The sequence below is a fragment of the Papaver somniferum genome, chromosome 11, assembly GCF_003573695.1.
Source record: "Papaver somniferum cultivar HN1 chromosome 11, ASM357369v1, whole genome shotgun sequence".
Lineage (NCBI taxonomy): Eukaryota > Viridiplantae > Streptophyta > Magnoliopsida > Ranunculales > Papaveraceae > Papaver > Papaver somniferum.
The window spans coordinates 134989851-135061939 of NC_039368.1; the positions used below are offsets into that span (position 1 = coordinate 134989851).

General features: G+C 36.6%; 3 protein-coding genes and 1 long non-coding RNA gene across 6 annotated transcripts; 2 read left to right on the forward strand and 2 right to left on the reverse strand.

Moving 5' to 3' along the window:
* Positions 1-3510: 3510 nt before the first annotated feature.
* On the forward strand, positions 3511-7225 carry LOC113323780. Its single transcript, XM_026572122.1, has 3 exons — positions 3511-5830; positions 5948-6139; positions 6418-7225. The coding sequence occupies exons 1-3, from the start codon at positions 3603-3605 to the stop codon at positions 6998-7000; spliced, it is 3003 nt and encodes a 1000-aa protein (XP_026427907.1). The 5' UTR covers positions 3511-3602; the 3' UTR covers positions 7001-7225.
* Positions 7226-29982: 22757 nt separating this feature from the next.
* LOC113320158 lies at positions 29983-32834 on the forward strand. The gene is made up of 3 exons (XM_026568094.1): positions 29983-30452; positions 30737-30823; positions 32394-32834. The coding sequence occupies exons 1-3, from the start codon at positions 30192-30194 to the stop codon at positions 32541-32543; spliced, it is 498 nt and encodes a 165-aa protein (XP_026423879.1). The 5' UTR covers positions 29983-30191; the 3' UTR covers positions 32544-32834.
* An 8555-nt stretch (positions 32835-41389) lies between these two features.
* LOC113325384 lies at positions 41390-44334 on the reverse strand. 3 transcript variants are annotated; one of them, XR_003348025.1, is made up of 7 exons: positions 44235-44334; positions 43902-43929; positions 43631-43711; positions 43290-43539; positions 42900-42943; positions 42441-42605; positions 41390-41718 (listed from the first exon to the last, which is right to left on the reverse strand). It is a non-coding gene; the product is annotated as an uncharacterized LOC113325384 (long non-coding RNA). The 3 variants fall into 3 exon arrangements; XR_003348024.1 differs by having other exon boundaries at positions 42441-42517; positions 42900-43539; XR_003348023.1 differs by having other exon boundaries at positions 42900-43539.
* Positions 44335-51537: 7203 nt separating this feature from the next.
* LOC113325235 lies at positions 51538-52407 on the reverse strand. Its single transcript, XM_026573443.1, has one exon. The coding sequence runs from the start codon at positions 52405-52407 to the stop codon at positions 51538-51540; it is 870 nt and encodes a 289-aa protein (XP_026429228.1).
* Positions 52408-72089: the final 19682 nt, after the last annotated feature.

Sequence of the window (72089 nt, forward strand, 5' to 3'; positions counted from 1 at the left end):
GGTCAATATGTTGTTGTAATAGTTTTGCATCACTTTTCTCTGATTTGTAGGAAAGAGGCAGGCAACATTAGACACTCACGGAATGAAAAACATGGATACACTTTCATTAAAGAAATTACATATTACTAAAAAGCAGAGCATACCACAGAGTGTGGAACCCGGTAGTAGCACGGGTTACTTTCTAGTAAGAAAGAAAAAGGAAAGAAATGTGAGTTTATCTGCTCGTCTGGTTAGATAAGACCAACGAAAAATAATAAAGGCACCCAAGAAACGGATGAGGGCAGCCAGGCGGTTTAAAGCAAAATCATTATTCCGATGATATCTTCTTCGTCTGGTGTTCGAATGACACGTTCGAGTAGCCCATCTCGCATAAATTTTCGAGACCTATCTAGTGATACTACTTTCGGATCTAGATCGTTGTTAGACTAATTTCTATTAATTAAAATCTACATTAACTAATCGAGTCATTAGCGGCTGATTCGTCTCTTGATCATCTCTTGACTGGTCAAATAGCGTTGACGAGCTTGAGGGTCCTTACACGAACTTAGTCCGGTTACTTAGGTATGCGTACCCGTATGCATACCTGAGTAAGTTAATGTTCTAAAATTAGTTTCTTCATGAACTAATACATTTATATAATAAGGAATGTAATCTTTTGCAAACCGTGGCTATAATGTTCATGACTTGATTCGAGTGAATCAAAATCGATTTTGCTTCAATTATGTCTTGTATACTTCTATGAGAATATAAACAATTGAACAACTCTAGAACTAGTTTCATTTGAGCCATTTGAACTAGTTATGGTTAAGATGAATATGGTTGATATGAACGTGTTCATATGCTAACCTAGGTTAACTATTGTTGAGCCAACAAAGGTGTACACGTTTAGGTACGGTTACTCATATCTAAGTGAAGTCACTTTTCATTGTGTGTAGCCAGCTAGGTTCGATCTAACAGTTGAAAGATATTAGCTTGAGTCTAATTAGGTTTTCATCCAACGGTGAATATTGAATGCTTTGTTACCAAGGTAACATTGATTGCAAATCCTGATTTGAAGACTATATAAAGGAGAACTCTAGCAACTGGGAAACCTAATCCTCACACCTCCTATGTGATACTAGTTGCGATTAGAGTCGATTCTCCTTTAACTTTAGGTTTTTCCAAAACAATGTAGGTTAACGACTTGAAGACTTCATTGGGATTATGAAGCTAAACCCAACTATTTTCTCTATAGTCGCGTGTTCTGATCTTGCTGTTTTCTATCGTGATTGAGTACTATCTTCTCTAAGATTTGCTCGAGATTTAATCTCCGATAGGCAAGACAAAAATAGTCACAAACATCTTCGTCTCATCGTTTGTGATTCCACAATATCTTGTTTCGTTACCATACGATTAAGATTATTATAAGGTGATTGATATTTATAGTCTGTTCTTCGGGAACATAAGTCCGGTATATCAATTGGTTCATGTTCACCTTGATTTATCAAAAGACGGAACAAAAATCACAGGTTTATCTGTGGGAGATAGATTTATCTATTCAATGGACTTTTCTATGTGAGACGGATTGGTTTATCAAGTCTTCGACTTTGGGTCGTAGCAACACTTAGTTGTGAGTGAGATCATCTAAGGGAATCAAGTGCGCAAAATCTGGCGTGGTTCTAGAGGCGTAAGGAACGCGATTGTACCTTGATCGGTGTGAGATTGGTTAGGGCTCAACTACATTGCAGTATGAAGTTAAATTGGAGTAGGCTAGTGTCTGTAGCGACTTAATACAATGTGGTGTTCAAATCTAGACTAGGTCCCAGGGTTTTTCTGCATTTGCTGTTTCCTCGTTAACAAAACTTCTGGCGTCTGTGTTATTTCTTTTCCGCATTATGTTTGTTTATATAATTGAAATATCACAGGTTGTGTGTAAGTTCAATTAATTGTGAATCCAACCTTTGGTTGTTGATTAAATTGATTGACACTTGGATATTGGTTTTTGATACCATCCAAGTTATTTCTTATATTCAATCGGACTCGCAAATTCCTATTTGTTTGATTGCAGATTGAATTGAGAAATTGAGATATAACTCTTTATATACATTTCTTGAGATTGAGTCTTACTGTCTAGTCGATTCTCTTGAAAGTATATTGGAGTAAGTCCATACAGATTGTTAAGCGAAATATTGGGTGTGGTTGTTAGACCCCCGCTTTTTCAACCACTGTGCTAACAATTATATCAGATGACAACTGTTTGGTTTATTAAGGAGTATGCCAGTAAAACACTCCTACAAACGTTTTTTTCACATAAAACTTTTGTGAGCACAATCATTTAATTCAGGTTTACAATATCACTTTAGTGATATAGAAAATCAATATATATATACTTACATTCATTCGAGGGATGTGTTATTCTATAGTTAAAATTCCTAGCTGCTAGAAGGACCTGATATAAAAAAAAAAGAATAATGCTGAAATTTTTGAAATATTGGAGGAAACTATGATAAGAGATTACATAATTTTTTTATATCCATAATCGTTAGAAGAGAAAAGTTTAAATGATAAATCTAGATTTTTCGATGTTGGTAGTCAATTGACGGTTTCCGAAGACAATACAATCATCGATTTAAGAGATTCATCATTAAAAAAATTTGGTCAAAAAGTGAAAAAAAAACATATTTGTATGTATAAATTACTATATATGTTCTAAAGTTCATTATCTTGCACGAGGTTAACAAGTTGGATTACTAAATGTTCGTAATTATAATAAAATAAAACTTATTCCTCACAATAAGCCAAATAAACTGGATTTTGCCTCTACTAAACTTTGTGTTAGTCATATTCACGTTATTTAAAACATTAATACTTTGTTGAGCCATAACCGGAGACGGAACCATAATATATATGTTATAGGATCAAATAAATTTTGTTTCGATATTTACAAATTTAAGATACAGGTTAAACCGAGTAATACAGAGGCTCTTATGATATAAAAGCTTAATACATACCTAACACGTTTTTTCTGAAAATGCCGCTGCTCAACAACATAAACCACAAATAAAACTTTAGACTCATTTTAAAACTTGTCATTTTATTTTAATAGTATGTTTTGATACACATCGAGAAGCATTCTAGTTTGTGGAAATCAAATCTCAAAAAATTGGTTTCGATATAAAATTTAAGAATAATTTTAAAAAATATTTTTTTTTAAAAGTCAAATTTTGTGAAGTAAAAGTAAAACATGTTTATTTCTTACTACCCAGATGTCCTGTTACTTGTTTTGGCAGATCAGTGCTTCTCTACATACCGCCACAGGTAAAAGTCGTCTCCCTATGACCCAACTCCTCGAAATACGTGCAGGGATGGTTTGTGTGTGGCGGTTTTCACCCGGTTTTTTCTTCTTGGACCGCTAAGAGTTTCTGTTGGCAGATTAATCCCGGCTGGTCAAAATCATTTCAAATAAACCTCCAACGCCAGGTGGTGTGCTTACAGCCTTACACCAAATCAAACTCCTCATAAGTATACCCCAAGATGACTACGCCGCTTCTCATTCCTCTTTCGTCTTCTTTAACTTAACAGGATTCCCGCCATTCCTCTCACTCTCGTTTCAAAAACAAATCATGGATTCAACCCTAGAAATCGATCTGAATCAAACACAACGAATCGTCTTCTTAATCGATCTCCACCCTCTGTTCACACAACCCCAAAACCCTAAATCATACATATCTTCGATTTTAACCTCAACTCAGAAACTTCTCGAATTCTCACCTCTCTCTTCATCTCTCTTCGCATTCAAATTCTTTATATCATCGCTCTCCCCAGTACTCTCATCTTCCAAAATCGGTAAATTCGGTTCTTCTTTTTCTTTTGATTCCCAATCACAAACCCTAGTTTCACTTACCGAAGCTCTCGATTCATTTTCCCCAATTTTGAAACCGATTGACGAAAATGCCCTTGAGTCAGTGAGTAAATTGCCGAGATGCCATAATGTAGCTGAAGCTGTAAGGGAGGTTATGCTTAAGTATACTTGGGAGGATGGAGCTGAAGATTTTAAAGGTATGGTTGATTGTTCATGTGTCAAGAGAAATTTGATTCTTGTTTTTTCGCCGGCTTTTAAATCGAGTAAATTAGTGGGTGATTTTGTTGGTATTGAGGGGGATGAATTGGTTAGTGAGAGATTTTCTGAGAAATTTGGGGGTTTGAGAGATGGGTTTGTTAGTAGAGATATACATTTGAGCTGGGTTAGTGTTAATTATGAAGAGAATGTTGAAAATGAGGGAGATTTTTCGGAGATTATGGAAAGTGGGGTAAAGAGATTAGGATGGGGGTTTTGTTCGACGGATGCGATAAACTTAGGTTCTAGTCTTGTTCCATTCGGTTTAATTTATCCGAAAATTGGTTGTTCTAAGTTGGGTGGTGATGATGCTTGTGGAAAGAAATGTCGTGCGGAATTAAATCTTGAGATATTAGATGTGAATGGAAGACCTTTGGAGTGTAATTGTTGTGAACTTGAAATGACTGAACTGAAAGTGTCTAGAAGAAGACCTATGTGTAATTCGGGTGTGTTGGAAAGTAGGGGAAGTAGTGATGAAGGGAGAATGTTTTGGGGAAACGGTAGTGATCAGCGGAGGAAACTATGTGTTAAGGAGGTGAGGAAGAGTGATGAGATTGTGAACATTAAGGGAAAAGTGTGTGATTTGTTACTCATACGTGGATTCTCTGGGGATCAGAAAAATGATGGGAAGGTAGATACTACTCAAGGTGTTTTTTTTGCAGACAGGGTCCTTGAAATGCTTAGGATGGAAAAGAGCGAGTTCACTCCTGGAAAACCTATTTGGCAGTTATTGCAAGCTTTCCTCTACAGGGGCAGCTACTCAGCTCTGGTAACTGTTTTGAACAAAGATGGGGTTTCTCTTACAGGAATCATGAAGCCTTTCACAATTAACTTGGCGTTTCTCTATGTTTTAGATGGTGCATTATCATTTAATGAATTATTAAGTGAAGCTGATGAAGTTTGTTCCGGATTTGAGCAATGTTCTGTGAAGCAACTTAGTGAGACACCTAATATGGACGCAGAATTATCTACACCAGCTGATACTCAGAACGGGGAATTGTCTTCCCAAAAATCCTCAGAGTCTCAGGGTGGTATTATGAGAAAGAATAGAAAGGGTTTGAAGTTTGTTCAAAACCTCTCGTGGAGCTCCTTCTGTCAGGCTGCTCTTAGAAATACGGAGATGAATTTAGAAGAAATCTATATTGACAGGGAGTGTAATCATTCGAAGAAGTTCAAATTCTTGAAATGCTGGATGAGACAAACAAGGAAGCTTAGCTCTCAAACCCGCATCAAACCGCATGAACAAGAGCAACAGCATGTAAGTGCCAACGAAGAAACACAGAATAGGCTTATGAAGTTGGAGCAAGAAAGTGAGCTTCCCATCTCATCTTCTTTCTCTATTGGAGAAGCTTCTGCAGAGGTAGCTCCCGATATGAATGATGGAGCCACCCCTGCTTGGTCAGAAACTTCTGAAACTTTCTTAAGTAGTATTTCTGAGAAGATACAGCAAAGTCTAATATTCGAAGACATGGAGTTGGGTGCTTTGGCAGAGCGACTTGTTTATTCATCTGTTCATTGGTTATACCGGAAGCATGAAACAGATAACACCATTGAAAATTCAAATTCCAAAGAACAGTCAGAGGATGGTTGTGGTGGATTGGTTGCTGCCGAGCTAATAAAGCTTTTACTGGTAGACCCGAAGGATTTGGCAATGAAGTACAAAAGCAGTGACCCATCAGCTATTTTATCTGATTCGACTTCGACCGCTTACACTTCAGAATATAAAGTTAGAGAGTATCCTTTTCTATTCTGCGCTCTTTGTTTCAGCTGTTTGTATTCTTCTGTTTCTGTTTGTATGCAGCTGTATCTGAATGTGTCAAATCAAAGCATGTCATCCTTAATAAACACAAGGTATGAGTTGCAGGTTTTGTTCAGGATGGAGATACTCCAGTCAAAAGTTGGAGGGAGTGTAAAAGAGAGTACGAAACAAAAGATGGTGAAGCAGATCTGCTCATTCTTGGAGACCATACAGTTGCATCATGCAGAAGGCTTTTGGGGTGATTTTAGCCTAGATGCTTATGTCAGAAAGACAATAAAAAAAAGGTTAGCATTTACCTTTTGTAGCGAAAATAGTCCAAGCGTCGCTTCCGTTAGGTTTGAGCCTTTTCAAACCATAATTGATTTTCTGCTTTGTAGCTCAAATCATGCGTTTATATGAATTATTATTATTATTTTCATGAGCTTAGAAATTATCAAGAAAACGATTCACAACCAATTTCAGAAGTGTACATACAAGAGAAACTTTAGAAAATGAAATACCAGGTTTATAATTTGATGTTAGGTATACTTTTAATTCATGATCTTATTGTATAAAACTGCAGGTATGCTCACTCATTAGAAGACGTGGTTCACAGAATATGCACCCGAATGGATCTTTTACTTTTTGAAGAAGATGAAGGAGAGCTCTCTGGATCTCTCTTTAACAGTGAAGATAGTGAAAACCCTCGAAGAGAAATTGTAGGGGAGAACGATATTGGTGGAAATGTTGGGACAAATCCATCCACTTCTACAGGCAAGTCATCCCGTCGACGAGAAACTTATAGCAAGGCCCTTCGAGGGTTGAGAAAAGAACACAAAATCACTTCAGTTGAAGCTCAAGAGAGGAAAGTAAAGAATTGCAAGTTACACTCATTTGCAAAAGGGATTAATCTTCGGAAGGTGTGGGCTCCCAATCAGCCAAATACAGTAATAACAAAATCTGAAGTTACTCGCAAGGTTCCAAAGAGGAAAGAACGACGTCACTACGACGTAGTGTGTGAGACTCCAATGTCACGGAATAAACGTTCATGTATGGGTGATGAAGGTCAGTCAAATGATTGGACAGACTTCTTTGGTTCCGTATCTAAATCTTTGTTTCAGGATAATAATGGTGGTGATTCAAACCGTACCTCCACAGGTTCATGAATCTGTCTTTGTACAATATATGTTTTAGGAATTCATTGATCTTAGTGTTACAGAGGGAAGATTAAAAAGTGGAAACTAACAATGTTCTCACTCATATATATTTATAAAAAGTTGACTCAGATAAGAATTATCTCAGTCCATCAAATTCTTTTACCTGTAATAACTGAAGGATCTCAGTGAAACCATTAGTTTGCTAGTTCTTTTAGTGTAATTTTTTCATCATAATTCTTCCATTTTTATCTTGCTAGTATCTAGTGAATCTATTTTTTCTTTTTCACGAGGCAAAGTTAGTAATCCATTTTTATTTACTGTGCTTTTTTGACATGTAATTTTAATGAGTAATGTCATGGCATTGAGATTCAAAACAATGTTTTACATAAAGCATAGCAAATTCAGTTGCTAGCAAAAGGTTTAAGGTTTAAAATGGAAGGCAATTTGTATGCAAAACAATCATGCAAACATTTTTCTTTTTAATATGAAATTTGGTGATAAAACTTATAAATAGGAGCAGTTGCCTGGTGATTTTATTAATGCCCAAGTGATAAAACTAGTAGAGTAGTAGGTGAAGAAGTCAAGAAAACAAAAGAAAAAAGTCAAAAATTTAGGTGGTGGGGGAAACTGTTATTAGAAAAATTTAGGTGGTGGGGGAAACTGTTATTAGAAATTATAGATGAAGTAATCCTCACTAGTGGTGAATGGGTCGTCGAAAGGCAAAATTAAGGGCAGGCTCAAAAAAAATAATAATCTCATTGTCAGGTTCACAATTAATTTTAGGTACCGTGACACCCATAATTATATGAAATTATTAAAAATGTCTGCATGACGGATTATGCATCCGCATGACGAGTTGTGCATCAGGGGTATAATTGGCAACGCAACTTGGATATAACATCTAAAAATCCGCGCCTTAGAATTTTACAAATTTTATATCGTTGGAAATCTTTTTAAGAGAGCTATGCAACGAGTACAAACAACAATATCAAATTTTTGTTTTTCACGAAAAAATCGGAGGTGATCCTCATTTTAGGCAAAATTTCGAAGCAGCCACCAAAAAAGATGCATAACACATTCTGCAAACGAATTATGCAACCATTTTCTCGACTGTATAACAAATTATGCAGCCATTGTTTTGGTTAGTGCGTACATAAGAAATTGATGCATAATGCACTATGCAAACATATTTTCGGATGCATAACATGTTATGCATCAATTTTCTCGATGTATAAAAGATTGTGCAACAAATTTCTCGATGCATAATGCATTATGCAGCCATATTTTCGGATGCATAACAGGTTATGCATCAATTTTCACGACTTCATAACATGTTATGCAGATATTATTGTAGGTGCATGACAAGTTATGCAGTCTTTATTTTTGTTGGTTTCAATAGTGACGAAAAAGTTGATGCATAACGTGCTATGCAACCGTTTTCTGGACTGCATAACAAGTTATGCAACAAATTTTGTAGATGCATAATAGGTTATGCAACCAATTCCATAGATGCATAACAGAATATTCAACTATACGAATACAAAATACTTTCCTAATGTAAAACAAATTCCACTATTTACAATTGAGTTCAAGTTCTATCCACGTAAATTGCAATTTGATCAAAAGCGTGACTGAAAACTCGTATATCCCGCCACCAATTTTCTCATCTGACTTGTACCCCTTCATGATTCGGTGAAGTTTTAGGATTCCCAGTTTTAATTTAACATCCGACATCTGAAACTAGTGGTTTTTATGTCAGTAGAAGTCATCACAAATTCTAATAATGGTTCCACCCCATTCGGATACTCATTATCTTCAGAATTCTGTGAATTCAATTGTCAAATCTTCAAAATTAGTGATTGCACACTCCACCGTAAAATACAAAACAAATACAACAATAATAAATCACAAATTACCATGATACATTTCTCCAATCTTAGAGTTCCAGTGGGGTTGTGCAAGACTTTAGCAGAGCTTCCCATTCACTGACGTCAGGTACAATTGGAGTTAGTGACCTTTTAGCTTCTTCTAGCATCCGTGTTCATGCTAGTAAACTTAATGTTCCATTTAAGGAGACGACCAATCCACGAATTCAATTATTCAAACAATTTGTGGCCATCATGGATCAAACCTGCATGTGAACAAGCTGTTAATAAAACCAAAAAGGTAACCTCATTTGGCCTGCCCACGTTCCACTGAACAACAAAATTGGCTTCAAATAGTACCCCATGTAACCATCGTATAAATTATACTGGAAATATAAGAATCACAAATGCTTCCAAGTTTCATGTACATCATCCAATAAGGCACTTTTTATTAACCAATCTATGAGCAAAGAAATTCTCAGAGAAATGGATGAATTGGGAGAACTGATGACTATACAAAAAAATGGTGGAAGAAGGAAGTTAGAGGAAGCAGTAGAGGAAGCTGGGAAAACACCTTTTGCGAGGCAAATTCAAATTGCAATAATACCACCAAAATGAAATTTACCTGTATTCACTAATATATTTGATGGTAGTACATGTGCAGTACAACACATAAAAGCCTATAGCCGATCCTTATTGCAGTGGGAAGAAAATGATGCGGTGATGTGTAAATATTTTCCTGCGAGCTTCACAGGAGAAGCCTTGCAGTGGTTTGAAGGATTACCAGTAGGAACTATTAGATCATTTCGTCATCTACAGAACATATTCTTAGGACAATATATCAGCAATAATATGTCAAGACCAGGAATTGAGACGACCTATGGAGTTCGCAGAAGGGTCAATGAATGTTTGCGTCATCTAACAACACGTTGGAGAACCATGTGTAGTGAAATGGCAAGACGAGTAGATGAACGATTTCTTATACTAGCCTTTGTAAATGCTCTTTTCCCTACAGATTTATTATATACACTGATTTTCAGGATAAAAGACACCATCACAATGTCGGAGTTGCGTGAATTTCAAGAAGAGTATATTGCACTTGAGGAGAAGCAGAGAGAAATGGAATCTTATCCAGTTACAATGCCTAATGTGAACACTGGGAAATCAAGTTTACTCCCAAGGATGACAAATGTTGTTGCGAGTACATCGCAGGGAAATCAAGGAAAGAAAAGTACAGAAATGGAACAAAAACTGGTAGCAATGGGTAGTGCAGATCAGGAGGAACTCGAAAGGGAATATAAAGAAGCACAATCCCAAGCTAGAGGAAGAAATAACAAGATTCAAAGAATGGATAATCCAATGGAAGGTTATGGAGGTCAACAACCATATCATAATAAAAGACAAGGAACTGGAAAGGTGGTCTGGGAAAAAATAAGCTTGCCAAAATTGAATACTACAGTAGACAAAGTCTGGGAAGCTGTTATACTAATGGAAGAAATTCCTGAACCACACAACGTAGGAGATAAACCACCACCAGGCATAAGGAGCAAAGAATTCTGTGTATATTATCGCTTTCATGCACAACAAGTAGTTGCAGAAATGTGAGGAAAATCATACTGAGAATGATTGATCAAGGAAAATTGAACCACTTCTTAATACAGCAGCCGCAAAATCTACCACCCCCACCACCAGGAGGAAATGCATATGGTGAGGAAAGAGGAAAGAATACATTTGTAATTGAAGTAGGTGCAAAGGCAAAGAACCTATATTGCAATTCGATTATACAATCTTTCAAAAATATAGAAGATTTGCATGACAACATCTTAAGTCGTGTGTATGCGATAGATAATGATGGAAGAGAAATCCTTAACCTTGTGAAGATATCACCATTAAAGGATTGGCAAAAACAGTCCATTTCGTTCAGTGCGGAAGAAACACCAAGATGGGAAGAATTACATGAGTGTCCATTAGTGGTGAAGTTGGGAATTAATCCAAAAGAAAAAATAGATGATGACGATGAAGAAGAAGATGAAACGAATACTTGGGCTATAAATAGAATACTCATAGATCCTGGGAGTTCTGTTGATATTCTCTTTTATCATACATACAAGACTATGGGAGGAAGGGACGACGAGTTAATTCCTTAAACTTACAAAATTTATGGATTCAATGGCGCTGCGAACAAGCCAAAAGGAGAAGTCAAAATGAGAATTCCATTGCGAAGTCTGCCAACAAAAATCGTATTTTGTGTTGTTGATGTTGAATCACCATATAATGCTCTGATTGGAAGACCATGGTTGCATAGTATCTTGGGTGTGGCTTCGATATTTCACCAATGCATAAAATTTCCTTTACCTCAAGGCCTAGGCATAATAAGAGGAGATACAAATGAAGATAGAAATTGTCAGGAAATTAATATTGACAAGTGCGAAGAGCGAGAATACAAACGAAGAAATTGGAAACATCATGCTAAAGATAGCCAAAGGGGTGAAAGACTAATGGTGGATGTAGTGTCAAAATCTAGAAAAATAGACAAGAAGGATATTGAAGTAAAATCTTCTGCGAATAATCACACCAAGCGAGTCAGAGAGATTACTTCTAAAGAAGGAGAGCGAGAGCAGAGGCAGAAGTTGTGTTCTCAGAAGAAAAGTACCATGTGCGATGATACTCGCACAGAGGAAATTGAAGATATCATGCGAAATAATGTTCTGAGAAGCATCAATGAACTTAAAGAAATACAAAAGATGACAGGAGCAGAAGAGTAATATGAATATCTTTCCTCATGTATGAGAACTCAATAAGAATTCTATGTACTAGAGTTATATAACTCACAAATAGGAATGAAATGAAAATTTTCTATTTTCATAAGGAAAATTTAAGACCTTAAAGTAAGACCTTAGTATAAGGAAACAAAGTATATAATCACAGAAGAGAGGTATTCAAATGTGGCGTGCACCCCAGTTCGCGTAAATGCAAGAGGCAACAAGTAAGACCTATCGCACGTCACATTTGGGGAAAACCTGATAAGCATGACTCAAGGGAAAGCTACATCGACCCTAGAACTTGAGTCATGGAGATTTGGGGTGAGAAAAACGAAAAAGTCCATCCAGGAGAGATGCCTTAAATTTTCAATCTAAGCTCATTGCCTTAGATTGAGAGACTAAGGTAATAAAGTCTCTCCTAAGGAGTGCATAAACTCGATCAGGGCGCCGAGGTACACGGTTGAGTCAAGAGTGTACGGGGCGTCTGGAGCGTACCTTGCCACTTTTGACAAGTCCTGACTATGATGCACTCGGTCCGAAGATACCCCACTTATGGTGCGGTCTCGTAACCATAAACCTTATCGGTGGAGGGATAAGAGGCTGCGAAATCAACTGGTTATTGTATTACCGTATGGGAGGAGCCAACCTTAACCCGGTAGAGGTGCGCTTCCTTGAAGGGGAAACCAGGGGGAATATAAGGACGGAACCCTCCATTAGGGAGTTGAATTGTGTCAAAAGTCGTAAATATCATGAGGCATTTTGCTCACGGGAATATTAAGACTTGTCATATTTATGCACAAGATAAACCTGAAGAGGCGATAATAAAATAAAAAGATAAGGCGAGATCAATGGGTTGATATACTATAGTATAAAGATTTCCTGCGATTTCGCCGCACAAGAACAAAGAAAATTTTAGGCAACATAAGACCTTTAATTAGGAAGAAAAAATAAGACCTCATGAGAAAAATACGATATTTGTTTGCAGGAATTGATAGAAATAAGTTAGCTGCGAAGTGTTTCCCACGATACAAAATTTGATTGAAGAAGAAAACGACAATATGTTCATCAGTCTATCCATCTGTGACAATTAGCAGAGGCAAGAATGGGAATGCAAATATAAAAAGAGTGTTATTTTCCCCATTTGGTAGTCTGATGGGGTTGAAAATTAAGTTAAAAGGAACTTATAATTAAGGGTTGAAAATTAACACTTTAAAGGTATATACTTCTAGAAGACATGAAGATATACAAGAGGCAGAAGAAGGATTTATATCAAGTGAAAAATAATTAATTATCTTCATCATTACGTTCGGCCTCAGAATCATTTCCTTCTTCTTCATATTCTTCATATTCCTTTTCACTATCAATAATATCAGGAACAACATCGTTGGGAGGAACGTCTGCGAATTTATATTTAGAGAGAGGAATGTCATTGTCAACACAGACTTTCTTAACTGCTGCATCACGAGCACGAATGAAATCCTTACCATTATTTGAAACAGTGAGGATATAATTCTTTTTCAACTGCTGATACTTGGAGTTGTGAGCATATAACTCCATTGATAATTCTCGGTTTCTTCATGACGTATCTTTTCTCTAGCAGCAAGTTGTGTCTTTAACTCTTCAATCTTCTCCAGATAATTCTTTTCTTTATCTGCGAAATATAAACAAAATGGTTAGATTTAAAAGAGATGTCATCTTCAAGAAATGACAAATATGAAAGAAAAAGAAAGTGACCTTCGTGATTGGAAATAATGTCTTTAACCAGCGCAGAATGTTCAGATTGAAGGCTCACATTTACGGCTAAATTTTCCCTAGCATTATTCAAAACTCTAGCAACCCAACTAAATTCAGCTTCACTTTCTATGAGAAGTCGAGAACGGATTAAATTTATTTCTTCAATGAGTGCGGTCTTTTCGCTCAAAGCTAAATCATGTTCATCTTGAACTTTAAGAATAGTTTCTTGGAATTTTTTTAGTGCTCTCGCACCCTTGAGAGCGACCTCATCTTTTTCAGTAATGAGGTTATTCTTCTTTACTTCCAAAATATGAATTGTCTTCTTATTTTCATGAAGACGACGCTTGAAGTTATTAAGTGTAGTTAATAAAGGTCTATGATCCATTCTAAGAGCAGTGTACTTCAATCTTAATTCTTCCAGGCTAAGGTTCTCAAATCCTTTGGTTGAATAATTGTTTAAAGAAGAGTTAAGATGTTCTAAAAGAATTTCCTCATCGGGAAAGTTAGATGCCTCATCATAAAGGTTATAAATATCTGTGAATATAGAGAAATGAGGAATGCTAATTATCATGTAAAATAAGGAGAATGCGAAGATCAAAGATTACGTACCAATAATTTCATAATTTCTTTCTCGAGCCATGCGAAGTAATTCAACGTTGGTAGAATTTTCAGCCTTAAGTTTGGTATTTTCTTTCCCTAAACTGAGAAGTTTCCTTTGATAATCCGAAGAAACCGCATATGATAAGCGAGATACCTGTAAAAGTATAAGAAAGATGTTATGTGTCGGAGAAGAAGATTAGAAAGAGTATAAAATAAGGTGTAGATAATACCAAATAATCTTGGATAATCGCATATTGGAAGCTTGGGCTTACAGCAGAAGAAGCTCCACGAAGAGATGGATCATCCAAAATAGGAGCATCGCAGACTTTCGATACCATACCAAAAGTGAGTTGTAGATCATCATCATTAAGAGCCGACATGGGATCAGAAAAAAGGTTGAATAATTCTTTCATTAAAAAAGAGATTGATGGATCTTCAGAAGCAAGAATATCATCATCACTGGATTCAGAACTTGAAGAAAGATAGAATTCTTTACGCTTCCTGGAAAGATCAGAAGAAGAAATTTTGGGCCCAGATTTAGATGCGAGTTTCTTGGTTCGTTTCTTGGTTTTTCCAACATCCTTAGTACCCGAAGATTCAACCTACGCGAATAATCAAGATAAGAAACAGAGGCAAAAATATTATTTAAATTAAGAAAGGGAATGTTTCTTACTTCATTATTCTTCGAAGATGATGCATTGTGCGACGTTTTGGCCTTCTTAGCAGCCTGAAATCAGAATAGTAGGAAAGTAAGAAATAGAAAAAACAAGGTTATGCGAAATTAGGAAAGATATGCGAAGATTTCATACCATCTTCTTATTTTCATTATCAGACAAGATAAATTTCCAAGGTTGATAAGCTGAAAGATTCACAGGAAGGGGAAGATCATAACCATCAGAAGCTCTTCCAGATACATAAGGACCAACTAAAATGACAGGGAAATTAAGCCAGCATGAATCATTAGATCTGCGAGCAGTACTATTAGACTTATCATTCCAATCAACATCTCGCATAATTTTCTGATCTCCGGTGATACCATCTTTCTTTCTTAAGCGAATGGCCCATTTTGTTGATTCATTCTTCATTATCGCAACATAGTAATTTTTGAAAAAATTATCAACAATATACTCTGAAGGGTTGATGGCTTTATCACAGTACGATACATTTCGTACTTCGTAAGAATAAGAGGTTCCTAATCCGGATGCGCGACGAGAGTATTTTAAAGATATTCTAAGAGCATTACCACTCAATTGAAATGTGCCTCTTGCGAATCGTTAATCAGATATAATTTCATAGAATAAAGGAATTTCCAGATTATACAATGAGATGGGAAGATTATTCAGAAGTTGTCCTAATGAAATAATGATCTTTTGATTAGACCACTGTTCAGAATTTATTAACTCAAGATTGAGTTTGGATGAATAATCAGAATGGGAAGGAAGAGAAAGTGAAAAGCCTCTTGTGGCAAATTCTCTTTTCAACCTAGTGAATTCAGTTTCCATCTTTTTACCAGCTGGAGCCATTATAAGAATGAGAATGAGGGATATATAGGTGAATGAAATCACAGTAAAATATATATATATATCTTAATCAGATCAAGGATGGAAATTGCAGCTAAAATACAGAAGCAGGGGAAAAGAAAGAGGAAGGTAAAAAGAAGAAAGAAGAAGATGAAAGAATTTATATAAGAAAATTTTACTCTCGTTTTTCGGGATTTTATCTCATTAATGCGAAGAATGAATGGATAGGAATAGACGGTTATAAGGACGTGTCAGATGAAGAGTGGATAAAAAGACACGCGTAAGTAAGGAAAGCTCAAATTCTGGAAATATGTCGGCAGATCAGAATATGAAAGGTTGAGCATGTGCGATATTATTAGATGGAGATTCTTCATATCACTCACTTTATAAAGAGAACGAAATGAGAAGAGGCAAAATGTAGGAGTGAAATATCACACGTTCATTATGTATGCGAGGTAAAGGTCATCTAAGGTAGGCGAAGATAATCGCACATGTTAAAATTAGGATGACGTGTTTAATGATGTCAGCGTAGTCACAAGTAAAGTGTGATGATCTGTGCGAAGGTGTAAAGTGTGCGAAGATGAGTGAATATACATGAGCGTTTGTAACGCATAGTGATTCTGAAAATAGGGGATTTATTAGATGTCATCCACTATGTAGGACCCTATATAAGGGGAAGGAATCTGTGTATTGAGAGAGAGATCTCTAAGGTGAATGTTAGGCAAGAAATTAAGAGAAAGAAAGTTTATTTGGAGACCAAGTAAAGTCATTGTATTATCTTGTTACCAATTATAGAACTTGATAAACAATAAAAGAATTCCATTATGATTACTTAGAATCTTGTCTAAATTCATAGGGATGTGGTTGTAGGATTTCCGACAACTACAATTTCCATAAGCTTTTGACTCGGGAATTGATCGACCACTATACCCAAATGCCTTCCCATCTAGCTGGGTGCCTTGTCATAAACTTTGTTACTTATTTCCATAAGCTTTAGACTCGGGAATTGATCTACCACTATACCCAAATGCCTGCCCATCCAGCTGGGTAGGGTGTAAATTGGGATGTGCCAGCACGAGCACGACCCAGCCCAGCACGCTAAAATCTGAGCCCCGCCCAGCTCAGCACGTGATTTAGCCCAGTACGACCCAGCACATTAGTTTCCTGGGCTGTGCTGGGTTAGCCTAATCGGCACAATAGCACAACACAACACGCGGCATGGATAAACACGTGGCCCATCCAGCACAACACGTTAAGAAAGTACGTCATACCATGCACAAGTACACCATATAATAAGGCATAATACATCACATTTTGTATATATTTCACAAAAGAGTCACTATTTTAGCTAGTTTTTGATATTTTATGCTAGCTTATTTTTATAACAACACATATAATACCTAAATATTTGGAAAATGTAAGTCAATATCGTTGTTATAATGTCGTTACCTATATTTGACTAGAACATTAATTTACATGACAATGATCCAATTTTATATTTGATGGTTATTTCTTTTTATTAAATAAACTTGTTAATTTTACTTGAAATAATTTCAAAATGTTGTCTATTTAGATTCTCATGATAATGTCCGACTTAATATATACCATTAAGTGATTTCAAATTGTTTATAACACGTGTGCCAGCACGGCACGACATGTTTATTCGTGTGATGTTCCTATGGGTTGTGTTGTTCCTAGCTTTTGACCAGTAAAGCACAACACGGGACAACACGGTTAAATCGTTGGGACAACACAGCACGACACATGGCACGTGAAGCACGCGACTTCTTGTGACGGGCTGTGTCGGGCCGACACGTTTTACACCTCTACATATGGGTGCCTTAAGATTTTGGAACTCTGGTGAAATTGCCAAAAGTAAAATACTTTTTGTTTGTACCATGAGTATAATTGCCATATATTGGGCCAGAATATTGTCTGGGCCACTATTCAGCGGTCATCCAAGTATGCTATCTAGTCAATCGCCCAATACTACATAAAGTCTGAAAAAGCGGGGGTCTAACAACACCACCCAATATTTCACTTAGAAACCTGTATAGACAAACTCGAATATACATTTAAGAGAATCAACAATACTCAATCAACTAAAGGTATATTAACGAGTTTATATCTCTCTCTTGATTTGATTTCCTCAAACATAAATTGCGAGTACTAATCAAATACAAGGAATAATTTGGATGGTACCAAAGACCAATATCCAAGTGTCAATCAATATCAATCAACAACCGTTAGGTCGGATTCTCCAATTGATTGATCTAAACGCACAACCTGTATTATTTCAATTATAAAGATAAAACAATATAATGCGAAAACTGAAATAACACAAACACCAGAAATTTTGTTAACGAGGAAACCCCAAATGCAGAAAAACCCCGGGACCTAGTCCAGATTAAATACACACTGTATTAAGCCGCTACAGACACTAGCCTACTCCAAGAACCCCAATCAGTCTCCCACTGATCCAAGGTACAGTTGTACTCCCTACGCCTCTGATCCCAACAGGATACTGCGCACTTGATTCCCTTAGATGATCTCACCCACAACTAAGAGTTGCTACGACCCAAAATCGCAGGCTTTGACAATAAACAAATCTGTCTCACACAGACAAGTCTATTAAAGGATCAATCTGTCTTCCACAGAAAACCCTAAAGTTTTTGTTCCGTCTTTTGATAATAATCAAGGTGAACAGGAACCAATTGATAATCCGGTCTTATATTTCCGAAAAACATCCTAGAGTTATCAATCACCTCACAACAATCTTAATCGTATGGTAGCGAAACAAGATGTTTTGGAATCACAAACGATGAGACGAAGGTGTTTGTGATTACTTTTTATATCATTCCTATCAGAGATATCAATCTCAAGCCAATCAATATGATTGTACTCGTACGATAGAAGATGCAAGATCAGATCACACAACTACGATAAAAGTAGTATCGGTCTGGCTTTACAATCCCAATGAAGTCTTTAAGTCGTTTAACCTGGTTTTAGAAGAAGAAAACCAAAGGTTAAAGGAGAACTGACTCTAGCACGCAAACTAGTATCACACGGGTGTGGGGATTAATTTTGCAGAGTTGCTAGATGTCCCCTTATGTAGTCTTTCAAATCAGGGTTTTGCCTTGGTAACAAAGCAATCAATATTCACCGATAAATGAAAACCTGATTTAGATTCAAGCTAATATTTCTCAACCATTAGATCGAAAACTTAGATTGTTATACACAAATGAACTGCAAGCTTCTAGGTTTGTTAACCGTACCCAAATGTGTACATTGTTGGTTTAACAATAGTCAACCAAAAGGTTAGCCATATGAGCATTTCATATCAACCATGTTCTTCTTCACCATAACTAGTACAAGTGACTCAATTGAACTAGTTAGAGAGTTTTTCAATTGCAAGGAAATCTTATGTAATTACACAAGACACAATTGAAGCAAAGATGATTTGATTCACTCGAACCGGTTCATGAACTTTTATAGCCACGGGTTGCAAATAGCATTCCTTAGTCTTTTTAAGTTTAAGTTCAGAAATCATCTTTAGATATATAACCTTCTCAAGTTCGCAGACTAGGTTCGCGGACTTAATATACCGGACAGAGTTTACAAACTCTAGTAGAAATTCTCGGGATGAGAACTTCGCCGGTTCGCGGACTTAGCTTCACGCAAGTAGTTTGTCAACTCCAACAGAAATGCTCGGTTTTGAGAACTTCGACAGTTCGCGGACTTGGCACTTGCCATTATTCCGGTTCTCTTGATCAACAAAGTTCTAAAACTTTGGTTCAAGGAATAGGACTTATACATAACTGTATTTCCACAACAATGCTTATGTCCACCATTGGTTATGTAATCTATACTCTCATTCCAATCATTGAAACATTCTTAGAGGACGTTATATAGTTGTTACACCATTTCTCGTCAAAGTAATTTTCAAAGTGATTGAAACATATCATGACTTTCGTCACTAGGTAAAGATAAACTTGGTCGAAGCGAAAAGCTTACCAACACATATTTCGAGATATAGATAGGCGAGGTATACTCGACTCGAAATACCAAATGTGTATAATCATAGTCTATATATATAACGTACGAATTTTTGTCTCAAAGAGTAGGAGATATAATAAATAGACTTTTGAGTGACAGATAAGTTCAAGTATCTACATACCTTTTTGTCGAGAAGTTCCACCGGTTCCTTGAGTAGATCTTCGTCTTGTATGATGAATCGCCATGGAGTCCTTGAGCTCAACTATACTTACTATCCTAGTCCGAGACTTAGATATAGTAGACTAGAAATCAAGACTTATAGTTTTGATCACTAACATTGACAAACATTCTTGAGATAGCAAAGCATGCGAGTTCCACCAAGCAATGCTCTAACAATCTCCCCCTTTGTCAATTTTAGTGACAAAACTACCAATACATATGGAATACAAAAAAAATAATGAAACTTTAGTAGATCCTATTCCACATGTCTAATCTTCAACATTCCTCGAAATCTTCGTCACTTCCAAGTACTCCAATGATCCCAAAGGTTGTAAGTTTAGCATCACCGTTTTTGAAGATCCGTAGCTATAACAATGAGGAAACATAATTCTCGATCATTGTTATACAGTGTCATAGTGTTATTACACAGTGTCAAAGTTCAATTGTATCGCAACTTCAACAATAATACTATGGTGATATGTATCACTCCCCCTTAGTCAATACTCCATCTCACATGGAAACCACTCCCCCTTACACAATGATCCGAAAACCATATGTATTTGTAGTGTGAACTACATATTAATTCTCCCCCTTTTTGTCAATAAAATTGGCAAAGGTACAAGAACGGGATCATAATGAAATTTCCGTAAGAGACATTTCCTGACTGAGAGAAAGAAACACACATTATCTTATTTAGATGCAATCATATAGACGAAGCTAACAACATTCATCAAGGAGTTTAAAGATACAAGATAACCCCTCTAAAATTCCATAGCCGCACATCCCTCAAGATATGACCATTAAGCACAAGTTCAAAAGAACGCTCCCTCATTTGATGTCATTCCTGAAAGAACAACAACGAGCGACCTTAATTTCAAGAGAAAAGAAGGATTTTTATTGGGCATCAAAACCAGATGAATGATTCTTATATCCAAAAACTCAATCAAATTAATCATAAGTAAACCTATGATTAATTTAATCGGAATACGCAATCAAATTAAACACAAAAAGTGATCAATTTAATTGATTGTGCTTAACATAAGTAAACTTACGGATCCACGACTAAGTTAACCATATAAGAGAGTGATTGGCTTAATCGTTCATATACTCAACACAAGAGAAACTTATGGAGTAATAACTAAATAACCAAACAAGATGATTAATTTTGTTCTAAATGCTCAACGTAGAGTACCTTACGAAACAACCAACAAAGCTAATCAAAAATTAATCAACTTGGTTGTATCGTGCTCAATATAAGACACATTACGGAGCCTCACAGTATTACATAAAATATGGATCAGTGAAGATCAATACTGTGGAATACACAAGGATTCATTCTATATTCAATCATTATATGCATAACAATAATTAATAGACATAATCCTTGAACACAAAATATTTTAACCTATCTTCTATCATAGATTGACAATATAGGCTTAACTTTTGTATTTGTCAAAAGTCTATTCATTCGTTAATCAATAAACGAATATCGATTACAAACGACTTTACTTTTGAAAAAATATGGGACAACATAATTCACGGACGTAAACACCAATATCCCATAACAAGTTGCAATATAACAAATCATAAAGATTAAATACGGCAAAACATCATCCTCCAAACAGTTTTAGAATTTAAACCAAAAACCTAAAAACATGAAGATGAAAATAATAGCTATGTGTAGTCACAATCATCGCTATTCAAAGCACTAGTTATTCTTCCAACTAAGCCAAAAAGAAGACATCCTAGGAAACAAAAACAAGCTAAAAAAAAGAACTCCAGTGCAATTTCGAACATGAACTGAGGTCAACTGGATGATTCAGAATCCTCATTAGACACGGAGTCTTTGAGCTTGTGATTAGCAGCATTCATTGCAACATCAGAGAGGTGATTCTATTTGCGAAGATCATTGATGTAAGACTTTATGAGACCAAGGTCAGCAGTAACCTTTTCCAACTCAGTTTTCAATGCATCAAGATTTTTCAGAGTAACAATGATCTCTTGTTTTGCTTCCCCAAAGTACTTAAGAAAGTCGTGAACAATTTCAGCAGATATCATATCATCCTTTTCAGCATCCTCATGAACATAGGAAAAGTAACATGAAGCATTAGGATGATCTTCATCTACAAGGGTTCTTTTTTTCTTAGACTCGACAACAAAACCTTTGTTAAGGAATCCTCTTGCAAAACTACCATAGCAAGATGAAGAAGAATACATTCTTGATAACCCAAAAAACAACCTAGAGTACGCGTACGTTTTGCAGCTCAGTAGGTAAATATTTAAAGGTTTCCTGAGGGAAGGATTTTAGGGTTTAAACAGTTGACTCGTGCTAGAGAAAAGATAGCCGAACGAGTGTAACACTGCCCAGAAAAGTAAGGCTCACAAACAAAACTCTAGTTACAACTGAGATTAAGGCTCAATAAACTCAAGATGAGTAGTTGTACCAAGGACTAGGATAAAAAAAAAACTTCCTAACAACGAGAAACAATACTTTAGAGCAAAACAAATACTTTAAGTAGATCAGGTCTGCAAAAGTTTAGCTATGGACAATAAAAAAATAGCTCCACTCAACAGATCCAACAACCAAAAGTATACCTATTAAAACATCTTACTCAAGAGGATTTTTATGAGTAAGATCTTTAAATCTTGTGATTAATTAGCACAAGTATGAGCAACATACTCATCAAGAGATTTGTGTTTATGGTCAAGTTTCTTTTTCCTCCTGAGACGAGAAAGTGATCCCTTGTTATGTGAGAAATTATCATAAAACTCACTGTCATCAAAATACGAGGCATTGGTTGAGTTCTTACCAGAAGAATTTAGTTTTGATGAGGACGACAACCTGTTGACGAATTCTTCATACCCTTCAATTATCTTCTTCATATTATCTCTCATTTCATCAATTTTTCTTCTTTCATCTGAACTTTCTTTCTCAACTGGAGCAGTGTTATTTTCAGAGACCATCACACGATCTTCCTTTAGACGATGTTTATTCAGACGTCTGTTTTGTTCTTGAGTGTTTGAGGAACTCATTGAACTTACTTTCCTGGTAACATACACAGGGTAGGTACGAAAACCAATTGGTTTAGACATACGAATGTCAGTTACACCTTTAAGAATCAAATATAAGGCGTGTTGAAGTTGAACCAGGGAGTTTTTTGTTCAACTTAGAGGTTCCCTTTCGTTTCACAGAACTCTTTGTTTTACAGACAAGACATACTTTCTGATCATCAGAATGATTAGATAGTACAGTCTTAATATCATCGTTAGAAGATTTCTTCCCTCCATTTGATGTGAAGCCTTTTTGATTGATGGTGACTTCAGGCACATTCGTTTTACAAGAAGGGGTTTCTGTTTTTTCTTCTGAGCATGAACCATCTTTTGTGTCATAAGTACTTGGTATATTAGATTGCTTTGAGCATCCTTGAATAGAGAGCTTACTCAAGCGATGTTCAATTTCCAAGGCATCTATTCCGAGGCTAGCTTCATGAGACGTACACGAAGACTTAACATCATAATTTCCTTTGGATTTGTAATCTCTTATTACACCAAGTAGAACATTGACATGATGTTTTAACCGATTAAATCTATCAGCTTGGATTCTAACAAGATTTAGAATCAATTGACTCTCTTCAGCTGTTTCCCGTTCAATTGAAGGGCTATCGGAAGAACACATGTCGGTGTTAGTCTGTCTCGTCGGTATATAATGTTTAACTATATTCGAGATAGTATAACCCTACTTTTTAACATAGTTAGACGAGATATAGCTCATATTTCTGGTAACACGTTTATCAGAGATAGTACTCTTATCCATAGAGTCATATCTCTATAAACACAGACTTGTAAGGTCTAAACGTGTTTACCTGCTCTGACACCAATTGAAAAAGCGGGGGTCTAACACCACCACCCAATATTTCGCTTATCAATCTTTATGGACAAACTCGAATATACTTTTAAGAGAATCAACAAGATTCAATCAATTAAAAGTATATTAACGAGTTTATATCTCTCTCTTGATTTGATTTCCTCAAACAGAAACTGCGAGTACTAATCAAATACAAGGAATAACTTGGATGGTACCAAAGATCAATATCCAAGTGTCAATCAATATCAATCAACAACCGTTATGTCGGATTCTCCAATTGATTGATCTAAACGCACAACCTGTATTATTTAAATTATAAAGATAAAATAATATAATGCGGAAACTGAAATAACACAGACACCAGAAATTTTGTTAACGAGGAAACCACAAATGTAGAAAACCCCGGGACCTAGTCCAGATTGAATACACACTGTATTAAGCCACTATAAACACTATCCTACTCCAAGCTAACTTCGGACTGGACTATAGTTGAAACCCAATCAGTCTCCCACTGATCCAAGGTACAGTTGTACTCCCTACGCCTCTGATCCCAGCAGGATACTGCGCACTTGATTCTCTTAGATGATCTCACCCGCAACTAAGAGTTTCTACGACCCAAAATCACAGGCTTTGTCAATAAACAAATCTGTGTCACACAAACAAGTCTATCAAAGGATCAATCTGTCTCCCACAGAAAAACCCTAAAGTTTTTGTTCCGTATTCTGATAATAAACAAGGTGAACAGGAACCAATTGATAATCCAGTCTTATATTCCTGAAGAATAGCGTAGAGAAATCAATCACCTCACAACAATCTTAATCGCATGGTAGTGAAACAAGATGTTGTTTGTGATTAGATTTTATATCTTGCCTATCGGAGATATCAATCTCAAGCCAATCAATATGATTGTACTCATACGATAGAAGATGCAAGATCAGATCACACAACTATGATAAAAGTAGTATCGGTCTGGATTCACAATCCCAATGAAGTCTTTAAGTCGTTTAACATGGTTTTAGAAGAAGAATACCAAAGGTTAAAGGAGAACCGACTCTAGCATGCAAACTAGTATCACACATAAGGTGTGGGGATTAGTTCTGCAGAGTTGCTAGATGTCCCCTTATATAGTCTTTCAAATCAGGGTTCTGCCTTGGTAACAAAGCAATCAATATCCACCGTTAGATGAAAACCTGATTTAGATTCAAGCTAATATTTCTCAACCGTTAGATCGAAAACTTAGCTTGTTATACACAAATGAACTGCGCGCTTCTAGGTTTGTTAACCGTACCCAAATGTGTACATTGTTGGCTTCAAAATAGTTAACTAAAAGGTTAGCCATATGAGCATTTCATATCAACCATGTTCTTCTTCACCATAACTAGTTCAAGTGACTCAATTGAACTAGTTAGAGAGTTTTTCAATTGCAAGGAAATCTTATGTAACTACACCAGACACAATTGAAGCAAAGATGATTTGATTCACTCGAATCGGTTCATGAACTTTTATAGCCATGGTTTTCAAATAACATTCCTTAGTCTTTTTAAGTTTAAGTTCATAAATCATCTTTAGATATATAACCTTCTCAAGTTCGCAGACTAGGTTCGCGGACTTAAGATACCAGACAGAGTTTACAAACTCCAGCAGAAATTCTCGGGATGAGATCTTCGCCGGTTCGCGGAGTGAGTTCGACTTAGCTTCACGCAAGTAGTTTGTCAACTGCAACATAAATTCTCGGGTTTGAGAACTTCGGCAATTCGCGGACTGAGTTCGCGGACTTGGCACTTGTCCTTCTTCCGGTTCTCTTGATCAACAAAGTTCGAAAACTTTGGTTCAAGGAATATGACTTATACATAACTGTGTTTCCACAACAATGCTTATGTCCACCATTGGTTATGTAATCTAAACTCTCATTCCAATCATTGAAACATTCTTAGAGGACGTTATACAGTTGTTACACCATTTCTCGTCAAAGTAATGTTCAAAGTGATTGAAACATATCATGACTTTCATCACTAGGTAAAGATAAACTTGGTCGGAGCGAAAAGCTTACAAACACATATTTCGAGATATAGATAGGCAAGGTATACTCAGCTCGAAATACCAAATTTGTATAATCATAGTCTATATACATAGCATACGACTTTTTGTCTCAAAGAGTAGGAGATAGAATAGATAGACTTTTGAGTGACAGATAAGTTCAAGTCTCCACATACCTTTTTGTCGAGAAGTTCCACCAGTTCCTTGAGTAGATCTTCGTCTTGTATGATGAATCTCCATGGAGTCCTTGAGCTCAACTACACTTACTATCCTAGTCCGAGACTTAGCTATAGTAAACTAGAAATCGAGACTTATAGTTTTGATCACTAACATTGAAAAACATGCTCGAGATAGCAACGCATGCGAGTTCGACCGAGCAATGATCTAACAAAGTCAATGACCGGTTAACGGTCAAAGTCGACCTTCGGTCAATGGTTAACTTCAACGACCGATCAATGGTCAAAGTCAACAATCAAAGTCAACTGTCGGTCAACTATCAAAGCCATGTGGCCAGTCGCGCTCCAAGCCAGTTTCCAGTCATGTTGCCAACAATGCTGCCAACTAGCATCCAACCAAGTTGTCAGTCGCGCTGCCAACTAGTTTCAGCCAAGTACTCAGCCGGTCGCCAGCCAGCCTCCATCCATGTAGCCAGTTATGATGTCAGTCAGCCTTCATCCAGTCTCCAGACATGTCTCCAGCCAAGGCAGTCTGCCAGTCAAAGATCGATAGTCGTAGTCATAGCGAAAGTCAACCATGCCAGTCAAAGACAAGGTCGTTGGTCAAACCCGCAAGCCCATGTCGATTTGGCCCGTTTCCGCCGATCTAGTGCAAAAATCCTGGAAGAATATTCTGGAAGTTTCTGGATGACATGCTGACTAAGTTGCGGAGAAAGTTCCGGAACATTCCAGATGTCTTCCTAGCCAAGTTACTTGCAAAGGAAGTTTATCTCGAAATTAGGGTTTAACCCATGTATTCAACTGTATAAATAGAGGGGAATCTCAACCACATGATATATAATATACACCAGCAAACCCTAAAAGGGATCAGAAAACCATTGTAATCCATCCATCAATATATAAAATATCCCTCCCTATGGGGATTCGTCCGTGGATGTAGGCAAAACTTTTTGAACCACCTAAAATCTGTGTCTCTCATCTTTATGCTTTTTTTTTTGTGTTATTAACCCTAATTTACAGCATCACCAAATCGATTGTGTTCTGTGCCAGGAAATATTTCTAGGTATAAACACTTTTTTTTTTCTTCCAGAAATCGAAGTCAGAAACAAAAGCAATTTGTTTCAGAAAGTAGATCTTTTTCTTTTAAAAGTCCATATGAAATTGTATTGTCCATCCAAAATATGATTTTACAACTTAATTAACTCAGAATGTATCTTCTTACGATAATGTTTGGACAACATGACCTCCGGAAGTAAGAAACCAAAACAATTTGATTCACAAAATGTCGAAGTTTTCACTTTTAGAATCCATTATGAATATATCTTCTCAAACTAACTTCTGTCTTTTCAGAAATTGATTTTACACAAATCAATTCAAACACCTCGAACTTCCAGAAGTCGAAGTAAATCCTGAAGTCAATCTCACAAGTACAAAGTCTGAATAATTTGATTCGCAAAAAATATACCTTTTTACTGTCAAAAACCATTTTTAATTTGTGTCCATAAACTAACTTCTGGTTTTTCGAGTTAAGTAACTGCTAAATGGATCTTTCTTAGTTCTTACCCAAGTCAATTAGAACACCTAAAACCTTCTCCCAAGTCAATTCAAACACCCAAAATAAAAACTTATGTATTTGTTTTTAGAAGCAGACTTCGCTTCTAAGAACCATTCTGAAATTAGGTTCTCAATTATAGTTTGTTTTTTTTTACATTTTTTTTTGCCATTATCTGGTGAATGTATTGTTTTGACATGTAATGTTAATGAGTAGTTTCATGTCATTGAGATTTAAAACAATGTTTTAAAAAATGTGTAACAAATTTAGTTGCTAGCAAAATGTTAAAAGTTTAAAAAGAAAGGATTATGAAAAATAATCGCGCATTTTTTTTAAAATAAAATCCGGTGAGCAGTATCGTGAAATTTGGGTTCAGGAGTTTGATACTTGTTTCATGACATAGAATTGATCACAAACTTATAAATAGGCCCGATGTTTTAATTCTACCTGTTCATGATCGGTTTTGGTTCGGTTTCTAGTCAAACCAAAACCGAAACCAATACTATTGGTTTCTAAAAATCTAAACCAAACCAATCCATTAACCATTGGTTCGGTTTCCAAATGGTTCCAGTTGGTTTCGGTTTGTCCCAGTGATTTTTGGTTAACCAATAATTATGTAAAACCAAAAAAAAAAACACAAATTTACAGATATAAAAATCATAGTTGCCGATAGTACTGGTTTACACAAATTTACAGACAAAAAAAAATAAAAAAAATATCAAGAATAGTTAAAGCTTACTCCAATTCTAGAGATCAAAAGAAGATATATAATATATCTTAATTTAGTTATTGACAAATAAAAAAGAAGGAAGACGAGAAGAAAAAGTCGAGTAGCAGCGGCTGTAGTTGGGGGTGGAGAAGGGAGACGACTGAGAGAAGGAGAAAGAGAAAGAGGGAGAGTATCATAATGAAATATTAGATTTAGGGTTTTTGTTTATCCTCTAAATCAATGGGTAGAATCTAATACTTGTAAATCAACGGTAAAAATTAAGTTTATAAATTAATCGGTTTTCCAATGGTTTTTGGTTCAGTTTTAGAGGTCCAACCAAACCAAAACCAACACTACCGGTTTTCCACTTTCTACACCGTAACCAATTCATTAGGAAACGGTTCGGTTTGGTTTCTTTCTAATTTATCTGGTTTGGTCCGGTTCCACCGGAAAACCGAAATCATGTTCAGCCCTACATACAAGTGACTAAACTAGTTGGTTACGAAGTTATTAAAAATCAAAAGAAGACAGTTACAAATTTAGATATAGGAGGAAACTGCAATTAGAAATTGCAATAATTAAACTTTTGCGGTCATTATATAAGTTACAGAGACATACCTATTTCTATTTACTATATGCAAGTCAAGTCTTTATGTTTTTGTTTGTATTTTGGTAATTAAACTCTATTAAATGGGGCTGAGTTTCGACTTGACTTTAATCGAGGTTTTCTCGAATAAGCTCTAATCATATTTACGTTTTATTTATGAATGATAAATCACTAGACGTTTTGTAAATCTTGTTACATAATACCCAAATGCTTGTACATCCAGTTGCATGCGTTGATTTTTGTGATTCAATTTTCCGAGCAAAAGCTAAAAGGGTGTCTGGACATCAGAAACAAAGAAAATCTGGTTTTGCTTTTCTTTCAAAAATAAAAGTCCATTTCAGAAATCAAATTCCCCAACTAAGGTAGACTAAAATTAGATAAAAAATAATTTTCTTGAGAGAATATTTGGATAGCCGAACGAGTACCGATTCTACTTTATATAAGCAGAATTCAACCCCAAAAATCAAAACCAAAAACAATTTGATTCACAACATGTAGATTTTTTTTATTTTTAAAGTCATTTTGAAATTTTGTTCGCAAGCTGATTTCTGGGTTTTTTATGTTTCTAAAGTCATTTTGAAATTTTGTGTAAACTACCTTCTGGTTTTTCGACCTAAGGCTAAGTCATATGGTGTGCTAATCTAGCATCTAAATTGGCAGCTAGGGCAACCTCCCAAGTTTCTATGGTAGTTCTAATCTAGCATACTAGATGCGCTGAATCATTCAACGGAAAATAGATTTAGGAAGATGGGCTGAATCATTCAGTGAAAAGTAGATTTAGGTTATGCGAAAAGTAGATTTAGCACACCAATCTCAACAGTCATATAAAAAAATAAATCCTACTGCTGAACCATTCCGCGAAAAGGTGATCTTGATTGTGCTGAACCATTCAGCGCAACTATTTTGTTACTAGTTCACACGCGAGCAGATAGAAGAGAGAACTAGTGTTAACAAATAAACAAACATTTTATTTTTTGAACTGCAACACTTTTTTGGCTAATTTTGTAGCCAAATCTAGCCTATAAGACTTTGTCCAATTAACTTGTAAAATGGATTTTACCCGAGTCGATTCAAGTTTCAAACACCACCTAGAACCTCCTCCTCTCTAGTCCCACTTCCAACTCAAGGGTCCGTTTGGCACCAACAAAATTCAATTTCTAGGTAGTTCTAACTACCTGGAAACCAGACTACCTCCACTGCAATAGTTGATGGTTGGCATGAAAGTTAAATGTGTGGAAAATTTAGCCAAAACTCATGTGCACTTGTACTGTATTTCTTCAAAATTTAGTCATACGTTATCCAAGTAATCAATCGCCTCAAAACAAGTAGATCATTCATCAAATCTGAATAGGGGAAAATGAATTACCGAGAAAATGAAATCAGCCCGGACATAGTTATGCCAAACGCACTCCAAGTTCCCCCACCTAGTGAGAAATGAATGAACCCGGGTTTACAACGGTCGGATTATTCTTCTCTCACCTCTTTAAATATACGGAACTCCCAAATGTCTCTTCTTTAACTGTACTTGATCCAGAGAGAGAAAAACAAAGATTCAACAATGGCGAAGAAAATGAACGGAATTGAGGTTATAGATATCTGGTCTGACGAAGAAGACGATGGAAGTTCTCCTGTAATAGCATATAACTCGGTCAAATCTGCTGTGAAAGGCGGAAATATGAAGAAGAAAAGACTAGTAATTGATGATGATGATTGTTCGATTCTGGAAAATAATCCTTTTGATTCTGTTGATAAACTCTCTACCGATGAAGCTGCTAAGGAATCTCAGGAAGATCTCACTGTTATAGCTGAAGTTGGTCAGGTAATTCACAAAAACGCCCTAATTTTTGGTTTTGATTTTGATTTTAGGGCAAATTGGAAAAACTCCTTTTGTGTTTAGTCATGAATTTGATTAACTGAAGAGAACCCATTTATGTATACAAGAAAGGGTTTTGAAGGATTAGGGTCTATGTGTGGTAAAAAGGGTTTTCTTGATGTGACCTAGAATGTGGTGATTTGAAGTGGAAAATTGGATTTGGTTTCAGGAGTGAGAGTCCTTTTGAATCCCTAATTTCGCTGATATGATTGTTGTCTTTCTTGTTGAAGGTTGCTTGCAGAGATTATCCGCATTCGAGACATCTTTGTGTGATATTCCCATTCAACACGACAGCACACGCTAGCTACTGCCAACAGGTATAAAGTTTCTTCAGTTGTACCAATCAGTACTTGTGTAGTTGTGTTTAGTGTCGGATCTCCTTTCGGTATTAGATTTGGTTTATGCTTGAATTTAGTATTTTGCAACATTTGTAGTGCTAATGAACTAGGGATCCTTTATCAGCATGGTATGTCAGCAATGACCACAAATCACTAGCAACGGTAATGCCCAAGGGGTTGGAAAAACCACATAGCAGCATCAATTCCGTATGCTAGAAGTAGATGGTAATAGAAAAGGAGTAATTAGTCAACAAGTTAAGGTAGAGTTTCATTTACGGCGGTAGTAACAGGAAATGTGGACAAATGTGTGCGTGCATACTCTCGAAGAATTGTTTGATCTTGTCGAGCAATTTCTTTTTTTGTGAAAGAGAGTTTACCTTGAGTGGCAGCTGGCTAGGAGTATCCAGTCTCTGGATGGTCTGATGTTTGGGCTGTGCTCCTTCGAAGAATTAGCTGCAGAACAGCAGAATTGTGCTAATGAACTAGGAATCCTTCATCAGCATGGTATTTAAGTAATGGGAAAACCACATCGCAGGATCAATTTCGTAATGCTAGATCCTAGATGGTAAAAACGGAAAATAAGAAGTTAACAAATTAAGGTAGAGTATCATTTACACGAAATGTTGACAAATGTGTGTGCATACTCTTGAAGAATTGTTTTGATCTTGTCGGGCACTTTTTTAAAAGAGAGTTTAACTTGAGTAGCAACTGGCTAGGATCTAGTCTCTAGATGTTCTGATGTTTGCGGCTGTGCTCTGTTGAAGAATTAGTTGCAGGACAGCAGAAGTAGTGTGACTAGTTGAGAATGTTTAATGCTAGGTTTATTTAAGCTGATCTTGGGTTAACCATTATCGTGGCTCAAAGAGTCAAAGTAAACACAGTAGATGACACTACTTCATATCATGATGCTGTAAAAACCAAAATTGTGTAGATGGACCAATTTTACTGACTTTTTGGGCTGCACATTGAACTCTGCCATTGACTACTTGTCATATTGTTATCTGTTGTTAGGTTTATAGATTTACACAGATCACTAGATTAATAAGGAGATCTTTCTTGTACTACAGCTTGTGCTTTTGGCAGGTTTTCACCCGCTTGAGTAAAATGTATTAGAATAAATGTTTGTTAGCATATGGCTTGATATTTCTAAGCTATCAGTTGTGATACATCACATGTTACTTAGAATTTAGTCTCTCTTGTAAAGTCCAAATACAAATTCATGTTAGTGTGTAGTCTGTTCTAGATTCAATAGATAAGATTGTAAAACTTCGTCTAACTACTGGCTTAAATAACAATTGGATATTGATGTGACATCTGAATACTTGTTCGGTTGAATACACTACCCACAATCCTCTGATCACAAGATAGTTCTGTCTTCTGAAACTCTCTGGAGTACACTTTCTCAATCTAACTATTGTATGTTGATGTACCATTTGAATAGTTCCTCGGTTTCACACAATGCCCGGAATCAAAAGATAGTTCTGCCTTCTGAAACTCTCTGAAGTACACTTTCCCAGTCTAACCAGGCAAACTTATGTATTTGTTGCAGTGCTACTGTTACGTTTGTGATTCAGTTGCTCCTTGTAAATTTTGGGCAGCCCCAGTGGGACACTGTCATGCAACAGCACTTGAACAAAAGTGGAGGATTCTGAGAGAACATCGGAAGCATGGTTTCTTCAAGGACCGCCGACCTAGTTGATTATCCTGGGGAGTTTCATTTTGGACATACAGATACTAGTCATTGTACAATAATTCCGTGTCAGGTTTGGTCTTCTGATTTTAGAGTCAGATCCACGTGCTATACTCTACTCGCGCTTACTGCGAAATCAGCTTACAGCTTTTGGTTCCAACTGTTTACTGGTACACTTGTAGTAGTACTAATGGACTTCTTCAGTTTATCTTTTCCGCTCAGCTGATATGTGTATAAATTATTCAGACTTCAGAGCTATTGAAAAATGAAAAGTGTGCTGAATTATTTTTGGTGTTTTCAGTGCCAAGCAGGATACTTGAGTAATTGTGTAAAGAGCTCTTAATATGAGTTCAAGAATCGTGGCCCTGATTCCCCTTGGACAAAGAGCATATAAAGCTCAAATATCAGGTATCAGAGAAACTGATGCATAAACGATAATGTAGTATCCCAAAGTCGTTTTTTTCACTTGGTCTCTATGCTATCAGGCTGCGCCTACTCAAAGACTCTATAGAATTCTATTGTCATCAATGGATGCATTACGGGTAAAAAGATGCAGAAACCCTCATCTTTCGTACCCTGTGAGGAAACTAGAAAACTTTAGGATTTCTTCTTCAATAGTTTCAATTAAGCTAGTTTGTACTCTCTCCGCTCCTAAATAATAAGGCTTGTTTGTGTGTAAATTTGCACACAAATCAGCCTATTTTTTAAATCAGAGGGAGTAAGTAAGAACGAAGGTAACTCTTTGCATCAGAAGAAGCTGTGAAGTAATATTGGGTTTAAATTCATTGTCATTTAGACTCTAAATTTTTTTGGTTCAATTTTGTAGTCCATGGATCCGCCCTCCTCAATCAATTAGAAGCTAAATGTTTACTTTGCGACAAGATTTTTGAAAATGTATCTCTTAATATGCTGTTGCAGGATTGGTAGGGGCGGAGCCAGCTTAGAGGATGGGTGCGCAGTTGCCAGTTGTACACTCAGCCCAACTGGCTTCAAAGCCCAATAAAAGTGGTTTGTGTATTTTGTTTGAAATTAAAATTAACTCACCATTTGCCTTTATTGGTAAAGATTTCCCGGAATTCATTGATGGGTCGCTAGCTACTGATTAGTGTTGGTATCGATCTAAGATTTTGAAATCCCTGATATAACAAGTTTAGTAAAGCTTCATTCGAAGTTCAGCCGTGGATTATTAAGCTGGTGACTGGTGAGAGATTACTCCTTTTCTTGCAAGAAAACTTGCCAAAAGCCCATTGCAGCTGACATTTATTGGATAACGCCAGGACCAACAAGGAATTCCTTATGTGAAAACTACAGTCACACCCATTTTTCAGATTTTCTCCACTGTGAAATCCACGGGAGTGAAACCTCAGACGCGCACCCATTTTCTATAGAAAAATTTCTCATACACCCATATTTAAAAGAAAAGCGTTTTCTTGTTTTCTTATCCTTCTTTCTTCTTTCTTCTATGTTCTCTTGATTTTCTAAAACATCTGATTCTCGCCATAGAGTAGCTAACATGGGGATTTTTTAGCGGAAGAACTTCAATTTCATGAGCCGGTTTTTAGGTTTGATCGTTTCTCGGTGATTATAAGATTTTTTTTCTTCCTGATTTTGTTTTAATTAGATCTGGTTTCTCAAATTTATTGGAATCTTAGTCAAATCCCATTTCTTTCTCACTCACTATCTCCAATTTCAGTCCTTCCACGAACCCTAATTTCTTATTCATCAGTAAACCAAAGAACCTCTATGGATTGGGGTTTGGGTCAATCTGTGTTGGAGATGCTAAGAAAACAGCGATGAAGAGGTGTGTTATCGGTGGATTGCTGGTGACTTGGAGGAGTTTGCAGTCGAGAACAAAACAAGGGGAAAGTGGTGCTGGCTGCAATTGGTGGAGATTGAATTGGAAATGGATGATGACAGACAAACAAGAACTGAAGTCGCATCACGGCTGCAATATTAGAGATAGTGGTCGTGAGCTATGGAGCAGTCAGATTGGGGTTCTTCTGCTAATTGATTAAATCTTTTCATGGGGGATTGAGTTTTGAATTAATATAGCTGCGATGGAGAATGATTGTGCTGGATGTGTTGGTCGGAGATGGACTGTACGTTGTTGTATAATTTGGATCGAGTGCAGTTAGAAGACGAAGAAGAGTTTAGGACGTTGGCTGTAACTGGTTTTGTTTGTATGGAGTTGTGCTAACTGTGAGAGTTGAGTGAACCTACTTCACTCCATGCTTTTCCTTGGGCCAACCGAGGGTAAACAGGTGCATTTGGATTCTGAAACTGTACTGTGTTCGACACTGCTATTAGCTTTGGCTGTTATCATGGAAGAATCCGGAATCAGCTAATTATCTAACTTCCGGAAGCATCAGAGGAACATTAGAGCTCAAAAAATATTTGCACTCAAAGAATCAATGTTGAGGACAAGAAAGCAAGGGGATATAAGAATGTAGAGCAAACGGATAGCCAACTATAGGACGGGGGAGCGATTTTGTGTTAACAATGGACTTACTTTCGCGATGCCACCTGAAAATAATGCAAAAGAAAAGTCTCCCCTCTGATTGATCAACCGCAGTTTCAATTTTCCAGACCCATTTTTCTTGTAGTCTGGACTGGAGTGATTCGCAAATTGGTACTGCAAAAAAAAAAAAAGAAGAGCATATGAACCATTCACATCTAAAACTTCCAGTTCAAGGTACAACACTATTACATGGTTCCATGTCGGAACAACTTACGAAGGGGAAGCTTAGGGAGAAAGAGTACTCAATGTACAAACCTTAATAGGTGAGGTGCATAATAACGGAGGGTTGACCATTTTATTCTCAGGGGAACAAGTGGCACCACTAAAAGTTAACAACAAGTTTGTGTTATCTCTGCGTAGTTGTAAGTTGAGCGTTCTTTATCGGTTGATAAACTCCGCCTATATTCAATATCTGACAGTCTTGGTAAAGGAAAGGTATTGGCGTCTTTTTCCTTCTCATGGTTCTTTCTTTGCAGGTTGACTACATGTTATGAAGACATGAAATTAAGAGAACATGAATTCATGTGCAAGTGGATACAGGTACAGGGCAAACTTGGAAGGTCCACATACGAAGGACAAAGAGCGGTATTGGTACTTGCTGCCAGCAATAGAGAATTGGATCTCGATGAAGCCATCAAAGGAGGGTTGGCCAAAGGCAAACTCGTATTATACAAGGGAAAGCTGATAGTAGTGGATTGCATCACTTGTCATGCTCTCAATAATATCTGCATAACATGTTATGCATCCGAAAATATGGCTGCATAATGCATTATGCATCCATTTTATCTGTATAACCTATCATGCAGTCGAGGAAATGTGCATTACATGTCATGCAGTCGTGCAAATGGATGCACAACCTATTATGCATCTACAAAATTTGTTGCATAACTTGTTATGCAGTCCACAAAACGGTTGCATAACACGTTATGCGACAACTTTTTTGTCACTATTGAAACCAACAAAAACAAAGACTTCATGACCTGTTATGCATCCGAAAATATGGCTACATAATGCATTAACTTTGTTATGCAGATGCATAATTTGTTATGCAGTCGAGAAAAATGGTCGCACAATTCGTTATGCGTCTGCATAATGTGTTATGCATCTTTTTTGGTGGCTGCATAGTGGTTATGTAGTCAGTTTTCGAAATTTTTCCTAAAATGATGATCACCTCCAAATTTTTCGTGACAAACAAAAAATTGATATTGTTATTTGTACTCGTTGTGTAACTCTCTTAAAAAGATTTCCAATGATATAAAATTTGTAAAATTCCAAGGCGTGGATTTTTAGATATGTTATATCCAAGTTGCGTTGCCAATTATACCTCTAATGCATAACCCGTCATGCAGATACATAATCCATCATGCAGACATTTTTAATAATTTCATATAATTATGGGTGTTACAGAAATAATTATGGGTGTCAAGGTACCTAAAATTAATTGTGGACCTGACAAGGAGAATATTATTTTTTTTTTTGGCCTGCGCCTAATTTTCCCATTCCTTATGAGCATGGTATGTCAGTAATTAAACTCTGCCGTTGACTACTTGTCATATTGTTATCTGTTGTTAGGTTCACAGAAATCATTAGATGAATGAGAAGATCTTTCTTGTACTATAGTTTGTGTTTGGGGAAAAGATTTACCCGCTTCAGTAAAATGTCTTAGAAGTTGCTGTTTGTTACCATATGGCTGGATATTTCTAAGTTATCAGTTGTAGGACATCACGTGTTACGTGGAATGTAATCGCTCGTGTAATGTCCATATATGAATAGTTCTTTGGTTAAAAACAAAAGATAGTTCTGAAACTCTTAGTTGTAAGTTTTGGGATTCAGTTGCTCCATGTAAAATTTGGGCAGCCCCCGTGGAACACTGTCATGCAACAGCACATGAATCAAAGTGGAGGATTCTGAGAGAAAATGAGAAATTCAACTTCTTCAAGGACGGCAGACCTAGTTGATTATCCTGGGGAGATTGATAAAAAATACGAGTCATTGTACAATAATTCTGTGTCCGGTTTGGTCTACTAGTGCTTGCTGCAAGATGGGCTTACAGCTTTTGGTTCCAAGAGTTTACTGGAACGCTACAGTTGTAGTAGTAATACTGATGGACTTTCTGTTTTTCTTTAGGTTCCAAGATGTGTATAAATTATTCAGACTTCAGAGCTAATGAAAAATGCTAATTTTTTATGGTGTCTTTAATCTCAAGCTGGATGCTTGAGACTGGGTCTTATGGAGCTTCCCAAGCTCTTTCCAGTCGAAAAAACCATGATCTGACTCTAAAGCACCTCTTCCCTCTCCCTTTCTTGGTATGTGGGAACTCCAGCGGGAAGACTCTCGAGACGGGCAATAGTTAGCCCCTCTCAAAAAGGTAAGAACGGACAATACCTGTCCGTCGTATTTTTAAAACCCTTGTAACTTAGTGGAGCCAAGATATATTTTAGCATAAAAATTGAACAACTTATATGAACGGAATAATCGTTATCCATTTTTAGTGAAATTCAGTAGGACCAACAGAGAAATAAGTGGGGTTTATTTAATTGGTGGACCCTAAAAATTACAAACCGGACAACCATTATCCGCTATTCTCTTAAAGTCGGGAACAACCACATGACCTAAGCTTATCCGAGGCTGATGTGTAAAGACATTTGGGAAGGAACTAGGAAGCTCCATAAGACCCTGGTAATTGTGAAAATACCTCTTAATACGAGTTCAAGACACACCCGACTGTTGCCTTAGTATAAACCCTATCTGCGACCACCCCAAAACAATTTAGATAAGAGTAGCAATACTGGTTTAAATTACAAAATCACGCCTTTTTTCATGGCAAATGTTTAGTGCTGAGAATAAATTTGCCAGAATCATAAAGATTTTATGCTAACATGTAGCTTTGGTGAGCAACATCATGAAATATGGTCCGAACATTGTTACTTGGATACCATCTATTTAGAAGAAACACATGGACATGTACTTAAGCTCGAGATGGTTCATTGATCAATACAAAATTATATACTTCGTGTGCAGAAGAATCAATTAAATGATAGTAATTGTGATGATGGAGGAAACTGTTGGGAGCAATTTTACAAGATAGAAAATCTTCATGAATATATTGGAATCATCCTTTTAACAACAAATGGGTTCTTTAATATCCTTATTGGGCCATCCTTATTTGCAGACAAGTTGTTGAGAAACAGCTGGCTTTCTCCGGAAGAAAAGGAACATTTGATCCATGTAAGAGGAAAAACATTTACAGATGTTTGCTTACATTTTTCATGGGTTCATAGAGAATTGCGTAGTAACATTTTTTTGATTTAAGTCTGTATTTAGATGAAATCCTAGGTTAAAGATCTTTTAATTTCGTCGTGGAAGGTTATTTGAATTTTAACCCATTGAAACTAAACTGATGAGAGCTTTACTCTGGTTCCCCACATTTACCAAAGTAATTACCGTCAAGATTTTCTAGAGATGCATCATGCATGACAGTTATATTAAATGGACCACTTGCATTTTTTTTTTTTTTTTTATTTTTAAATATAGCCATCCTTTTTCAAATAAAAGATCAAGAAAAATTATATATAGGCAATATCACTATAATCACTCTGATAAAATTATTTGGGATGATGATATTGGTGATCTGGTTTTGAAATCCGCAGGCAGTAAATTCTTTGTCGATTAAAAAAATGTTATACTTGTTTGTGTAAAACTTTGTTCTACTTCCTCAGTTTTCCAGTTTCTTGTGTATTTTGGACATGTAAGTTTGACGAGTATCATGATGTCAAGATGTCAAAAAACAGTTTCACACAAAATGAGAAAAATTCATCTAAACTTGTCAGGCCATTCAAAAAGAATACTTAGTGATTTTCATGATCAAATAATCTCTAAGCTCTTGCAAAAAGTATTTAAAAAGGAAAAAAATATGAACAAAGTGCCACTGTTTCATCTTTTTCTTATCAATAATACATCCAAAAGTTCCAATCGTTTGTTGGTTATGTGATATCAATGAAATATGACACGAGCATAACTCATAAAGATAATCTCAACCCTACCTGTTTCGACAGCCTCTGCCTCATTTGCTTTCAAGTGTTTGGCAATATTTTCAGAGAGCGGGTCATCTGGGAAATATGTTCAAGTATGGATTATTTTCCCTTCTTATCCACACCATTCTCCATTTTCGGGTTTCGTCTACAACAATAAGTTAAATATTAAGCAACCAATAGAAGAAAAAAAAACTAAAACTCAATACAACTAACAGTAAACATTCTCATATGCAAATTCACAACTTATACTTCTGTTGCAATTATACTTCGAATTAGACGAAGTCCTATCCTTAAAAAAACCAAAAACAAAAGAACCAAAGAATCAGGTCAATAAACATTAAACTCATTAAAACAAGCACAAGCAAAAAAAAACCTAAAAATGAAAATCCCCAAATTAGTTTAGAACTGAAAAGGAGGGGGTCTAACAACCTCACCCAATATTTCGATTAGCAATCTGTATGGACTAACTCCAATATACTTCCTAGAGAATCAACTAGACAGTCAGACTCAATCTAGATAAAAGTATATCAAAGAGTTAATATCTCAATCTCTCAATTTGATCTTTAATCAAGCAAATGGAAATTTGCGAGTCTTTATCAAATACTAAAGAGATAAACTTGGATGGTACCAAAGACCAATATCCAAGTGTCAATCAATTTAAATCAAAAACCAAAGGTTGGATATTCTAATTGATTGATCTTAATGCACAACCTATGATATTTCATTATTATAACAAAATATAATGCGGAATAGAAATAACACAGACACCAGAATTTTGTTAACGAGGAAACCGCAAATGCAGGAAAACCCCGGGACCTAGTCCAGATTGAACACCAAACTGTATTAAACCGCTACAGACACTAGCCTACTACAAACTAACTTCGGTCTGGACTGTAGTTGAACCTTAATCAATATCACATTGATTCAAGGTACAGTTGCGCTCCTTACGTCTCTGATCCCAGCAGGATACTACGCACTTGATTCCCTTAGATGATCTCAACCACAACCAAGAGTTGCTACGACCCAAAGTCGATGACTTTAATAAACAAATCGGTATCACACAGAAAAGTCTACGATGATAGATAAATCTGTCTCCCACAGATAAACCTAAGAGTTTTGTTCCGTCTTTTGATAAAATCAAGGTGAACAGAAACCAATTGATAACCCAGACTTATATTCCCGGAGAATAACCTAGAATTATCAATCACCTCACAATAATCTAAATCCTATGGTAGCGAAACTAGATATTGCGGAATCACAAACGATGAGACGAAGATGTTTGTGATTTCTTTTTATCTTGCCCTATCGGAGATATAATCTCAAGTCAATTATTCAATTGAACTCGTACGATAGAAAATGGCAAGCTCAGATCGCTCAACTATAAGAGAAGTAGTTCCGTCTGGCTTCACAATCCCAATGAAGACTGTCAGTCGTTAACCTACAGGGTCTCGAGAAGAAACCTAAGGTTAAAGGAGAACGACTCTAGCAAAACCAACTAGTATCACACAGGAGGTGTGGGGATTAAATTTTCCAGTTGCTAGATGTCTCCTTTATATAGTTTTCAAATCGGGGTTTGCAATCCAAATTACCTTGGCAATATTCACCGTTAGATCAAAAACCTGATTTAACCAAGCTAATATCTTTCAACCATTAGATCGAAACTTAGCTTGTCACACACAAATAAAAAAGCTAATATCTTTCAACCGTTAGATCGAAACTTAGCTTGTCACACACAAATAAAATGTATTTTATTTAGGTTTGAGTAACCGTACCTAAACGTGTACACTTAGTTGGTTCACAAATAGTTAACCAATGGTTAGCCATACGATTACTTCCATATTAACCATATTCATCTTCTTCACATAACTAGTTCAAATGACTCATAAGAACTAGTTGAAGAGTTGTTCAATTGCTTAGGTCTTTATGAATAGACACAATTGAAACAAAATCGGTTTGATTCACTTGAATCAATTCATGAACAATATAGCCATGGTTTGCAAAGATTGCATTCCTTATTGATTTATTGCACTAGCCCATTTTTAAGGATTAGCAACGGATAATGCATGTTGCTGACTGGTTCGCAACGACACATCCCTGTTGCAAAACATCGTGTTGCAATTTTTCGCAACGGCGTGGGACGCGTTCCGGATTTTGGTCAGCAACGAGGATTCGCAACAGCCTATGCCGTTGCTATGTTTTTTATTAGCAACAGTTTTCAGCCTATGCCATTTCAATCTAAATTGACCCACATTCATTGACATTATACACCATATACACAGTCAAGTACAAACACATCACAAAAATCATATGACAACAAGAACTTTCATTAGGACATATCCATCAAGTTAAGATTACACAAGGGAAATTTACACAATGTATCTTACAATATGTTCTAAAAGAAATAACATTGTTGGATGTGTCTAAGAGAAAAAATAAAGTTGTACCTGCCCATCCCGAAGATTAAGCAGTTAGTTTTAGTGTTTTACACATATCTCGACAAGCATCATTATTTTCTTAGCTGCCCAGGTACATAGCTATATGCCTCTTTGAATTCATTTCTTCGCTGTCATTTCAAGCTTGTCATTCCAACATCATTTGGTCATCATCCACAATTCTAGAGAAAGTTATGCACCTGTGACTCATAACCCAAATGAGTAAAAAGTCAAAAAATCATAATCCCATCGTTGCATCGCTGTGCATGCTTGACTCAAGATATAACTCTAAAATTTTCAGCAACTTCATGTTAAAATGACCCATTTAAGTAAAACAATACTTTCTTTAACAAGCAAGAACCGTGGGAGTGTATAGCAGGTAATGATGATAAGCCCTTAGAACTATTCATGCTTTAAAGGAAAACTAGTAAGAAATATCCAGCTTAACCTGAAAATGGCCATCCAAAGAGATTAAAGACATGAAACTGGGAAGAGCATGTGTCGAGCACTGCTGCATAGTCACAAACATATCCGCACATTTAAATCCAAGAATAGTTAAATGTGTTCTTCTATGCTGCTGCGGCCATAGTTTTAAACTGTGGTGTTTACTCGCATGTCCTTACAAAAGGTTAGGGTAGATGCATGATCTATGAACAATCATTGTTTCTAATGATGAGTCTAACTCAACCAGATTTGTCATCTCAGAGACAAAAATTAAAGATCTTAGAACATAGTGCTCAGTGTGAAAATCTGTGTGCCGGTGCATCATTGTATGCATCTGCGAGAATGTGTAAATCTTTACACACGTCACTTCTTATGAAATTTAAATTAACCCAACTGCAGAACAGTTCAACAGATAAAACAATTGCAGTTTGAAAAACGCTATAATAATGAGAAACAAATCGCACAAAGTTCAGCTAACCTGGAATACCAGCTGATCGTGGCAGAATAGGTGGTCTCATCATCCCAGGTGGTAATTGACCTCCAGGAATGTGTGAACTGATCAATGGTGTAGCATACAAACAGGAAACGTAAGAACGTTAAACTATTTTGCACCAGAATTAAGCCAATGACTCAAGCTGCATAACTGAAACACCAAGTGTTTGTGAATATATACACTCAAGGTCAAGCCACAACAAACTCAAGATACAACAACTGAAAGGTGAGGGGGAAAATGTAAAGTAACTCAAGCTCAAGCCACAACAGAAATTCTAGCATAAAATCAGTTTAGCATAACCACATTCCAGATGTATAAAGAAGAGTAACTCTTAATTCTAGCATAAAATCAGTTTATAATTATTTGGATGCAAAGTCAGAACATCAGATCATTTATGAAATTCGCATAATACACAGATGAACATCCCAATAGTAAAGTAAATACCTGGATTAGCATCACCCACCCACAGCCTCAAAACACTGTCATTCCTGAAAGTAAAACATAAACCAAAGTAGGCAGATTCTAAGTAATACCTACAAGAACATATATTAACTTCCCAAAAGATGGACAGACATCAATGAAATTCAAATGCTACAATAGAGTTCTATTTTGATCTTAAAGTGAACATTCAAGTTAGCATCACCCTCCCACAGCCTTAAAAGTCGAAACTCTGCAACTACTGAAAGTAAAAACAGAAACCAAAAAAATAAAACAGATACTAAATGTTCCTGCAACATGGATGGCTCAACTCTTGCGCCACTCAGTTTAGCCTAAAAGATATTGTATGAGAAAAATGAGATATGCCCCTATCACTCCCAAATCTGGGGCTCTAACCTGCTAACTAGCCTGAGCCTGACTCTGAACTTCAACGCTACAATGCTTTAGTATTGCCCCTCATTGTGAGAGTCAGAGTTAGCTGCAATCAAGCACAGGGGAACATCATAAATGAGAAACAAATGAAACCAGATGAAACAAACAAAGAAGAAAAATTCAGAGGACAAAGAGAATAATTTAACGAAACAAATAAAGTTTCTCCGTTGATAAATTCCTTTGCATAATACTCGAAACATCCGGCAACATCATCCTGGATTGAATGAGAAAATAAGGTGAGGAAAATATCCATGAGAGATTAAACCCCTAGAACACTTTTCGGAAAAAATGCATCGTTAGCATACCATGCCCCCTGCTGCTTCATCCAATGGTTTTCCACAATCAAGGGCTTTTAGCCTAGCCAGCTCAGATTTTCTTTCAAGTACCTGCAAAGAGAGGTGAAACAAAAATTTCAGCAGACCTGAAAGACCAGTTCTTCTTCACACTCAGATGAACTGGATTATAAACAACAAACCATAAAAGCAGTTTATAATTTACAATCCAAAAATATAAATTAAACTCTTAAGCTGAAAATAGATCAAAATCCCTAAAACAGCTTAACATAAAACAATATACCTTCAATGTTCTTCAATCTTGACAAACCCTAAAATGGAAAAAAATAAAATCATGTTAGATTCACATATGAAACCCTAAAACCGAAAGAGAAAGAAGAAATTGAAAAACTTAAATCGAAAAAAACAGATTCACAAAGGAAATCCAAAAACTGAAATCAAAGATTAAATCCTAAAATCTATAATTTAAACGAAACTGTTGGGACCTTAGTGGTCGGTACCCTAACAGAAATCCTAGGATTCGATAAAACATTAACTTGAAAAATGGAATCCAGTTGAAACCCTAGAAATCGATAAATCAAAATCTCTAAACCCTAGAAATCGTCAAAGATTATACCTGACGTTCTTCATGATGCGGGGGTTTATAGTTGAGAAGAGAGGAAAGAGTTCTCTAAACACAGAGATGGAGATGGAGACGGGAGGAAAGACGAAAGAGGAGAAAAATGCGAAATGAAAAACGTAAGGCAGGATATTAGGTTAGATTGGCTGAAGGGTGGAAAGAAAAAAAAAGAAGGCTTGACCGAGGTTTGACTAGGGCGTATTTAGCAGTCCTGGTGTTCCCGACCACACGCTTAATTCACACGCTTTACCCCGACTGCAGTTGCTTTTCACAACCAACGTGGCGAGGTTGCAAAATTCGCAACAAAAAGACACAGTTGCGAAAATTAGCAACGGAGATTAGCAACAGAAAATTAAGAGATAGAGAGGTAGACTTTTGAGTGATAAATAAGTTCAAGTCTCCACATACCTTTTAGTCGGATGAAGTTCCACTGGTTCCTTGAGTAGTTCTTTGTCTTCGTAAGATGATCGCCATGGAGTTTGGAGCTCAACTACACTAAACTGTCCTAAACCGAGACTTAGCTATAAGTAGTCTAGAAATCAAGACATATAATTTTGACAACTAAACTTGACAAACATGCTTGAGATAGCAACGCATGCGAGTTCGACCGAGCAATGCTCTAACAAAAACCTTACCTGACAAAACAAAAACAATTGTTAAATTACCAATACTGTTAATTTGGAATTTGAGTCTTCCTCGAAGGAGCTTAACATAATCTATCTTCCTTACCCATTGACTGTATACATTTAATCACCTACTTCTAAAATTAAAAATACAAATTTATAATCTAATTGGGTTTAAGGCATTACTAATTAAGTGTTTTTGGTTCTCTTATAGCTTAATTAAAGCTAAACAAACATAACTAGACTACACATAGCAGGTGAATTGAGGTTTCAAAAACATTAATTTACCCATACATGTACGGTATGATTAGGGTTTGGATGAATGATATTAAAACTCATCTCTCTCCGAAGGGTGTTTAACCCACCCACTTCTCCTAACCCTAATTGAGAGAAAAAACAATCGGTATAGAACTTTGAATTGAGAGAAACACATGACCAGAAACATCTCTACACATTACTCTTATTCTGATTGGTTTCTTAAACCCACCCACTTCTTCAAACCCAAATATAAAACCTAACTATGGTTCCAAAATTATTCTAATCTAATAATGGAAATGCAAAAATTAAATAGAAGTACATACCTATACCGTCTCGATTTGATGAATTCATATCCACCATCTCTGAATCTCTGCAAAGTTACATACGAGGAAGAAGAGGGAGGAGAAAACTGGAACATAAAAACTGGAAGAGAAATGTAAGAACCCGGATATAACTCTCTCTAAACTACAACTCTCTAAACTACTATTCATTTCCTGTCTTTCCTATCCGGGTAAACCTCGGAAACCCAAATAAATCCCAACTATGGTTGGTATCTAACTTTATTTGAGGGGTAAACTTGGAAAAAAGATTTCAAAACTTAACAAATAGACTCACCTGTCCTTTTATATAGGTTGAATGAAAACTAGGATGGATCAGTGGGAAAACCCAAAACATAGGATTTCGGTGAGGATTGCTCCATCATTTTAATCTAAACTAATATAAATCCTATTTGTTATAAACATGAGCAAAAGGAAAGCCACCAAAATTTGTAAAAGATTTTATTATTTTTTTTGTTAATCGAAAGTGAAGTGGTAGATAAAGAGTATTCAATTCAAAAAACTAAAATTCAAATTCATATAAACCATAACTTACTTCACACCCAGTAATGTACCCCTAAGAATTTCAGCATCTACACAGAGTACCCATCAATCATTTCCGAAATGAAAATGATATTTGACACGCTCAGATAAAATACCCGTTCTGGACCCAAAAGGAGTTGTGCACCTTTTTGGAAATTATGGGTCTTATTAGAGTCCTGGATCCCCTTAAATGGATTTTATGTGTCGGGACAATCTTAGAATAGTTTAAATTGATTTAGAATTTTTATAAAAATATATATAATTATTTGATTTTTTTAGCAATTGTTGACAAATTTCATTTATTTCAAAAAGATTTATGCTCATAATTCACGGTTTGAATTGATTTACAAGGGCTAGCTAGAAAGAATGTCCTTGGAAGCTGTCCAAATTGCGAGGTTGAATTCCAAGAACATTACTACGGATCCCAATTGTAATGGGATCCATGCTTAGAAAAAATCTTGAATATAACAAGGAGGAAGGATTCCTTCACATGTTCTATCTCACAGCTTTGACCTTTTTTTTGTGAAAAAAAAGTCCATGCTTAAAAGAGCTGCATTTTATCGTGGAAAATTATTTAAATTCAAGTTCATTTTTGGAAGAGGCGTATTTTCTTTTCCTTTTTGTTATAAGGAAATTTGGCAAAAGCCCATTGCATTGGATAACAGTTAGGGGTGAGCATGGACCGTTATGGACCGGTTTTCATCTCATCGGTGTCCTATCCAACACATTACGGATTTCAAATTTGACATCCGCATCCAATTCAACATCCAGTGGATGCACAGATGGACGGATTGGATACAGATAATTCAATGGATTGTTTTAGTTAAAATTTATAATAAAGAAAATAAACGTATAAAAATATAAAAATGATGTGTACGACACCCAAACAAACATCTTAAAAATTCTTAAATGATCCATAGTATTTTCTAGAACTATATAAATGCCCTTAATTTAACGGATATAGATGTCCAACGGATTTTCAAGGTTGCATCCGGGTCCGATCCGTAATCCGTTGGATTTCAAAAATCTCATCTGCATCCAACCCATTAGCGAACGGTTTGAGCATTCATCCGCAAATGAACACCGGTTAAATCCGCAGATTACGAGCCAAATGCTCACCCCTTATAACAATGGTTGAATAATGCCAGGCCCAACTTAGGCACTTGTCTTCGCGAGGACTTAAGGGCGAGCATTTGGGGTCTGAATCGTGGATTTATCCGGATGTGGACGGGTGTTTGGTCGGCATATCAATGGATTGGACTTGGATTTAATTTGTCGGATTTAACAGATTTTGGGCTGGATAAGAGAAAATATGACTTCCTACACTCCTAACGCTAACATGCAACTTTGGTGAGCAACATGATGGAATATGATTCCGACATTGTTACTTGGATGTCATATATACCAAGTTACCAACACTTATTTCTGCACTTGCGCTCTGGATGACTTTATTGATCTATACAAAATTATGAACACTTCGTTTGTAGAAGAAGAATCGCTTAAATGAAAAAAAGTAGATTGGATGATAACTGAGACGATGGAGGAAACTGTTGTGAGTAATTTTGAAAGATAAAAAATCTAAAGAAATCTATTTTAATCATGCTCTGGGTGGCGAAGTCAGTTGTTCCGGGTCTTAGTTTGTGGGTGAGTACTTTTGATGCACAAGTCATTTGTTCTTGGGTTTTCTATTAATAGCATCATTTTAATATAAATTTTGTGTTAATATAAATCCCACTTAGTTGAGAATACGCGTAAAAGGAAATCCATCAAAATTTGAAAGGGATTAAAATTCATGAAAATGCCATTAATTACTTCAAAGCTAGTACCCAAAAAATTTCAGCATTTAGAGTATCCACCGATCTTTTCTCAAATGAATATTATGATTGACACTCAAACGAAAATGTCCATACAAACCGTCTAAACCCAAAAAAGAGTTGTCCATCTATTTGGAAAATTGTGAGTCTTGTATGACCCGTGGGTTCCAGTAAACGGGTTTTTTATGAGTCTCTCTGGACAATGTTGGAACAGTTTTTATCCGCATTTCGTTTAGAATTTTTGTGAACTTGACTAAAATTAGCCGTTTCGTTGACAACTGTTAACCAATTTAAAAGTAAAGCAGTTATTCCAGAAATACTTCACTACTTTTAGATGTAAGATTTGGGCTGATAATCAACGGTTAAAATTGATTAGCAGAGATACCGACGTGGTGAGCTATGCGAATCGGGAGACAATCTGAGTCGACTCAGTAGAAAATTTGAAAAAAAAAATTCATGTTTCTCATGTGATTTTAAGCTTATTCAATTTTAACTTTGTTTTTCAATCAAATGTTTACTTACTATTAGTTCCATGTTCTTTATTTTCAATTATCACTCGGTTTTATATCGTTCCCATGGATTACCAATCCTCTTCCTTGATTGTTTTGCAGGATGTTTAATCTAAGGATGGTGTTTGCCTTTTTCTCCACAATAGTCATTGTGTTTGCTTCCATTGGTATTTTGCTCATTGTAGCTGAAGATTCTTCGTGTTTGCATAAAAGTTTGATTGATCAAGACTGGATTACTACTGAATCTATTGATTCGTATGACAAATCGGTTTCTGGTTTTTGCATCAACTCAGTTCACTTAGCCACTTACATTCAGCCACGTGTTAGACTAAAATTGCAACATTCAAGAGCCTTTTTTCAATATCAAAAAATGTCGACATTTTTAAAGTCGGCTATTTCCTTTAACTGAACCAGGAAATCTCGTAAGGATATTCTTAGAACTCCGTTATCTTTGGAAAAAATCTTATTCTATCTTTTCATCAAACCCTAATCTAGAAATCCATATAAAACCTTGTTTGATTCATTCTTCAATCACTCATACACCCAAACACGGTAATACTGGGTTAATTCCTCTCAATAAAGCTTCTTTTTAACGATCCATGGCTACTCAATCTGAGAATAGTGGTTCGGAAACCAACAATAATAATGGTGATAACTCAAGTGTTTCTCACATCACATCCAAACTGAACAGTATAGTTATGGATAATGAACTTGTCTCTTATGGAAGCACTGATGTCAATTCTGATGAGGATAACGAGGGAGATGAAGGCAATGTATAAATTAGTCTGGTTGGTATGTTATCATTCAAGGAAGGATGTCTGACAAAGCTGTTCAAAACCAGGTCAAATTTACTTGGTCTTTTATTCCGGAAGAAGATATCAAAGTGGTTGAGTTAGATCGAAACATTATGGTTTTCAAATTTACTAATAAGACGCAATTGAAGAATGTTTTTAAAACAAGACCTTGGTGTATTGATGGTCACCTTGTGGTCCTTCAACATTATATTCCTACTATTATCTACAAAGAGTTGGATTGGGATAATCAGGAATTTTGGATTGACTTGAAGCACCTTATGCCTGAACACATGAATCAAATAACAGTTAGAGAAATGGGAGAAATTATGGGTGAAGCAGCATATATTGATCCAAAAAAAGGATTACCTGAAGCCGGAGATGTTTTTAAAGTGTGTGTTAAGATTAATATCTCTACTCCATTAAGAAGATGAATTTTGGCTATTACTGTTGCAGGTTCAACAAGATGGGTGAGATTCTTTTATCAAATACAACCTCATAAGCTTTGTCCTAATTGTTACATACTCAAATATGTGAAAGGAAATTGTATTGATGCTGCAAAGAAAATAGAAGAAGTGCATAGGACTCATGTCCCTCTGGATTCTATTCTGAAATTCAAGAAGACAATTGTTTCTCAAAAGAAAAAGTCCACACCTCTTATGAGACAGAATTCAAGAAGCGCTATCAAGCATGCTCCTTTCATACCTCCAGCTGATGGTTTTATACTCCCGGACTTGGTATCTAAAGTTCTTGGTAGTGTGGAATCCTTGGCTGCATCTGAACCTGAAGCTGAACCTAGACTAGGAAAAAGACAACGTTCCATCAACTCTGATATGGAGAATAATCAATATGATTCTGTTATTATCAATCAAGCATTTGATCAATCAAACGAATCCTCACCAATGGAACTGACTGCTGGAGATTACATCCAAGTTTTAGATCAGATTAAACATTCTACAGACAGCTGGGAAGCATAAGGTAATCCGTAACTCTTCTCTCAATGGATTAAAATTTTATTTCAATTTAATCCTCTCTAGCTCTGATCCATATTTAGTTAATAACTCAAAAACTTTTGGTACCTTAACTGTCTGTTTAAAAATGAAGATTCTTGCTTGGAATGTCAAAGGTTTAAGAAATAAATTTACCAATCAGCCGTTGCGTAACTTAGTTAAAATTCTAAACCCTGATTTTATTTTTCTGTCTGAGACCAAAGTGAACATTGATAAAATGATTTCTATACCTCACTCTCTGAATTGCCATAATTATGATTATATTAGTAGAGTTGGTTTAGATGGAGGTCTTATTCTTATGTGAAAGGATGGTATTACCTGTGAAATTGCTAGTGCTGCTGATAACATGATCCATGCTCTAGTTAAGATTCACCCTCAGTCCCCAGAAGTTCTCATTACGTTCATGTATGGTTCCACCTATTCTGACCCTAAAAAGCATCAATGGAATTGTTGCATGAGCTAAGCAAAGAAATTGATCAACCCGGGCTAATTATAGGTGATCTTAATTTTCATGTTGATGGAGACATAAATAGTCTAGATAGTTTGGTTAGAACCATAGTTAGAGACTTTGGATTGCTTGATATAGGCTTGAATCGGGCATGCTCGATTTAGGTCCCTGTAGTCCACACAACATCTGATCTTCCCATTCTTTTCTACCACGGGCACGATGTCATCTAGCCAATTTGGGTGTTGGATAGGCTTGATGAAGTTGGCCTTAAGCAACCGTTCTACTTCTTCCTTTATTGCGGGAGCTGTGGCCCTAGGGAACTCCCTGCTTCTTTGCTTTACAGGCTTGAACTCGGGTGACACCCCAAGGTTGTGGGCCACAAGGTCGCTATCTCGCCCCGGCATCTCGTCATAATCAAAGGCGAAGACATCCTTGTAGTCTCTGAGTAGTGCGATCAACGCTTCTATTTCTTCTTCATCTAAGCTATTGCTTATCATGATGGGGCGCTTGTCCTCCTCTGTTCCTATGTTGACCTCCTCCATCCCATCCATAGTGAGGGTGTCCGGGTTTTCGCTCTTCTGCATCCATGGGGGTCACGTCTACGAGTTGGTCTCGCATTTCCTCGTTATCAACTGTGTTGTAAGGTAGTTTTGATAGACTCTGCTCGTTATCTTCATAGGGAATATCCGTTTTGTTTGTCGTCACATTGGCGCAATCCTTCAAATCTGCGGGTACTCTCTCAGCTGATTGCTACAAGCTGTATATGTGCCCCCCATCTGGCTTAGAGAAGCGCTAGAACCTGGGTTGCTCCTCTTGTTTTCTCTTCCCTTCGGTGGGGAACACCATCCTGGACGGGCTAAATACGGACTTATTCGGCTCCAGCTTTTCTTCCTCTCCCCACTTAGGGAGCGGGGTAAGTTGTACTTCGGGCGCTTCATCCGCCTCCTTTGGTTCATCGTATAAGAATGTGCCTGCCATGTATGCTTCCTATGGATCGACAGGGTTGCTCGTGGCAGGGATTTGATATTTCCTACCTTCCATGTTGGTCTTAACACACTGGTGATATGTCGATGCTACCACCTTATGGTGGAGTAGCCATCCTCGACCTAGTAGTACATGGAACGTAGTGTCATCTTCTATTACATAAAATAGTGTGAGTGCTTGGATAGGGCCGACTTTCATGACTAGGTTAACGATTCCAATGGCCGTATGGGAGTGACCTTCGAACCCCTTCACCATCGTAGTTCGCATCCTGATTGTGGACCGCTGCGCTACCAGGATGTATAATGTGTTCATGGAAACTAGATTCAAAGATGCGCCTCCATCTACGAAGGATCTCTTTATTGGATGCTTGTTGATATGCACCGTTAAGTAAAAAGGCCTAAGGTGCTCTCCTGGATAGAAAATGTCTTCATCTGTGAACATGATCTCCTCCTTGGGGAGGGGGCCGTAGGGTTTTCCTACTGCGATAGCCGCTATAGCCTTCAATGCTTCTTTGATTTGATCTTCGCTGAAGCCGAGGGAATCAAAAAATTGTTTGGTTAATACTGTTTCGGAGAACTTACTGCCCACGCCATCTGTGTTTGTGAATGCAAGGTTCTCCATTTCGACCTCACATGCTTCTTCTTCATCGTCATCCCAAGGTCTCCAAACGTCTCCATTCGGGTCATTAGAGAGCATCATGACTTGATGTTGAATCGCCTTACCTCCTTCAGGATTACCCATCTCGATTTCGCCTATCTCCAGCTTCCTCTGGAACATTCTTCGGAGGTTGTAGCAGTCAATTGTGGGGTGATGTATTCTACGATGGTAGTGACAGTACCTAACATCATTCTTATCAGTGGCGTTGGGATCCATTTTTGTTGGGGGCAACTGGGTTTCTTTGCTTGCTATCCATTGCTCTAACATACCCACGATCTGCTCTTTGCTGCAAGGTAGGGCGGAGGGAGCGTTTGTGTGCTCCAGCCCTCTCGGTTATTGTTCGTGCGGATGTTCCTAGGCACGGTTGATACGGTATTGACTGTATTGCGCCAGGCATAGTCTGAATTGTGCTCTTCGACACAATCGGCGATTCTTGCCGCCGCTTCTTCTAACTCGACGAATGTCGGGAACCGGAAGTTGGACAGGGTTTTCTTTAAGGACTGTGTCATTCCGCATACGCAGATATCTATTAGCGCTTCTTCCTTGACATCCTCGTGGAAATCTAAAGTGAGGAGACGAAACCTGGCGATGTACTTTCCTATTTCTTCACCTAGAAGCTGGTTGCACTTGCTTAAGTCTATGGTGGTGACTTTTCTTTTTGCTGAATAAAATTTTCTAAGGAAGAGAGTGGACATGGTTGACCACGAGCTAATACTTCCGGACTTTAGGTTGTCATACGAAGTAAATGTTGTGTCGGTTAGCGACTCCGGGAACGCCCTCAAGCACAACTTCCCGTTAGTTGCGTGATCATTCATAGTGTATATGAATCTGCTAAGATTTTCCCGCGTATTCCCTTGACCATTGTAAATCTTGAATTTCGGCGAAGCATAATCTTCTGGGTACTGATATTCTGTGACATTGAAAGAGTATGCGCTATCCATGAAATCATAGTTATCCTTCTTTCACGACTCTGTAGTTCGCCTCTAAGTACTTGGCAATCGCCTCTTGTGTTATAGATATAGGTTCTTCTTCCTTTTCTCCCGAATCTTCCGTTGCTCCTCTAGTATTTTGCTCGGTGTTGGCCACCTTCAGAAGTTTTCTCAACTCTTGCTCTCTGCGAACGTGGTCCTCCAGCTCTTTCTGTATTTACTTCAGAGAAGGTTGTATGGGTGGCGTGTTTTCGGTTCCCTACTGTTTATTCTTCTTGTGTCGAGCGTCACGTGTTCTCACCTGTGTGATTGGGTATGACACTATCCATACTCTCTCGTCTTCTAGGTTAAGTGGTGGGTCGTTTGGTTGGTTCTCTATCGAGCTTGAGCTAGCGCCTCCTAGGTGTGTCATAGTGAGCTAGGAACGAGCCTCCCAACGTGGTCTCCAAATGTTGAAAGGTGATTTTAGTTCTGGTCCTACCCGTCCTAGTCACACCAAATGACCTTAATTTACTAGGAATAGTAAGAGAGAGAGTTTTCTTTCCATTGTACCTTGTCCTCCCTTATATAGACTTTCCCAAAAGTCTCTTTTTATGACATCATAACACATGTTCTAAACCTCCTTAATTACTTTTAATGCCATTCCTTAATATAACTTCTTCCTTATTTGTTAATCCCTTCCTTGTCCTTCTTGCCTCATCGATATTTCCTCATTGGACTTGGGCTTAGTCCCCAAGTCCCCATGTCTTATACTAGACTTACCTCCCCTTTTAGGAGGCACCCTGAACCTATTAAGGGGTATTATTTTTCATGTATCAACATTAGGGTGTGCTGATAAGGGGTATCTAGGATACACTACACCAAAAATGGATATTAGAAACTGTTTTTTGCTGTTGCAAATCGGACATATTTTCCTACCCCTGTTCCTTCCTTTCTTTACTTTCCAAACCAGCGGTTGAGAAGAGATATCCCTGTTCTGCACCCATTCCAGGTTATAACCATCTAGAAAACAATTCCATATATTGTGTGAGAATTTGCAATGTAACAGTAGGTGACTAACTGTTTCTTCTTCGACATTACATAAAGAGCAAACGGTGCTTGGCAATATGCATCCTCTTCTTGTTAAATTATCTATAGTTGTATGGCGTTCTGCACTGTATTTCATAAAAATAATTGGACTTTCAAAGGTACATACTTAACCCAAACACTTTGTGTAGGATCAGAATATTGCAACAATTATGTTTCAGCGAAATTATCAATGGTATTGCACAATAGCGTCGCAGAACAATTTCATAAACGACGTCAGCAAGAATCACGAGAAAGATGTGATAGTCTTGCGAAAATTAGAGAGCTTGCGAAGTTAACATTTGTAAGGTTGCGAGAATGTCGCAAGCTATATCCGAAAATAAAGGACAGATTATCTGTCATCCACTATGTATTTCCTTATAAATAGTCATTCGAGTTGTAAAGGAGAGAGAGATCTTTTTTGAGTAAGAAACAAGTAAATAGAAGAGAGAAAGTCCAGAGCAAAGTTCATTCTTGATTTATTTATCTTTCTTGTAAGAACATTCAAAAATTAATCAATAAAATTAAGAGTGTAAAAACCTAAAAATGAGTTGATCAACAATGAAATCATATGAGGGGTGTAGTGTAGGATTTTCTGCCACTACATAATGGCGCTAAAAACAGGGAGATTGAAGATCGAAAGTGGAAGATTGTTGATTGAGAAGATTCAAATCAAGAAAGTGATTAAACAAATCAGTGAATCAGTTAGAGGAAAGATGAATAGAATTAATGAAAATGGCAAAAAATTGGAGTGTAATATGATAACAAAAAGCTTGGTTAATGAATTCCATGAGAACATCAAAGGAATAATACATAAATGAAACTTTGAAGGAAAGAAAATTATGGCGGTAGAAAAAACTTCACCCTTGAAAGATTGGGAAAAGCAAAGAATTGCGTTCATGGTGGAGGAAATACCAAAAGAAAATTTGAACCATACATCTCCGTTGGTCATCACAGTGCCTATTACACGAAAAGAGAAGGAGACAGCAATAAAATCCACAGGAGAATGGATGTTGAACATAAATTTAATTGATACAGGAAGTTCAGTTGATATAATATTTTATCATGCATTTCGGGGAATGGGATTTAAAGACGAAGAAATGTCCAGTTCAACATATTTTGTTCACAGCTTTGGAAAATCCACAACAAAACCTAAAGGAAAAATAGTGGTACGAATTCCACTTGGAGAAATCGAAACATATGTGACATTGTGCGTGGTGGATATGGAATCACCATATAATATGTTATTAGGAAGATCATGGATACATGCGATAAAAGCTATGGTATCAACGTTACATCAATGTATTAAATTCCCCACTCCAAGTGGAATAGGTGAAATCAGAGGAGATGTTGACAATGCGAAATTATGTCATCAAATTGAAATAAGGCGTTATGAAGGACAAGCAAAGAAACAATTTCGCAGAAAATTGGTAAAGGAAGCAAAGAAGGAAGAAGAATTTAGAATATATATGATAAGGGCAAAAAAAGGCAAAGGAATACCCAACGAAATTTCGGAAGAAGGGGAAGGACCCATAAAAGCAATTAAAGAACCCACACCAATGGGAGAACCTAAACCCAGTTACACTGCCGCAGAACCAACAAAAGAAATAAATGTTGGGACCAAAATGGATATAGAAGAAGAAGAAATATTTGTCAACTTACTACGAGAATATAAAGATATTTTCGCAGGAAACATGGATGAGATACCAGGAATATATCCAACAATTGCTTGCCACAGATTGGAGATTAACAAAAACGTGAGACCATTTAAACAGAGAATAAGAAAAATCGCAACAACTTACCATTCCCAAATAAAAGAAGAATTACAGAAAATGCTGGAGGCAAGAATTATAAGAGAAGCTAAATACCCAGAATGGATAGCGAATATGGTTATTGTCCCAAAGAAAATCAAAGGAATAAGGATTTGCATAGATTATACTGATTTAAACAAAGCTTGCCCCAAAGATAGTATACGTGGAAGACATGTTAACAAAGAGTAAAGAGGCTAAAGACCATGTACAAGACTTGAGGGATATTTTTGAACAAATGCGGCAGTATAACATCAAATTGAATCCCGAGAAGTGTACTATTGGAGTTGCATCGGGAAAAATTTTAGGCTACATTGTATCAAAGGAAGGAATACATGTTGATCCAGAAAAAGTGCAAGCAGTTCGTGACATGCCAACACCAGCAACAATAAAAGATGTACAAAAGTTGAATGGGCTTCTAGCTTCGCTGGGGAGATTCATTTCGCGATCATCAGATAAATGCAAATATTTTTTCGATATACTCAAGAAGGGTGCAAAATTTAAATGGAGTGATGAATGTGAAAAATCTTTTCAAGGAATCAAAGAACACCTTATAAATACAACTATTTTGCGAAAGGCAGAACCAGGAGAAGAATTATTGATTTACCTTGCGACAATGTCACATGCATTAAGTGTTGTGTTACTGCGAGTAGACGCAGGAGTGGAGAAACCCATTTATTACATTAGCAAAACTTTTAATACCGCAGAGAAGAATTACTCAAAGATTTTAAAGTTAATCTTAGCATTAGTTTATGCATCGTTTAATCTCCGCATATACTTTCAAGCACACAACATAAAGGTATTAACAGAAGTACCAATTGAATCAGTGATGAAGAATTCTAAAAGATCAGGAAGGGTGGAGAGATGGAATGCACAAGTAGGCCATTTTGATATTAAATATGAAGTTTTGTCTTCACCAAAATCACAAGTTGTTGCGGATTTCTTGGCAGAATTTCCTTTAGAAGAAGATGAAGCAGTAGAAGAAATGATGGATGTAGAAGAAGAACATGGAGATCCAAAAGATTTATTAACAGAACCAAATAGATGGGAAATACTGATAGATGGATCATCGAATGGAGAAGGAAATGGAGTTGGAATTGTTTTAATTTCGCCAGAAGGAATAAAGATGGCTTTTTCATTCAGATTGGAATTTGCATCCACCAATAATGAAACAGGATATGAAGGTGTGATACATGCATTAAAATCCGCAATAAAAACGAAACTAGAAAATGCCAGGATCACTAGTGATTCGCATCTAGTCATTCGCCAAATAAAAGGAGAGTATACTACAAATGAACCATCCCTGAAGAAATATAAGAAGCTGGTTGAAGAATTGTCAGCGAAAATCCCAAAAATAAAATGGAGGCACTTTTCAAGAAAGGATAATAGAATCGCAGACGCTTTTGCTTTCATTTCAAGTATGATGACAGATCCAACTGCGAGATGCATAAAAATACAAACACTTCTGTCACCATCAATCAATAAAGAAGAGGAAGATATGGATGTGATGGTCATAGATAATGAAAAAGAAGAACAAATAAATAATTTCGCAGACTGGAGAATGGAACTTCATGCATATTTGGCGAAAGGAGAAACACCAAGAAATAGATTGGAAACACACAATTTAAAAAGCCGAGCAACAAATTATGAATTAAGAGATGGGTTGCTATACCGAAAATCCTTTAGTGGACCATCACTCAGATGTTTGACACGAGAGGAAGGAGAAAAGGTGCTGAAAATGTTACATAGTGGAGATGCTGGCAATCATAGTGGAGGAAGATCTTTGGCACATAGGGCAAAAAATGCAAGGTTATTACTGGCCATACATGCATGAAGATGCAAAACAAATATCAAGACGTTGCGAAGATTGTCAGCGGCATGGAAAGAAGGTACATGCACCAGGAGCACCACTGTCATCTTCAACCAGTGTGTGGCCCTTTGAAAAATGGGGCTTAGACATTGTGGGGCCATTTTTACCAGGAACTGTACAAAGAAGATACTTAATAGTCGCAACAGATTATTTCACAAAATGGACATAAGTGAAGGTAGTACAACATATTCGCGACAAAGATATCTTTACATTCATATTCGAAAATATCATTTGCAGATTCGGAATTCCTGCACAGTTGGTATCTGATAATGGGAAACAGTTTGAAGGACAGAACATAGAAATGTTACTTAATGCATTTAAGATAAAATGTGGAAAGTCTACTCCTTTGTATCCACAAGCTAATGGGCAGGTAGAAGCAACAAACAAAATAATTGCAGATATATTAAAGAAGAAATTGGAAGGACATCACATAATACAAAAGAAAAAGATAAGATGAGATCAATAAGGCTTGTCATATTTTTGCAACAATCCTGAAGAGGCAATAATACAAAATAAAAAGATAAGATGAGATCAATGGGTTTTCGCATGAAAGTGCGAAGACGTCCTGCGATTTCATCGCAAGACAACAATGTCATGGGGCTTTATTTTCGCAAGAATATTTATGCCTGTCATATTGTCGCAACACTCCTGAAGAGGCCATAATACAAAAGAAAAAGTTAAGACAAGATCAATGGGTTTTTGTATGAGAGTGCAAGGACGTCCTTCCATTTTTTCGCAATGACAAGAGATGGCATAATAAGACCTTTAATTAGGAAGGCAAAATAAGACCATATAATAACACAAACTAATTATAAGCATTCATAACAGATTATTTTCTGCAAGACAGATAATGAGAGGCAAGTATGGGAATCGATATACAAGAAGCATTATCTTTCTTATCAACAAAATATTAAAAGGAAAAGTTGACTCCAAAGTCGATTGAAAAATGTAGCTCTCAAAAGTGATAAAAATAAGACAACTCAAGAAAACAAAGCTAGAAAAGAAGCTCAAGCTTCAATGTCAATATCAATAGCAGGAGATGACAGAAATTCTTTGCCAACATTCTCGCAAGCTTCTCCTTCATTTCGGCTTTGATCTTCGCCATGACTAGCATTTTGATTATCGCCAGCAATTACTTGACTAGCATCTTGATTATCGCCAGCAACTACTTCATCAGGAGAAATTTCTTTCTCATTCTGATTAACACCAGCAGATACTTCTTTAGAAGGAACTTCTTCTTCATCTTCCAGGAAATTATCCTCTGCACCGCTTTCATAATCATAATCACTATCAGCAGGACGGGGAACTTCATCATCATCTACTTCTAAAGGATCAATTGATGTAGGAGGAAGAGAGTTGGACAATAAAATGTCATTTATAAGGACTTCATCTCGGAGATGAACTTGGCGAAGAAGTGCTCTTTGACGATTCCTATCTTGAATATCCTTAAAATAAGCAAGATAATCAAGTCTTCTTTCTGCCCGGTTGCGAGAACCAGTAAGGGTAGAGACAAGTAATGCATTCTCTTTGCGAATTTTAGCATATTTAGCCTCCAGATCAGAAATAGAAGAATGAAGATTCTTCTCAGACTCTCGAAAAATAGAATACAAAATTTTATTAAGATAAGGAATTCAGAGAGATATGACAAAGGAAAGATAATTAAGGAAGTCAAACTATTATGACTACCTTCCTTTTGCGAAATAAGGTGTTGAATTAAGGATACACAACTATTCTCCCAATGATCCATTGCGTCATCAAATTTATCTCCAACTAAACCTTTAAGTCGAGACTGAAGATTTTTCTCTTTAGAAACAAGGAAGGCATTTTTCTTCGCAAGAGAAGAATAAGATTCTTCTAAATTGGAATATTGTTCTTTAAGCTGATTTTCCTTCACACTTAAAGCTATTCTACCTTGAATAAGTGTATCTCTTTCAGCGATAGATGATTCTGTTACTTCTTTAAGTTCATTTCTTAAAGAGCGAAGAGATTTCTCTTGGCCAACACATACTTTTTGAAGAATATTAAGTTGTTGCGAAGATATCGCCATCTTGTTTAAGCAAAATCGCTTCTCTTGAGATAAGGTTTTGTTCTCATCTGATAAAGTTTTCATCCCTAGATTAGCTTTGGTTAAAGAATAAGAAAGACGAGATACTTCATTACTTAATAGATCTTGTCTTTAAATTAATTGGGTATTTTCATTGGTAAGATTATTTATTTGATCAAGAGAATATGAATAGAGGTTATATAATTGGTTATATTGATCCATTAAGACTTCTTTATCAACACGGGCTTCTTCAACATCAGATTCAAATTGATATCTCTCCATTACTCGTTTCTGATTTAATGCTTAACATGCGAAAGAGGGATTTAAAGGATAATTAAACATGGGAAGGATAAAACCATCGAAAAGGCAAATTAAAGACATAGATGAGGAAATCATACCTCTTAATTCATCATTCTTGTTGCGAAGATTGTCACGATCCAGCAAAACATTCTGAAGTTTCTGATTTTCAAGACGAAGAGCATTCTATTCTTTTTCTAAAGTTGTCTGCGAAGAAGCTTTGTCAGAATTTCGCAAACATTAGACTTGATGGGATCAGTAGAAGACTTCTTGCCATCATCTAGAATCTCAGATAAAACCTTGAAAGCAATATCTATCCCTTCCACGGTTTCTTTCGATAAAGGAAGAGACTTGGGTAGAGAACTAGTAGAAATAGAAGGTCGAGAAAAATTCTCAATGGGAAGAGAAGAGGTTTCATTCGTAGAAGGATCCATAATGGGAATTTCAATCATAGAAAGATCAACTGGAGAAATGAAGTCAGAGGCAGCATTTTCGTGAGTTGGAGATAAAGGTTTATCTTGCGAAAAGCTCGCAGGAGATTTGGAAGAAATAAAATCAGAAGCACCATCTTCACGAACTGGAGACAAAGGTTTATCTTGCGAAGATGTCGCAGGAGATTTGGAAGAAATGAGTAGGTGGAAGGGAACAGAAGTTGGAACAGCCTTGAGGTGGCGAGATTTCTTGTGAGGTTTATGAAGATCTTTATCACCCTGCGAATTACAATCTAGATAGGAAACAGAGGCAACAATATTGTTATTAGAAAAAGATAGTATTTCTTACTACCTTCTCATTCGCAGACTTTCTTTTGTGTGCGACAACTTTGTGCTGTGATTTGGGATTGTTAGGGTTTTGAACTGTAAATTTAGTGTTGGATCCGCTTTTGCTGAAATAACAAGAGTATGAGAATCACATAAATAACATCACAAAAGGAAATAAACAAGATTAATTTCACACATATCAATTTCAGCAAAACTTATAAGGAAGAAAAGAGAAGACTAACCTTGATTAATCCATGAAAAATGATAGCAGGGAGATTGCCTTGAGGAAGATCACGAACTATGAAGATCTAGTTTGAAGATGAAGAACAACTTAAAAAGATTGAAGAGGAAAGAAGAAAAATTGCAATAACAGAATTTGCAGAAGAATGATGAAGTTGCAGAGAGAATAAAAGGAAAGAAGAAGAGAATGAAAAGAAATATTGATAGACGCATTTATGTGTCTAATATGTCTCTATTGTATGTATTGTTAGTGCTCAATTTTGTATTTATTGTGATCTTTTATGTCTTTGTAGGAATTTTTAGAGAAATAATCCCTAGCGGCGAAATGGACTCAAAAAGCAGTGTTTTACACCCCGGAGAAATGTATCGTAGGCCCCCAGAAATGCACCGGAAGCATCCCAGAAATGTCCCGGAGGAACCCATAAAAATTACTATTTCCACTCAATTGCTATTCGCACCCAAGCTCTGGTTAAGGGGCATCCATCTTCTCTTTAAATTAAAAAAAAACAGCTTTTTGGCGGGAAAAATATATTCAAAACTGGCAGATTTGTGATCGAGAAAATGAAGGTGTTTTAGTGCGATTCAATCACTGAAATTTGGTGGGAAGTTGTGATATGGGATAGGGAACACATTGTGGGCATCAGATTCGATCGGAATTGGCTGGAAATCCTGGTTTGAGTCACGAGCTCAAAACAGAGCAATGTGTCCTGTAACACGAGTTTGATTGTGTGTTTGCCATGCATTGAGTGTTTTGGAGGAGTTAGATGTCTTCGTGAGGCGTGGGGAAGGATAACTAAAGCGTGCAGGATCAAAGTTTACGTGTGTAGAAGCCAAAAATGGAAATTATTGTTAAATATGGGCAGCGAGCAATGACGGGATTAATGGGAGATTATACGGTGTTATGGTCGGATATTTTTGTTCTAAAACACTATAAATACAAGGCTAAAGAGTTTAGAAGAGTTGGAGAGTCTTTGGGAGAGTTTAGGAGCCGAGAAGAATCGAAATAAAGTCACGCAGGAGAAAAGCTTGCTGCTGGTGCAAGGAAGAACACGAAGAACATAGTACCCTCAGGGACAGTCATTGATTAGTGTCGCTTAATTGCGACCATACTCAATTCCTTTCCCGACTTCGGAACAACAGCACCTCTGTTGTATCGTTCTTTTTGAACGCTCTATATGTGTCGCAAACACTGTTGTAAACCGTTTTTCTCCATTTTCTCTTGATTGTAAATAACTTTTGAGTATCAATGAATCAATTTGAGAGGTTTTTCATCATGAGTAGCTAAACCCAATCCCAGGGGTGACGGAGGAAGCCATTCTTCCAAAAGTTACGTGGTAAAATTTATTTAAATTTATTTATGCAACTCTTTTATGATTAATTGCACCGAATAAAAATGGAGTAAATGATTTTTATTAATCAATTGTGTTTTCTCTTGATGGAGTATGCTTAGTAAATTGCTTTTGATACTTCATGCTCGCGATTAACAGTGGATGTTTTCAAAATCTAATTTAGGCAATGATTAGAATCACAATTTCCTTTGATTGGAGTTATATTGTCTAGAATTGCATGATAAGAATTGTTATTGAATCACATAAATTTTGGTGAATGGTGGAATCCTGATCCCCGGTAAAAATTCTCTCCCGTATTTTGTTAATATTGTGCATATAAAATTATTTATTTATTTTTATTAAGTCTAAAAAAAAATTATCCTTCACAAATCCGAGAGTTTGAACCTTCACTACTACAACCCCAGAAAAATCATAATCAAATATATATAGAGGGAATTTTTCCTCGAGAAAATAAACACTGTTAATACGGAAAGATTTAAGCGGTTAAAAAGTAATGGTTACAAAAGACGTGTCGAGAAATAAATGGAAGAAAGAATACGTGTGATAAATGTGGAATATGAGAAGATAAATGTAGAATATGAGAAGATAAGCAGTTGCGGCATTTCTCACATCGTTCTCTACTTTGGAGATAAGATATGAGAAGAGGCAAGATGTAGGATCGGAATCTCGCAACAATTATTTTTCAGCGAAATTATCAATGGTATTGCACAATAGCGTCGCAGAACAATTTTAGAAACGACGTCAGCAAGAATCACGAGAAAGATGTGATAGTCTTGCGAAAATTAGAGAGCTTGCGAAGTTAACATTTGTAAGGTTGCGAGAATGTTGCAAGTTATATCCGAAAATAAAGGACAGATTAGCTGTCATCCACTATGTATTTCCTTATAAATAGTCATTCGAGTTATAAAGGAGAGACAGATCTTTTTTGAGTAAGAAACAAGTAAATAGGAGAGAGAAAGTCCAGAGTAAAGTTCATTCTTGATTTCTTTATCTTTCTTGTAACAACATTCAAAAATTAATCAATAAAATTAAGAGTGTAAAAACCTAAAAATGAGTTGATCAACAATGAAATCATATGAGGGGTGTAGTGTAGGATTTCCTGCCACAACACTTTGAAGTGACACAATGGAGTTGTCGTGACCTGGATCATCCTCTTCTGGATCTGTATTGTTTGCAATGATCCAGTTGTAACAAGACTTTGTTGAAAATCCTGAAGCATAGTTGTTGATCAACACATCCTCTTCAAAGGCTACCAATGTAGGGGGTCTCCTAAGAATGAGAAAAGATTTGTGATTTCAAAGAATTCAGCTGCACTATGATTTCTTCTCATCAATATATGCCACTGTCCATCCTTCGCCATTTCATTTAAGTTGTGTTGATGTTGAGAAGAGAGCTTGAAAGCTAAAGGAAATTTCCATTTTAGAGATGTATTCTCCCTCCATTTATCTCACCAAAATCTAACAGCTAATCCACTTTTCACCTGAATTGAGGAAGATTCCTCAATTATATGTTTCCTCTTGTGAATTCCTTTCCAGAAACCTCTTCCATGAGGTGTTTTAGTTTCTCTGGCCCATAAATCTTGAGCAAGTCCTCCTTTTTTGTATTGAACCACTTTTCTCCATAGTGCTTTTTTCTCCTTACTAAATCTGCAAGACCATTTTGCAAGAAGTGCTTCATTTGTATGGTTTAGGATTATAATTGCTAGTCCCCCTTGCTTTTTCTATCTACAAATCTTTTTTCTAGTTGGCGATCTATCCCATAGAATATCCCTCATGATTTTTTAGTTGAGAAGAATAGGTCTCTGGTTTTTTTTCCTATCTCAGTTCTTGCAGTAGTTATCTTTGTGAGACGAATCGATTAGTTGTCCCCTATTAAGAATTTAAGATTTGGCTTGGAGTACCTAAAATCTGATGGCCGGTTATAAAAACTATCACTTAGAAAGTTTTAGACTCACCATTAGCAATGCTCGAATGAGCTACAAAAATATGCTCGAATGAACTACAGGCATCAATTCCATCCTCGTTAGTGAAAAGGATTTTTAAGGTTTGACCGACCGTTTCTCCCGATTCAGATGATTAAGAACGTTTTTTTGAAAAACAAATTGGGTTAATATTGTGCCAACCTAATATTTTGACTAGTTCACTGGTTTCGGGTCGGACCGACAAAAATGTAGGGTGAGGGCAAAAATGTATATCATCTGCATGTATAAGCCCACACATGTGGGATATCATGTATTTCAACAGCTTTTTTCTCTGTTTAGGATAGATTCCATAATTTTTTCCGTCATGAGATAGATCCCCAAACGAATTAGCGAAAATGGAACATATTCCCAATTTTCCTTTCTTTACAACAGTAAAAATCTTCTTTTTCGAAAGAGGAAAAGAAGGTTAGAGGAAGATCAGGCTAGTTCGGTTAGATTCATATAATACGGACACTCAGAACATACGTACTACACTGACGGAGCTATTAGTATGAACCCTCATTCGAGAGCCACCTTAGAACAATTTAGAGACTACCAATACTAGTTTAAATCAATCCAGCCATCCAGGATGACTTGACCAGAAACATTTTACTGTTAGAACAAGTTACCCTTCAGAATTAAAATTACAAATTGTTCTTTCCTTGATAACAAATGTTTAGTTTTAAGAACATGATCATAAAGACCATATGAGCACCCTCATGGAATATAAATCCCGACATTGTTACTTCGATGTCATATATATATATATATATATGCTAACAACAGTTGTATTTGATTTTAGTGATCAATAGAAAATTATACACACTTTTTGGGTGGAAGAAGAATCGATTAAATGAAACTAGTTTAGTTAATAATTGAGAAGATGGAGGAAACTGTTGGGAGTAATTTTAAAAGGTAAACAATTTACCAATTTCTGGTGACAACTGGTTTTCTAAGGTAAAATTTTTTGAGTAAAGTAAAAAATTTATTTGTCGCTGGGTATTTTTAGTGCAAGCAACTTATTCTTAACTGTTGAAACCTATTATAGGGGGCTCCAAGCTTTTGTTCTTGAGGGCTCTTATAGATTCAAGTGTCCCAAATGTGCGATAAGGAGATATTTCACCCATAATAAAAAAGAAGAAGATATTCTTAAATAATTAACCTAAAGCCTAAAACTAAACCTAAACCTAATCCTCTTCTTTTTCTCAATTGTCTCTTCTTTTTCCTTTTTTTTTTTTTTGTTGTTCTTCAACCACGATTCCCGCAAGTAATTACTTCAATTAGGTAATTACTTCACCGATTCTCCACAAATAATTACTTTAATTAGGTAAGATTCGAAAACCCACCTTTTTTTGTTGCTTTTAATCGCATAAATAGGTTAGATTTGATCAAATTAGGGATTTTGAAATAGTTTCAGAATTACTTACGGTTGGGAAGTATTGGTTTTCCAAACCATAAAACAATTATACGGTTGGGAAAATATGAACTCCTAACCGTATTTTAACCTGGGTTTTTTACGGTTGGGAGTTCCAACCGTATATGGTAGTTACGGTTGGGAAAATATAAACTCCCAACTATATTTTAACCTGGATTTTATTACGGTTGGGAGTCGTAACCGTATATGGTAGTTACGGTTGGAAAAATTGAAGACTTCCAACCGCATATTAAATTAAGAAAGAAAAAAAATTGATTTTGATTTTCAAACCCCAACTATAAATTAGTCTAACTTAATTATTAATCATACTTAATTTAGTTAATCTAATTATTAACTAACGGAAGATATTGCCATTAACAAAATTAACAGATTAAGGGATTTCGTTGATTATTATTTCATGACTCTCTAATTTGTTATCTCATGAGCCCTAAAAACCAAAGTTTGGAGCGCTTATAATAAGTTTCTTTTTGTTTCATCGGTGTAACCGTGTAAGCCACTTATTCCTTGTAACTGGTTTTTTATTACTTCGAAAATTAAGGATCCATCTTTTCTCGTTGAGAATATGTGTACCATTAACTGTTAAGGAGTTGTGTAAGCGGTTATGAAGAAGGCGATCATCCAAATTTGAAAGGGTTATATTATTATTTTTTTTCGAACACGACGACTTGGATTGAAAATTAAAATAAAAAAAAGTCATGAAAACCATAAATTACTTCACAGCTGGTACCCCAGAAAAATTAAACATTTACATGAATACTCACCAATTTCTTTGTAATAAGAATCTCAGATGAAGATTATATCATACATCAACCACACCATCTCCATTGCATGAGGGCAGGATATTTGAAACTTTTGCTTTCATTTTTGGGTACTCGAGAAAATGAACAAGGAACATCGACCAGTAATCCATTTTCCAGAAATGACGATGAAACCCTAGAAACCAATCTCAGCAAAATCCACCATGATTCCCTCCAATCTCTTTAGCTAAAACATTATTCCGCCGGCCCCAGGCACGATGTAGTCATCACGTTTTTACTGAGTGTCGATCTGATGTTGTCATGGCGTATTTCGATTTGCTGCTGCTGCTTTCTGTTTTGATTTAATCAATGGATCTCCTCTTGACCCTCTGATGGTTTCCTCTGAAGTCCAAAGATTTTGTTTTTTGCTGGAGTTCTTCTCATCCTACCGAAGACGGACTATTCAATTGAATCTCAAATTTTCCTCCATGGGTTTACGCAAGTTCTTCAACAGGATGTCTCTCAACCTTGCCATCTATTGATGCCGATTTGGCACTCCAATTCCAAGGTACTTTGGTTATACCCTATTACTGATCTCATCATCCCACTTTCTCCGATTCAGGCCATATACATTTCACATTAAGAATTCAATTTTAGCTGTCACGTTAATATGCTTCCCTCTAATCTTTAGATTCTTCAGTAATTGTCTGCTGCTGTAACCTTATTACCCATCGACCTTCTCAAATCCATGTTTCCTGCGTTAGTTATGCAATACCCTTCCCAAACCCATTTTTTCTTTGAATTTTTCCATTACTTTGCTATTGTTTCATGTGAAAGTCATCTTTGAATTGAACTCGAAATTAACAGTACTTTGCATAACCATTTAGCTCACTTTTCTCAGTCACCTGCCTTTGGTTGCTTTTCAATCTGCTTAAAAAAATTGTTTTTGCTTTCAATTTTCTGTTTTTGATTTGTCTTGTTCTGTATCACTATGTCCAGTTGTTGGCAAAGTGATGGAGCTTTTAGAAGCTTTTAAAATCGTTTTTAGAGTCAATCATAACCCTGTTAAGACAATGGAAGTTCAAGCTTGTGATGGTTTTGTAACCAGACTGGAAAATTAACCAAAAAAGAAGGGAACAAACAAAAAAAGGCTTTAAGATATAGATGTTGCAATGTTGGAGGGTTATCTGTTAAGTAAAAACTTTAGTAAGTACTACTATCTCTTTTTGTTTGAATTTCGTCTTGAAATGATTAATGTTCTCAGGCAGGGGACTTGAGTTATATTTGGTTCATGTTGCGTCCTTGGCACTCATACTTAAATCCGTCAACCTTTTCAACCAACTGTGAGGATTTTGAAATCATTTTACACATTCTTTTATCTGAGCAATTCTTCTTTCAAGTCAAAGACAACTCTTCAGACCTAGGAGGGATTATTGAGTACGATGACCCAATCTCTTTCCATAATGGTTACAGCAGCATGCTTATTACGCTAGGAATCAACCGATCTCAACCTCTAGTTTTTGGTATCTTAACTCCAATTAACTATCATGGAGATATCTGGATTGCATTCTAGTTTCTAGAATTACCAAGATTGCTTTGTAATTACTGCAATAGACTAGGGCATACTCCTGAAGACTGCATAGACTTCTTCCTCCTCAACCATCCAAGAATGCAGTCTCCAGATCAATACCAGATAGTACCCCATGAGATTATGCCTATTCCCGGAGATAATTTACAAAAGAAGACAGTTACAATGTGGAAATTAATGGACCGGACTCAGATTGGAGTGACTGGAGTCTAGAGATGCTCCCATTCCATGCTTCATCTGCTCAAGATCAATCTGTAATTTCTTGCTCGGAAGGGAAACATACATATGGTGGAATCAATCGTGGAGGATTCAATTCAATATGTCCACTGACTCGGAAAGAACTGAATAGTCTTGAATTGGTACCAGCAGCAACAACCATCTGAGCAACTGCAGCAGCAAAGCCATCTAATAGTAACTTTCTGAGCAACTGCAACAGCAACAACAGTAGCACCAGCAGCAACTACCAGCCAGCCCATCAAGCCAAGATGGCACATCAGCAAGACGTGTATACTCACTCAGCATTAAGTATGATACTACATCTATGGGGCCGGTGGAACTCCACTCCTTTTGGTTTTTCAGCCTCTTTTTGCTTTCATAGTTTGCCTTGTATGTTACTAAGTCCCTGCATCTAGGTTTACTTATTGGTTTGTGTTTCTAGTATTCTATTCTACAGTGTCAACGTTTTGGATTTAAGCCTTTTTTGGTAGTGTCTTTGTCAAAGTCAATTATAAGCCTTTTTTGTCTAAAGCTGTGTAATCACAAAGTTGTTTTGATCTAATAGTGTTTAAGTACTGTTTTTGACTGATCTTAGATTTTCTCTTTTAAATCTATCTTGAACTGTTGATTGTTTAAAACTGTTTTCTCTAGCTTAATTCAGGCTCTATTTTAGTGCAGATCTTAATTCAGTCATCTTACTCCATTTCATTTGTTTATCTTACTCAAATAGATTTTTTTTTCAGTAACTTTCTTTTAGAATCTCATAGATCCTCTACCTGAGTCTTAGTTAGCTAATATCTATGTGTCTTTCTTTCCTGTTTTCTAGCTCTTTTCACAATTTTCACAAGTACTCAGATTTCACTTGCTCCTTAGAAATCTTACTCTCAACTAATTCCGCTCTTTGCCCCCTTGTGAACCCTAAATTTCCATCTCCTAATCCCTTTTATTCTAGTGTATACTAGGACCTTCTACTTTTGCTCCTTTTTACAGGTTTTCTCTACCAGAATATTCCGCAACAACCCCTCCTCTCCCTCCTATTCGTTCATCGTTTTTCTCTCCTTCAGCAAACCCCACTTCACTTTTTTACTCCTTATCATCACAATGACTATCCTAACTTGAAATTGCCAAGGCATAAACCTTTCATCCTCAATTCAACACTTAAAAGGATTGGTCTCTTTTCACAAACCCAACATTTTGTTTCTGTCTGAAACTTTAGCTAACAATCAGCATATGAGAAACTTATCACAATCCCTTCAGTTCCATAATTATTTCTCAATCCCAAAAATTGGAAGTCTGTTTAATGTGGAAAGATTCCCTAAATATCCATATTTTATTTCACTCACAAAACTACATTCATACAATAGTTATACCACCACCTCCTGGACAACCTTGGCTCTGCACGGGTATTTATGGCCCGCCTCACCCAGATATCAGGAAAAATTTATGGCAAGAGTTTCCAACAATCTTCAACAACATCAATCCGACCACACCATGGCTTTTATTAGGAGACTTTAACGACGTCTTAGATCAATCAAAAAAAAAAAAGGAGGAAGGCAAGTAACATATGCTCAATCTCAACCTCTCCTCTCTCTAATGGACCAGATGGGATTTACTGATTTGGGATTCCGAGGAGACCCCTACATCTGGACAAACAATTAAATGGGTCCGCATAACATTCTAGAAAGACTAGATAGAGCAATGGCGACCCAACATTGGCGGACTGCAAATCCACATGCAACATTTACTCATTTTCCAAGAATAGCATCTGATCAAGGCCCAATACTTCTACAAGAGAAAGCTATGGACTGGCAGGGAACAAAAAACTACAAATTTGAACACCTATGGCTCTCTCACCCACAGCTCAAACAAGTGGTGGAAACAGCTTGGGAACAACAACAAGATACTGAACCTACGCTTGATCTTCAACTAAAACTCATATCAACCGGACAAACTCTATTGGAATGGAACAAAGAAACTTTTGGCCACCTACCAACCATGATCAAGAAATCAACAGCCAAGATAAAATACGCTCAACATCAATGTGCTACACAATCGGGCGGCGATCTGGAATTTTGGTTGATCCAAGAAAAACAACTAAGAACTGATCATGATGAGCTACTACAATGTCATGCGACATACTGGCAGCAAAGATCCAGAATACAATGGTTGCAATCAGGAGATCTCAATACAACCTTTTTCCATATTAAAGCCACCATCACAGAGCCTCCAACAATATACAACAACTACAATACCCACAAAACAACTGGGTTGACAAGAAAGAATATATTGTTCAACTCATTATGGATCATTATTCTCAACAGTATACATCCCCACCTACGGTGATAAATGAAGATCTTTTCACAAATATCAGGCCAAGATTAACTAACTCCCAGACAATCGGACCTGCTTACGAAGGAAGTAACTACAACAGAAATCAAACAAGCTCTTTTCTCCATAAACTCTGAAAGTGCTCCTGGTCCGGATGGCTACACAAGTAAGTTTTATAAAGTTTTCTGGGAAACAACTCATTCTCAACTGATAACAATGGTGTTATGTTGTCGATTCTAGAGTATTCTAGAATTGTCAAGATGTTTCCTTAATTTATTGTTGTTAGTATGAAACAAATCAAAGCGATCAAGGACAAACCAGCAGCGTTACCAAAGGAATGGAGCGATGAGAAGTGGGATGACCTTGTTTTGGAGGCGTGTTCAACTATTCGGTTATGTTTGTCAAGGGAGATCACTCATAATTTTTCGAGTGAAAGCTCTGCAGAGGTGTTATTGGATAAGTTAGATAAGCTCTACTTGCAAAAGGATTTGACTTCGGAGCTTTACTTGAAGCGCAGGCTTCATGCCTTTCGAATGGCTTCAGGTAAGCCTATGGTTGATCATATTAACGAGTTTAATAAGATCTGCTCTGATTTATCTAACATCAGTGTGACTATTTCTGATACGGACAAATCTATGATATTATTATGTTCTTTGCCTCCATCATATGATGCTTTTGTTGACTACTTGCTGAGTGTGAAAACCGAAGGAGACAATAAGTTGGTTTTCGATGATGTGGTCACTGCTTTACAAGCTAAGGCATTACGGAAACAAGAGTTAAGCGATGAAGCACAAGCCGAGGGTTTGTTTGTTGATAGAGGAAAGAATAGTAATAAGAAGCAGAAGTCGAAGAATCGTTTCAAGAAGAACAATATTGAGTGTTATTATTGTCGTAAAACTGGTTATATTACAGCTGATTGTCTCAAGCTTAAGGCAAGAGATGAGAAACGTGAGAAATAAGATTCGAAGAATGTTGTTGCTTCGGTTGCGGAAGGCAGTGAAGTTTTAGAAGACCCAATGTGTGGTTTTGATGAGGAAGTGTTAATTGTTACATCAAAGAGTTATCTCAATGATGGTTGGATGCTTGATTCCGGTGCTTCGTATCATATGTGTCCTTCAAAGGATTGTTTCACTACTTATAGAGAGGTGAATGGTGGTACTATTATGATGGGCAATTCTAATGCCTGCAAAACAGTTGGAGTTAGTACGGTACAGGTTCGTTCGCATGGTGTTATCACAACACTTTCAGAGGTTAGACATGTTCCAGATTTGAGG

What these genes read in the sequence shown, in the direction of transcription:
- LOC113323780 (XM_026572122.1), top strand. Translation starts at nt 3,603, where the DNA reads ATGGATTCAACCCTAGAAATCGATCTGAATCAAACACAACGAATCGTC. An exon ending in TCAGAATATAAAGTTAGAGA is followed by an intron (nt 5,831 to 5,947) that starts GTATCCTTTTCT and finishes AATAAACACAAG; the next exon opens with GTATGAGTTGCAGGTTTTGT. An exon ending in AGAAAGACAATAAAAAAAAG is followed by an intron (nt 6,140 to 6,417) that starts GTTAGCATTTAC and finishes ATAAAACTGCAG; the next exon opens with GTATGCTCACTCATTAGAAG.
- LOC113320158 (XM_026568094.1), top strand. Translation starts at nt 30,192, where the DNA reads ATGGCGAAGAAAATGAACGGAATTGAGGTTATAGATATCTGGTCTGAC. An exon ending in TTATAGCTGAAGTTGGTCAG is followed by an intron (nt 30,453 to 30,736) that starts GTAATTCACAAA and finishes TTCTTGTTGAAG; the next exon opens with GTTGCTTGCAGAGATTATCC. An exon ending in ACGCTAGCTACTGCCAACAG is followed by an intron (nt 30,824 to 32,393) that starts GTATAAAGTTTC and finishes TATTTGTTGCAG; the next exon opens with TGCTACTGTTACGTTTGTGA.
- LOC113325235 (XM_026573443.1), bottom strand. Translation starts at nt 52,407, where the DNA reads ATGGATCCCAACGCCACTGATAAGAATGATGTTAGGTACTGTCACTAC.